The following is a 72,089-nucleotide window of genomic DNA, read 5'->3' as shown; positions in this document are numbered from 1 at the left end:
TACACACAATCATAACATAGTCACATAGTTCGCTACACATAACTACATTACAAACATGGATTTGAAAATTAAATATGTCACGTAGTTTATGATAGGCTTCTATGGGTAGTATTTGCGCCTGGCATGGTACCGCTTCTATCGTAGATCCAACACATGCCTCGGTCGAGGTAGTGTCTTTAACAGACGAATTTCGCTCAAGAGGCCAACCCGCAAGTGCAAGCCAAGGGGGCATGCAGGCGAGAGGGACCTAATGAGCGAGCGATTGGGTTCGGGATAGATGTACTACCTGCACAAGTACCGAGTGGGCAACATGCGCGGCGTATGCACCCACCTATTGGCGAAAAAAGGTATCCTTAGTCCCAACTCCCGAGGGAGCCGAGATTCGTTATGCGGTTCTGCCCGTTCACATTAATATGCTGATTTTCAGGTCGTCCCAACTTGATGGGGAAATAAACGCGGGGTAGGATCGTTTCACCCTTCGGCTATTTTGATTACCTACAAGCACGAGTATTTCCTTCACTATCCCCAGCGGAGTCGCCACTGTGAGGGGGTCGAAAAAGCACGAGGCTAATGCATGACCTCGTCCCTCGTGGGTGTGACGCTTCTTTTTTATTCAATCAAGTGTAATTGGATTTCCTGTGAGTATACACCCAATTGACTAGTAATATAGGAGTCGCCATTCAGTTTTTAACAACAATGAGAAAAACTGACAAAACCCGGTTATCGTGACATAAAGGGAGTGCAATTATGTTTGACCACGATGGCCGTAGGTTCCCTTGTGATCCCTGGTGTGGGGATCTCTCAACATACACCCGCAAGGTAGAGATTGAGGGTTCGGGGGACTGTAACTACCGAGAGGAGTACTTCGCTCGTCGATAACTCCAGAGGCAGGATATCCTTACTAGCTCAGCATAAATAATTGAAGGGACATGCGTTAACTATTAAACTAATCTGAGTTGATTTTAGCAATATGCAACATATAATACTAGATCGATCGTGATTATCTAATTTAAGTAGTATTAAGGGACCTAGCATGATAATCCGATTTCCCAAAAATATTATATTTGTTAGGCGTGGTAGAACAATCAGATTTAGTTAGTTTAACAGTTCATAAAAAGGGCGAGGAAAGCAATTAAATCATCGAGAAGGGACACATTACGACGCACCCTTGAGAGGTGCGTCACGGTTCTCAGAAAACTAACCACTTTGACTTTGCTATTTCTCCTTTTTATTTAACGAATCTCAAATTATGGGACAGGATACGTTCTGTTCGATTTATGGATCGATTGCGACAGAACGCGTGAACAATTTCGCAGCGTGAGGCTTAGGCTTAGGGGTTTAGAGTCAATACTCAGAATATGATTTGTGTGTTGTTTTCACGTCGAATTTGGGGCTGTATATATAGGGAAGAGTTCGTGGAAAGATAGAATTGCAGAGTTCTAATCCACAAAGAATTAGGAAAAAACACGAACCCAGGTATTTTCAGCGCCCAGGCCTGGGCGCCGAAGATTTCGGCGCCCAGAGCCAGGCGTTGAAAATAGGGTCTGGGCTGTTTTCTTAGTCAGATTCGGATTCCTGAAATCCGTAGCGTTTGAGACTTAATCGAGTCTTTTAGTGCGTATCAATTTCATGACGGAATGCGTCTGGGCCCGTTACGAACTCTAGGCTCGTTAGGATTTTAATTAATACGTAACTCTTATTTCCGAATCATATTAGGAATAGGATTCTCGCAGTTTTCTATCTCATTTAGGATTTATGTTGGAGTGCAACACCTAATTCTGACAGGTTTCTATCTTTTATGACTTGCCACTTTTAGAAACTACCCTTTACGGCAGTTACTATTTTTAGCAGGTTTCTATAAATAGCAGGTTTCTATAAATAGCAGGTTTCGGGTGAAATGAAAAGGGGAATTGAGATTCGTTTATTTTATAGGAGATGCGTTGTCAAGTGGAGATTTATGTTCTCATCATCGAACCTTTCCCTTTCGGGAATGGGGACAAAAGTAGGTGTCTACAAAGGGCGATTCTAGTTGGTCAAGCTTAAGGCGGATCCGGACGTGCTGTGGACTATCTACGGAGGGATAACACTTGGAGTCCTAAAGACTTGTTCTTGTTCGGTTCGGGCGCAGCTAGGGAAGGCACGCTACAAAGTGTATGCATCTAAACTATGCTAAATGATTATGTGTAAATAATATGCTTCCTGGCTTTATGGTTTTTCCGCATGATTTATGTTTTGTCATATGTATCATAACCTAACACTATGTCCAAAACCTCAAATTCAAATCCATGATGGCGTAATGCCGGATGCTCAATTCAATCTTTCGAATCTCAAAATTCTATAAACTGCTTTGTCTAGAGATTATCTTATTTAGGTGTGATTAATAAAGAAGATTAAGTGAACAGGTTTATATGGTGAGAAAAGCAGTGAAAGGTAGATTTCAGGTTACAGTGTAGCGTAGGCTATACTGCGGTTCTCAGGAACACTTACCACTTGCCTTAGCAGAGCCTCCTTTTAGCTTTAGAACCACCTTTATACGGACTTTTAAACCTTTATCCTTCCTTCAATTCCGGCAGAGTTTCCTCTTAGATTCCTTGGTTTAGCTTATGAATTGGCTAGAACTTCGGTAGTAATTGGGATGGTTTGAATACTTGTACAGACATATTTCTTCTTAACGAGAGTTAATACGGCAGAACTATTACGAATACAGGGCGGGACTTTAGCAGAGATTATAGAATAATGGAGTGGGAAGAAAGAATTCAGAATATCAGAGAATTGTGACTTAATTTATTATAATCGGGGTGCAGAAGGGATATATTTATAGTGTAGGTAGTCGAAATAAGATAGACATTTGAAGAATTCTAGTTTCGGTTAAAATCAAATAGATGCGCCAGAAAAAAGTAGCGCATGCTACTGTAGCGCCGAAAATTTCTAGAGCAAACTAGATAGAATATCAAGGAGTTTGAATTTCAGTGAGAATTAAATAGCATCGCAAGAAAAAAGTGACGCTGGCCATGTGTGCGCTGGAATGTTCTAGCGCATGCTCTGCCAGCGCTAGAAAATTCTAGCCCTGGCAGATCTGCAGATTTCCACAAAATTTGATCTTTAACAGCTCATAAAGTCTTCATACGAACTTGCATTCTTGTAAATAATATCTTGTTGGAAAGCCAGGGAGTCCAGCTTTCTAACGCCGTCGTTATCGAATCAATGGGCTTTGTAAATATGGTGTTATGGCCCAAACAGTGGAGGTTGGTCTGTTTTGGCAAAGCCCAAGTAAAAGCCTTATAACTTATTCTTTTTATATCAGATTTGGGCTTATGCAATAATGTGATGTGCATGATCCAAATCATAATTTATAAGAAAGACATTGACTTTGTAAGGACGTATCATTTGCTAAACGGGATAACGAGCGTATCTAGGCACTCGCAAGCTTGTTTATGTAACTTGGGTTAACATTTAAATGTATTGTGCCCAATAATTATGAGTTTGGGAAGTGTTATTATTTGAGCTATGTTATTCTAAAGCCTGAAGGCAAGCATTAGATCATTGTGGCGCATACAGGTTTGCTGCAATGCGGACGATTGTATTCTATCTTTATATCGATGCAACCACTAATTAACCGTATCAGGATGCGAATGCGACTAAGTATGTGTCCAGTCTATTTTCAGGAAGATTTATATTTATGGAAGTTACTATATTTAACAGGTTCTGCTCAGGATGGTCTCTTCAGTCAGTCGAGGGTCGTTCTTCAGCTAATCGGAGTGTATTGTTGACAAGTGGCTTATAGTTTCATCATTGAACACACCACTTTGGGCCTAGGGACAAATGTAGGCATCAACAGTTAGCCCCCACTTTTATTGAGTCTGGGAAAGACGATAATAAAAGTATTGGTAGAGGGAATGCGTTTGAAACTTAGTCTGATTAAAACTAAATTGAGGCGAGGGTCTCACGAGTCCCCGAGTGATAACATTTGACTTAAGGGTCATCATTAGGAATGTCAATAGTTCCCTCACGAGTCATTGGGAGCTTATTGACCTGAAAGAACTTCTCACAAAGTCATCGAAGATGTTCAGACGGTAGATGAATCTTTTTCAAAAATAGATACTTAACTTGATTTTTGATGACAGGACACAGAATTTCAAAAGATAGAACACAAAATAAAGACCCTTTACTGATGACGAAGGGATATACTTCGAATTGGGACGAGGAACATGTAAACATCAAACTGAGACGAGGAACGAGTAACTTCTACTGGGAACGAGGAACGAGTGAAACCTCAAACTGGGAACAAGGATCTGGTGACCTCTAACTGGGCATGAGGATCTAGTACCCTCTAACTAGACACGAGGATCTGGTAACCTCCACTGGGAATGAGGAATCTGGTATTCCTTAACTGGGAATGAGGAATCTGGTAACCTCCACTAGGAATTAGCAATCTGGTAATCCTTAACTGGGAATGAGGAATCTGGTAATCCTTAATTGGGAATTTGGTAATCCTCAACTAGTAATGAGGAATCTGGTAATCCTTAACTAGGAATGAGGAATCTGGTAACCTCTAACTGGGAATCTGGTAATCCTTAACTGGGAATGAGAAATCTGGTAATCCTTAATTGGGAAGGTAATCCTAACTGGGAATGAGTAATATGGTAATCCTTAACTGGGAATGAGGAATCTGGTAACCTCTAACTAGGAATCTAGTAATCCTTAATTGGGAATGAGGACCTGGTAACCTCTAACTGGGAGTGATGATATTATAACCTCTAACAGGAATTTTCTTGGATTTTTGAAAAAAGTTGGTAATTGTGAACTTTTTAGAAAACCGTTACCTAAAGTGGGGTACGGTTATTTCCCAAAAATGTCGTTGCCTGTTGGTGGGCTTAACGGGATAATTTATTAATTTTTAAAAAGAATAAAAGTATTCTTTTGAAATACCATTACTTTTTCCGCGGGAAGGAAAATAGAGTGGAGTTTAACGGTTATTTGGTGTGCGAAGGGCGAAATGGCCCGGCAGTTTTCTGAATGAGAATAATTATGCGCCAGATTTTTTGGGTGCGTGCTTTTGTTGCGCTTGAATTTTCCAGTGCGTGCATTTATGCGCGGGAAATTTCTGGCACAACAATTTCTTTGCCGTTTATATAGGGATTGAGGTGTAACCGGCCGAATAATATTGACATTTGGAGAGATCCAAGTTTACAATAAAGCAACCAACATCGCCAGAATGTAAAAGCGCTTTGATCAGGAGCGTATTATTTTCTGGCGCTAGCTAGCCGGGCGCCAGATGTGATTCATACTGAGTCATTAACAGCGGTTTAAAACTTTATCTTTGCCGTGATTAGGTGAGAACCAAACTTTAGTGCCAGAACTTTCTGACGCTGGCTTTGGTGTGTATGAATATTAGTGGCGCATGTGTGCCTGGCGCTAGAAATATTTAGCGCTGGTGTTTCACTTCCACTTTTCCAGACTTGTCCGATTTTATTCTGAATCTTATATCTCATTTACGGTTTTTATCTCTTCGATGACATTGGTTGGAGTGCAACCTCTATCATTCCTCAATGATCAATTGTAGTGCAATGTAATCACTTTGAACATCTGTCTTGTACGTTTACTATTTCTAGTTGTTGTTAAGCATGGAAACTATTATAAATGGAAGTTACTAAAAATGGAACTACATGTTTCGAGTTCTCGTCAATCATTTCTTCGCTGTTGTTCTTCGTGATTTCGCATTTTCTCTTAACTCTGGGTGCCCATTGTTTCTTGTACTTTGCCGATGTCTTCACCAAATTCGTTCCCAAGTCATCCTGCATCACTAATATGTATAACTACAAGAAAAATAAAATTGGGCCACAAAATGATGTGTCGACCATACTCTTTTTTGTGTCACCCAAACTATGGGTGACGGTTAAAAGTGACACAAGAAGTGTCGCCCTCTAACCGTCGCCCAAACTTTGGGCGACAGTTTTTAGATAACCGCCGCACACAGGGAATATTTTTGGCGTCTAACTAGTTTCTATAGCCCACTCTTTGGCGACACTTTTATGTTCTGCAGCACAAACCTCCCTCTTTTGGGTCACTTGGCCAAATTTGTAGCCCAAATTTAGGCAGCCGTTTTTTGACATTGATGCCCATATTCTGACTTTGTGCTACACTTTTTCTTCTGTGGTCCATTACTGGCGTAAGAATTTGTGGCATCCGTTGCCCAATTTGCAGAGTTTGTGCTACACTTTTTTAAGGTATAACACATTTGAAGCGTCACATATTAAATGTTGCAGCCCACGGTTCAAGTTTATGCAATACCTTCAAATAATATGTTTTCTCAAAACCTTAAATAGAGACTCAAGCAAATAAACATAAACTTCATATAGTTTTTCAACAAAAGAGACATTTCATTGATATTCCATGAGAGGCGAATCAGCTTGCTCGAGTATTACATACATCCAAACCTCGATATATCTACTGGTTTCAAAATATACAAAAAATAGCTAACATATTGAATTGATGCTCATTAACATAGCTATACAAAAAGAGGTAATGTGTAGATGGTCTTGATGCATTCTTCTGCCCAGGTGAGACTTTGATAACCTTGAAAATTTAAAGAAAATGTGATTAGTATTTTATTGAAAGAAAATTTTTATATATAAAACATTTACTCAATATGTCCAAAGTGGAGTACGAACACAATTTAACGCAACTTAGAAGATGCAAACATCCTTTGCAACCTTGGAATCAACGGAAAATGACGTAAGACTAATTGTGGTTCTCTTCTTCCTATATTTTGTGGTTCCTCACTAGTAGTATCAGAATCACCAACACCTTGAGAAACTTGTCTTTCTTTCCACCTCGAGGCTCCACATTTAGGACATTCATCTTTCCCCTCATTCTCTTTCCAAAACAAAGCACAATGATTAATACATGCATCAATCTTGACGTAATCCAACCCTAATGTTTTAGTATATTTGCTTGCTTCATAAGAACATTTTGGGAAGGAAGCATCATAGTTAAACGCCATATGCAATGCTTTGAGTAACAATGAAAAGGAATGATCAGTCCATTTTCCGCTCACTTTGATGTGAAGTAATATGACAATAAACTCTAACCTCTTAAATATCTTACATCCAGGATACAACTCTGATTCTAAATCTTGCATCAATTTATGAAACTCCTTAGGAAAACTTTTACTACCTCCTTGTTCACTACTCACATCAGGCATATCATCATGAGGGAGCTCGGTGTTACATGAATCACCATGTGTGCGGGTTGCATCAAATAGTAAGGAAGTTAAGTCATCACCAACCATGAAATTATCGTTATTTACATCATCATCACCACTTGATATCTCATACTCACAATCCTCACTTGAAATCACACGTTGATCCACTACCTCCCCGTGATGCACCCAAGGATTATAATCCCTTACTATTCCCTTTGCTATTAAGTGACATTTCATTGTGACTCTGTCATGATATATTTGGAAATTGCAATTTAAACAAGTACATCTTAATTTAGTTCCATCTTCCCTGCCAATAAAAGAAAACTCCAAAAATGAATCTACACTAGCAATATATAAAGGCTCTTTTCTATCGTTTATTCCCCTATGATTCATCCAATTTCGATCCATATTAAACCTTCAATTCAAAATAAATGATTTTATTAGCAAATTAATTGGAGCTAAAATATAAGAAACTAACAGGTGCTACAAATAGTAGTATACTTACATACTACAATCATTCTTCATTCTTAAAATAAATGCTACAAATTCAACAACTTTTAACAATAAGTACCTCCTCGTACTTGGACCAGACCCACTTGCTGTAACATCTGCCATTTGTGGAAGACAAATGGTACAAAAACGGAGTTCTCACAACACTTGGAGGTATACCTAACAAGAGAAATAAGAAACAGTTTTTAGAAAATAAATTAAATTCTACGTCTTACTACAACCAATGTGTAAAACAAAGAAAAACATAAAGCAAACTACATTTCACATGAAAATTACCAGGCTAGTAAAAGAAAACTCCAAAAATGATTTCACTTAGCGATTTAGAATCTGATTGTTTGAGCAATTGAAATGCATAAATAGTTTTAGTTATAGCTTGTAATAATCATCCTTTTGATATGCATATGGTGGATGCTAAGGAAACTCTATGAATAATTAAGAAAATATAGCAATTATGTAAGAGACAAATCTAGCAATTACCATATAAATATAGTAATTGTACTCTCTTGTTTTACTTTATTCACAAGGGGAAATAAGGAGACTTGCTAGTAATCTATACCTAGTATTTTAAAAAAAACTATAGTTACATACGTGACATTTGTCCACTTCTCCATATCTCCACATGTTCCCTTTATTTTAATTTTTTGATTGACTTATTAAATTGTTATCTATCTATTCTAATATATTAAAAGGCGTTTTGAAGAACGTATACGTGTTACGTAGACCTCTCCTTATTACGCCACGTCACCACTAATTAGCATCATGACATTTCATTACAACCAAAAAACATCTAACAAGGATCGAACACAAGACCTCTTTGTTAAAAGTTACACTTCTTACCATCTTAACCAACTACAACTTATGTAATATCTTTCTATATAAGCAAATATATTCTTTTTACAATAAACAATACATTGGGAATAAAAGTGAATGCAAAAAAGGGAATGATTATTTAATTTATAAATATACAGTTATTACTTTGAAGAAAAGGATCCGGCTTTGTTTAGATTTTTGGATGTGGGGTTTTGGATCTGGGAGGTTGTTGATCGGCCACTAATCTTATGTCACCACCGTAATATGATGATGACACCGAGGCCTGCCCAGTTGATCTTCTTAATTAACCAGGGGCGTTAAGCGGGGGGTATAATCGGTATCTCAGACCCCAATTTTCTTGTTTATAAAAAAGCAAAATGAAATAAACTTAGTTATAATAAAAAAATAAAGGAGAAATAATTTAGGATGGATTTGTCCTGTTAGTTGACGAACATCTAACGAAGTGAACTCCTGTTAACTCACTTTTGTTTGAAATTCAAATCCAATTCTTCAGATTTCTCTTTTCTCATTTGAGTGAGTCCTCCTCCGAATTTTCAAGAAGATTTTGACAAACCCTAAGGTAGCAAGCTTCACTACTCTGATCTACTCCCCTGCACACCAAATGTCTGGAAAAAATTCACAATTTGCGAGTGATGGTGCAGGACCTGGTTTTGACGAGGTATTTGAATTTTTTTCTGTTTCCAAATATTTGGGGCGATTTTTGTTGGGTATTGCAAGGTTTAGGAAATTTGTTTTTTTTGTGGGAAATGGGTTATGTTGTGTTCTTGTGTTGGGAGTAACGCGTGGTTGTGGGGAAGAAAGTGAACAGTAATTAGATCTGTTTTATTACACAATTAATAATTAGGGAATCCCGACAATCACGGAATTTGTGTTTTCTTACATAATTCTTAGTTAATTAGTGTTGTGTTTTCTTACATAATTAGTATTTAATAATATTTCTGTCGGTATCATGAATTTTTGAAGGCCCTAGGTTTAGTTTTGTTAAATGTAGTAGGGTTAAATTAATTACATTAATATGTTGTAATAAAACAGATTTGTTGTCAATGTTGGTAATATTTAATTTCGGCTAATATTATGTGGAAGAGTTTGTTTGTAGTAAGTTTTGGAGTGATTGAATTAAAAATTGTTATGATGTTAATCAGATTGTTAGGATGTTAATAAAGACAGTAGTGTTTGTGTTAATTGACTGTTATAATAATGAAAATATTTTAAAATGTAGGCCATATACAGGGGTGGTGGTGTTAATGTAGAACCTCAAGGATGTTCTGTCGGATTGGGCGAAGGACAAGATTCAAGTGTAACCTTACACCAAATCCCTTGTGGTATTATTGGTCATCATGGGGATAGTTGTGGAAAGGGATTAATTGACATTGTAGAACTCCAATCAACCGTTAGGTCGGGTGTTGTTTCTTCAGATACCTCATCATTTGTAACCCCAAGGCGCACTACAAATTGTAGGAGCGTAGACGACAACTTTTTTGGAATCTCTCCCCGTACTTCAATCCAATCATGTAATGTAACCCCTAATAGTAGGATTCAGAATAGCATGACTAATTCAGAGGAAGGACTCCTTTGCACTCCTGAACACGGCGTACTCGGTGATAGACCCAACGAGGTTGGAGGTACTTCCTATATTGTCACAAACGAGGAAGTAGTTCCCCCCCCAACCGAAGGGCTTATTTTTGGAAGTTGGGAGGATGTTGAGGAGTATTACAAGAGATATGCAAAACAACAGGGATTTGGTGTGTGTAGGCCGCAAGCTACATATAATAAATTGAAGGAAAAGAGGGGTACGACATGGAGGTGTGAGTGTTATGGTGACCCTTACATGAGACAGAAAAGGGAGGCAAAGAAAAGAGCAAAGAATATGGAATTGGGTGGTAGCTCAGTACCCGATCCACCATGTAAGTTGAATCGTAAATCAAAGAAGTGTCATTGTACCGCCATGTTGTACGCTAGTGTTAACGGGGACAATGAATGGGAAGTTAGGAAAGTTGTGCTAGAACACTTGAACCACCAGCCTACACCAAGCAAGTGGAGGGGCGTGAAAGAATATCGAATGGCTACTGCTAGTGACTACTTTAAGGAAGGATTAATATCCAGGTACGAATCTGGGGCACCGGTGTCACAAGTCAGGGCTAATCTAGCTGAACGCTTTGGTGGGCTTGAAAATGTTATCCTTACTGAGAAGGATATTGTACACATAGTTCAAGAACGAAGGAGGCTGAAAATGGAAGGTGGGGATGCAAATGCGATGATGAACTATTTTGAAGGAATGCAAAAGGGTAATGATAAATTCTTCCATGCCCACAGACTTGATGTCGAAGGTGGTCTGAAGGACATTATGTGGGTTGATGCTAGGAGCCGTGTGGCCTTTAACGAATTTGGCGAGGTCGTTTGTTTTGATGCCACTTACCTCACAAACAATTATGAGCTCCCCTTTTGCAATTTTGTGGGGGTAAATCATCACGGGCAGTCACTTTTGCTTGGTTGTGCGTTGTTGTCCCACGAAGATGTTGATACTTTTAGTTGGTGGTTTAGGCAATGGCGCATATGCATGGGTGGTAGATGTCCGGATGCCATTTTAACAGACCAAGCACCGGCTATGATACGACCTCTGAGGGATGAGATGCCGGAGGCTCGCCATCGTTGGTGCCTATGGCACATAATGAACAAAATTCCTACCAAACTTGGTAGTCATCCCAAGTATGTTTTCTAATTCTTGCGACTATTATGTTATGTACCTTATTTATAAAATGACATTGCATGTTTAGGGTTATAGTGCCTATCAGTGAGTGGTACGTAGAATGGTTTTATTATATTTGAGGCCCTTTAAAATAATATTAGTCGATTTTTTTTTGTCCATTGCACGTTAAGGTGTGTAATTTGGTTGCATATAATAAGTAGGAGAATAATGTTCAGATAGGATTTTTAAATAATTAGACTGTTTATGTTAATAGTAGATTATAATTTCAGTTGATTATGAGACGGTATAAATGTTAACTTAGACTGTTTTAGGTAAAAAGAAGATTGGTGATAATTAAATTTTACTGTACTAGAGTATGATGCAAACCAGATAATTTAAAATTTATTTAACTAGTTATTCAAGCGTTATTAAAAAAAATTAACTTGTTAGAGTAGTACCTCTGTTTATAAGTATTATAACGTAAATTATCCTTGGAGAAATATGTACTGAACCAAAAAATGTGTTCGGGCTAGGTATAAGGAGTTGAAAAAGGTGATGAAGCGAGTTGTTTACGAGAGTTTGTGTGTAGAGGAGTTTGAGAACAGGTGGTCTAGCATGAAGGTTGATTTTGAAGTTGCAAACCATGCTTGCCATGTTTGGCTCGACAGCTTGTACAAGGATAGGGAAATGTGGGTACCTGCGTTTATGAATAATATATTCTGGGCTGGCATGAAAACAACGCAGCGTGTCGAGTCGATAAATTCATTCTTTGATGGTTTTTTGGAGAGAAGCACAAATTTGTATGAGTTTCCTAAGAAATATTGTGAAGCTATGAATAAAAGATGCAGTGATGAGAAAGACGCGGATGCTAATAATGCGAAATATATTCGCAAGTTGATAACTGGCCGGTTTTAACATTGAGGCAGTATTCTAGAAGCTTTACACAGACAATAAGTTTAGGGAAGTGCAAATACAATGTGAGAAGCTTTTATATTGTGTTGTGAAGGAGACCAAAGAAATATCAAAGACGAAGTTTGAATATGTGCTGGAGGATAGGGTTTGGCTCATTAAAAAAGGTAAGAGTGAAGAAATATTGACTAATCATCGGAGGTTCTATTTGGTTAAATTTTGTGCCGAGGCAAAGGAAGTCTCATGTATGTGTAAGATGTTTGAAACGAGGGGTATTCTATGCAGGCATTGTATACGCATACTGGATCAAAACTTTGTAGTTGATGTTCCTGAGAAATACATCCTTCGTAGATGGAGAAAAGATGTTTACAGGAAGCACATGCATGTGATCGTTTCTTCCTATGATCCTACAAAGACAGAGGTGCTGAAAAGGTTTGATATGATGATGAACGTGTTTGAGCCTATTTGTGAGGAAGCGACTTTCAACGATGAGATTCTCAAGTTTGTAGTCAAGGAATTGCAAAGTCTTGAAATAGGCGTGAGGGAAAGGGTATGGGCAGCCAGAGAAAAACAACAGTTTATTCCCTTAGAATCCCGCGCTTTAGACGAGGCTTCCCAACAAAGTTGTACCACACAGGTGAAGATTAAGAACCCTGTAAGCAGGAGCAAGAAGAAAAGGGGCAGGCCTTTGACCATAAGACACAAGGCTGTGGGTGAGAATAACATATGGACTCAAAAATCAAAGGCAAAAAATAAGGTTAGCGTTGTATTAAGAACCCAATTAATATTTTATCTATGGTTTTATTTGTATGATAATGCCGCATACCTTTGATCCAATATTAGGTCACGGAGGAGTCATCGGAATCGGATGATGAGGTCGTTGAAGGGGTGTCTACTTCTGCGACAGAATGGGTTGGAAAGTTACAGGTACGTTGGACCCTTTTACTCTTGTTATTTTACTGCAATTTTAGTAGTAGTCTTCTGTTCATGTAATACATTAGATTTATTTCCCTAATGTTTCCTAGGTGATAAGTAAGCTGAAACAAAAAGCCACGGAAATGCTTGGGCTTTCACAAAATACTCCGAGTATAGGAGTTGTTCCCGATGATGATATATTGTTATCCCGAAATAGCCTTGGGTGGGAAGACCAAGCTAACGAGTTGTAGTGTATGAAAGGTTAGTAGGTGGTGAGTAAAATGTTAAAGCGTTATATTTATTGAAACCTTTTACTATTGAAGATCCTAATGTAATGTACCTTATTGGAGATTTCGTATTTGATTAAGTTCAATTAATTTGGTCGCTCTTATTACTTGATTTTAGTGTAGCGTTAATTATGAATTGCTCCCACTGTAGGCCATTTTGTACTAAAATATGGATATCCCAATTATTGGGCCGAAATAGAGTGTTGCTAATGGGGCCCACTCACGCCAACTTGCTGGTGAATGTTTAATGTTTAAAGCCATAAAATGGCGGTTATGTGAATTCAATAAAGACTAAAGTAGAGGAAAATAACAAAAGTAAGATATTCCAAAAGCGTGGCCCACTGACTAGATTTTGTTGTATATCCAAAACTCCAAAAGTGTTGCCCATTGATTGCAGATATTCCTTCCTTTTACCATTTGTGTGACCCAATTTGGAACCTAAGGTAAGTTAGGCCACATAATACATTTAATAAATGGAAAATCCGTTTCCTTAAATGGATTATAGTAATGGACTAATATAAGTCAACCATAAATAATAATAATTGTTGTTCATACTGTGGTCCCCCATCCAACCTTGTCATTCCCTTTTCCATTAAATTATTGATTATTAATATTTTGTATTTTTTATAAATCTCCCACAACGCTATTAGAAGCTAGACAAAAGTCCGTGGCAATTACATTTTCAACGGCCTCCGGGAAACTCAACTCCCAACCCATACTCTTCTAGTGTTGTAGGTACAATTAAGGTGTTCCACCTAACGGGTTATTGACGGTTCAGTTATTTAATGAATTGGAATACTCGGTGTTCAATCCCTAAACATGTGTTAAGTGTTAAAGGTGCAAAAGATTGTTGCTCTCGTTTTGAAGTCGTTTATTTAATATTGTTCTCTAGTTGGAGATAAACATTTCATATTATAGATAAATGTAATATTTGTAATATTTGTAACTAATTTATAAGTTGTTAGTGTATAAACCCTATCACCAAATGTAAACAATGTGAATAATCGGTACGATTAAGGTGTTCCACCAAACGAGGTTATGAACAAACGAATATATGCGAACACAACACACTCTTTTGAAATTAGAAGTCGTTTGAATATATATCTATGATCTTAAACCTACTAATAAACGTGTTAAGGTAGAACTTGCTAACCTACTAATAAACGTGTTAAGGTAGAACTTGCTAAAAATCATTAATAAAATTAGATAAGTAGATAGCTGTTTGAATTGGTACATTAAAAGTTGTTCGAGTTATAAATAAATACTAGTTTTGATACTAGTTTGATAGTAGTTATACAAAATGTCGTACTTAGGCACTAGTTGGATACAACAACCTCAATGCATGAGGAAAAAACTTAGATCATAAGTACCCGGCCTAATTAAATGCAAAAAATTATCCCTTGCGTTCCAAAAGTTTTCAAAAGGGAATATTCAGCAATCCATCCTACTCGATGATTGCGTAGAGGGTGGACCCGTTCACAATACCGACATCTTGAATAGTTTCGGTCCCTTCCCGCACAATCATGTTGTGCCGGATTGTTACCCTAAGGGGATGGATGCGTAGCCAGTCGGCGTATTCAGTAATGACCGAACATAAGTAATCGGTCACTCGCCGTTGCACCATATACACCGGTGGGTAGTCCATGGTTGCTACCATCGAAAAAGTCCGGACAAACGAGTTGACGTTCATCCCAGGGACCTGAAACATTGACAAAAACATGTATCGTTATTTTGTTAATGACCCATCAAATAAGCCACAAATTCAATAAATACATGGCATATTTGTATAATTTTTTAAAGGAAAAAATCATTATGTAGGCCAACCATTTAAAAAATATTTGTTTTATGTTGAGTCAAAAATAATAATATCAAACATAAGGATAAAATCCCCAAATTCGTGCATTTCATCAATCTAACGAAAAATTTATTTTTTAGTTACATTTTTTATTGAACATTTAATTTATACGAATATATAAAATGTAAATAATCGACTAAAGGCAAGAAAGGCAATTTAAATAACATCGATCAAAGGCAATTTAAATAACAATTTCAATATATAAAATTTCAAAATGAAGTCAAATTTATCATGCAAAAAATAGACAAAGCTTAATATTCATTAATACTACTGAATCTTATTCTTAATTTTAAACTATCATAAACTTTATTTAAACAAACTAATCCCAACATGAAAGAAAAATACCAAATCAAGCAAAATTGTTCAATTAACACACACACTTCGAGCTCAATTTTCGCATTTAATAAGTTAAAAAGTACCTTAATAAACTTTACTTCCTATTACTATGCATGGATCAAGTGAGTAATTTGTACTACAAAATAAATCTAAAACAAGGCCAAACTACCTAAAGTTGATAGAATCCCATAGATCTGATAATTACCCCATAAAATAATGGCAAAAAATAATATATTTCAAACTATAAACCTCAAACAAACAAATTAACAATAACATTATCAAATCTCACGATAGTTTTATAAATAAATAAAACGATGGAAGTTCGTATGATAGAGTTCGAACTTACGAGGCCGAGAACTATGAGGGTCTCCCCCTCCATAAGACCGATCTCTCCAGCCGTGAGCAACGGTGGGACAACTTCTCCTCCTTGGCGGCAAATCAGGAGGTGTTGAGGAGAGCACGCTACTCGGCGGGCGTAGTCGTTGTATACCAGACGAAAAGTGTCCCAAGCACACATCATGTACTCCACCCCCAAATCATCATCATCCAAGCTACGAACCACCATGCATGTTGGAAAGATGGCTGCAAAATTAGTAAAGAACGGCTGCGGGGGCGGGGGAATTCCGAACCCTAAGTTGTTTGTGGGTTGTGCATCCATGGAGGCGTGTCTTAGAAGTGTTGGAAAACAAAAAGGGGAATCTAGGGAAGCTCAGAGTGGGAAAGGGGTTGTAGTGAATGAAGTGGTGGAAGAAAGGTGGAGTCACCCCCTCCCCTTTAATAGCCGGTCTATCTTCCCAAGTAGGTCAACACGTGGTACAAGGTAGTGGAAAGGTGTCATTGCCTTTCCTTTTTTCTTTTTGTACTACATGCATAAGTTAAATCAGACTATTTGTGCAACGTTATTTTATTTTCAAAACAATACTTTCCCACGTTTAGATTGACGCAACGGAAGTTCTATTCGAAAAAGACTTGATATTAATACTTTAAGTTGGTAGTGTATAGACCTTATAATTTTAAAGACCAAATGTACCACCTTGTAGACAATTAAAAATGTTGTGTAGACCAATTTTAATTACGGCTCAAGTTTGTTCTCGTGTCGGAACGTGATAACGTCCGCAAAAGAGCCGAGCTGGTCAATAAACACTTCGGTCACGTGATCGACGGTTATCAAGTCTATTCAAATGTCTACCTTATAATTAACTGTTGTATTTTGATTATATTTGTTTGAATGCTTTTCATTTGTTATAGGTTACGGAATTATGGAAATATATTAATAATTTCATAGGCCAAGACAAATCGGGTTGTCAACAAGAGTTTTAATTTCAAGTAACGGGTTGTCACAATTTGTGTCAAGAACCATTATCATAGGGTTAGAATTGGTCTGGGGTTGACATTGGCTTGGGTGGTGATGGATTTTGGGTGAATTTATGGCGAGGTAAGCTGATCCATTTATATTATCGGTTATAATTAAGTTGGTGGGGCGTGAGGTTCTGGTCATAATTGATTGTACACTCACACAATTAGGGTTGTGTAACTTGTGTTACAAAATAAATCTTAACACTTATGTGGCTAGTACAATTGGAAAAGACCTTTTTGGAGTTAAGTTTGTGTCTTATGTCTATTCACGTACAATTTTAAATTATTCAACAAGACCTGATAATGTCCTGAATTATTACATGAATAATAATTATTAAATTATTATATTCATTATGAAATATTGTTAATCAATATTACATGATAATGTTTCTTTATTAATTTAAAACTAGTATTATATAAAATGTCATAATTCAAGTGGATAAAGTTTTAGGGTTGTAAGTCGTAGATTTTCCTAATTTTAAAAAAACCTCATATTTTTGCATAGGAACATTATAAAAGACTTTAAAAATGGAATACATATATATTAAAAAAATAATCAAATGTCTACATGTAAAAATTAAAATGAGACACTTAAAACAAAAAGTAAAAAGAGACCGAGGGAGTAGTATATTCCATTTTGGTCTAGTAAAACTGAGACACTTTGCTCATGATTTAACTATCCTCCCCACTTGTAGTGCGAGAAAAGAAGACCACCCTGCCCACAAATCCACAAATATCCTAGTTTTGGTCTAGTAAGAATTTGATCACAAACACAGTTATGGTTGTCCATCAACAATTCAATCCCTTAAATTCGTGGAGTACTTCGTGGAGTATTAAGCCAATTAAAACAACTATACTTAAGAGTAATGACGGATTGTCAAAAGTGAATACACTTTAAGTTTTAAGATTATGGGTCACTATGGAATAAACTTTGAGTTTTAGGATTGGAATTAGCGTCAATGGAATAATAAATGTAAAATGCATAGACATCTAAACCCGATTTGTCATTGACATAACTACATAATAACTTAAACCAAGTTAATATGTACTTTTTGAAAAAACCTAATCTACAACAATTGAGTAAGCATTGAACTTAATTTACTTAAATATAGAAAAGTTATTTATAAGGTAAAAACTTGACTAGACCTGTTAGTTAGAAGACTCATCCTTAACTCGTGTCCTAATGTGAACCCACATGAATTTTAACAGGTCCAAAAATTATCCGATAAAAAATTGACTGCCACAAGTAGGGGTGGCAATGGATCGGAGTGGATCGGGTGGTGCTTATTCCGGCACCATACGTCAAATTTGCATCCATCATCCAACCCATCCAGCACTCGATTTCACCCCATCCACATCTGCGCATGACTTGGGTGGATTGGGTGTCTAACGGGGGAAATTAATTCATCGTAAAATTTTATTAATAATATCCACATATAGTAATATTTGTTAATGTAGTGGTCAATGAAGTACAAATCTGATACATATACATTATAAAAAGCCTAAGATGTTAATAATAATAATTTAAAAGGTAATAAATATAAGAATCTATTAATAAATAATTAATTTTAGTTAAAAAATTAAAACTTTTAACGGAACCATCACCCGATCTACCCGTCACCCGGTTAAGATATGTTTTTTATCGGGTTTTCATGCATATGTTCGGTTCGGTTGGTTCCAATATCCGTCGGACTTGGATGAAATTGCCACCCGTATTATGACTCAAATCCGATATTCAGTAAGACCCGACCAAACCCGCCCCGAATCAGACCCGTAACGTAGCCCAAATTACACAATTAACACTAAAATAGCCTTAGTTGATAAAATAAATCTAACAACTTTGTAAATTTGTACACTTTAACTTACACTGCCATACGGAATACTTAAAAAAATGGAAATTAATTGTACCATCCAAGGAGTAGTTAAGTAAATCTTGCCGTCATTGGTTGAATAGATTGCTTCCTAATGTCTCCTCGGGCCCCCAACCTAGGTATGCTTTGGAAGTTGATCCTAGGGTACATAGGTAGTAATCACTACAATGACGCCTAGTAACTTTAGCTATCTTATAGATAGGTCATTAGGTCCCACTTATGAGTAACGTTAAATCCCCAAACAATTATTCCCTTTTATTGTTTTAATCTACGTTGTTGTGCCAACAATCTTTCTGTAATGCATAATTCATTAATTCGTCATCTTAGGTCCAGTTAACAATCTTGTTGTGGATAAAATATTTTTTTCATTAGATCGGGTTTTAGTCGGGTTTATTCATTCCGGGTAACTTATGGTCTAATAAAATGAAGTATTAGTTAGTTAACTGTCCTAAGTATTTGGAATGGTATTTTTTTAAAATATTTTATATTATATATTATATTTTCTAAAATGATAATTAAAATTCGATTCTTGGTTATTTATTAAGGCTTGTTTGTTAAAAGCTCGTTCAATACCTCGGTTCGGCTCGAGTTTTAACTTATACAAGCTACTCGTGACCTGGTACGAACAACGAAAAACTCAAATGGGCCAAGCTCGAACATGGAATATTAAATCTCGGTGATCGTCGGCTAATGCATGAACACGGAACTAGCCAAGCTGGAAAAAAAATTTAACTTATACATAGGAATAAATTTATATGGTGTGGACCAAAAGATATTATTCAGCAAAAATGCTTATTTTTGCGTTGTTTAAAAATTAAAGCATTTTTACCTAATCTTACAACTCCACGTCTCCACAGTCTACACGTTACAATAATGATATCCCTTAATCTATATTATTATTGATGAAATAAACATCTGCAGTTAGTTTCTATCTCAGTAGCATAACTACGACGGCGTACATAAGCCAGGAAAAAACCAAGACCATTGAGACATTCTTTTCATTCCTAGAGCAATTCATTAACTCCATCCGCATGTGGGTCAGATCATTTTTCAATTCCTGGTTCTCCTCTTCCAAACTTTCCCTTTTGATCTGTAATTTCCTAACCTTATTTTCTATTATACTATTCTTCATCTCCAATTCTGCTATCTGTGTGTTCAACTCTAGGACTTGAAGCTGAAACTCATTATATTTCACACCAATTGGAACATTTGTGTGACCCGGGACCCATTCAAAGAATTTGCAAGCATTCTCCCCCTGAAACCAGTATAAGCATGGACCTTTATTAAAAATTTATAACTCAGAAAATTTTAATTTGGGATAAGATTTAATTTTACCGGCCAATTTGGACAACCATAGAAACGGCTACCAGCGTTGACTCCATTTTTTGCGGTCCGAGTTACAGCAACGTCATTGCAATAGCACAGAAAGGGTGCATTGCTTTCTCCATTTGACTTGCATGAAGGTCCAGTTGATTTTGAACCAGAGCCCATTTTCTGGAAAGAGTATTAATTATGTTCGGTGTTTGAGCTAGGAGTGAAAAGAACTTGGTAGCTGAAGAGAGAGAGGGAAAGATGTTTTAAACACAAATATAACTTTTATAGGCCAACGGTCAAACTATGACCCATCACACTGTAATGTCAGACACGGCATGTGCAAGTGTGTAAATGTGGTATTGCCAAATTGTGTATAGTAACTAGCCTATGCACGGTTTTATATGTGTTATTGATAAAGTGTGTTTGGAAAGTTTAAGACAACTTTCTAGGCACGGACGAGTCTTCTCGAGCGTACGATGACTAGATTTGACTTATTGGTCTACCGGCTTCCAACTAGTTAACCTAATTACCCTTATTTAGGTCCAAACATGTTCGAGAAGCTACTCTTATGTCACTAAGGCTCAATTTGGTAGGTTTAAGACAACTTTCTAGGCACGGACGAGTCTTCTCGAGCGTACGATGACTAGATTTGACTTATTGGTCTACCGACTTCCAACTAGTTAACTTAATTACCCTTATTAAGGTCCAAACATGTTTGATAAGCTACTCTTATGTCAATAAGGCTCAATTTGGTAGGTTTAAGACAACTTTCTAGGCACGGACGAGTCTTCTCGAGCGTACGATGACTAGATTTGACTTATTGGTCTACCGACTTCCAACTAGTTAACCTAATTACCCTTATTAAGGTCCAAACATGTTTGATAAGCTACTCTTATGTCAATAAGGCTCAATTTGGTAGGTTTAAGACAACTTTCTAGGCACGGACGAGTCTTCTCGAGCGTACGATGACTAGATTTGACTTATTGGTCTACCGACTTCCAACTAGTTAACCTAATTACCCTTATTAAGGTCCAAACATGTTTGATAAGCTACTCTTATGTCAATAAGGCTCAATTTGGTAGGTTTAAGACAACTTTCTAGGCACGGACGAGTCTTCTCGAGCGTACGATGACTAGATTTGACTTATTGGTCTACCGACTTCCAACTAGTTAACCTAATTACCCTTATTAAGGTCCAAACATGTTTGATAAGCTACTCTTATGTCAATAAGGCTCAATTTGGTAGGTTTAAGACAACTTTCTAGGCACGGACGAGTCTTCTCGAGCGTACGATGACTAGATTTGACTTATTGGTCTACCGACAACAAACTAATTAACCTAATTACCCTTATTTAGGTCCAAACATGTTTGATAAGCTTATCTTATGTTACTAAGACGCAACTTAGTTAGTCTATGGACACATGTAAGGCCCGGATAAGCATTCTCGATCGTACGTTGAATAAAATTGACTTATTGGTCCGCCGATTTTAAACTAATTTTTCCTTAATACATCTTATTTTGGTTAGTTTACAATTAACCAAGTCGGTTATCCATTATAATTGACTTCTTATTTAACCGAAAGGTTGTTAGTAGGGCGGTATTTTTTTTAATATATATAGTGGCATAAAGTGGGGGTTATGAATATTTTGATGTTTATTTGGGGTAGTAGGGTTGTCGGTTGGCCCTTAGGTAAGGTGAGAAGATAATAAAACTCTATGTAAAGTCTCCATTTTTAGAAGCGTTTCAATTAATCCGGGACGGCCCAATAAGGAAAGCGTTTCAAGTATTCCGGGACGGAGACAATATTTTCGTAGGACCATCACCGTCTGCGTGACTTCCACTGTTGTACGAAAATAAAATGCAAGTTGTGTAAGTTTAAATGGAAAATGTAACTCTGACCCCACCACATAATTGTACACCTGACAAAGCCATGCCCTTGATTAGATTAGAGAAGACTTTTTAGCCTACTTACATAATCAAAAAATTGGATTCTTTGTCTACAAATACAGTCCCCAGTCTACACAAATTTGGGCGCCAAAAAATGTGAAATGGGATCCAGAATTTGTGCGCCAAAAATTGTGGAATAGGAACCATAAATTGGGCGCCAATAATTGTGCTTGTGATCCTTCCTCATGGCGGGAAATTTGTTCATAAAATGACATAAAGAACACTAGGGTTGCATTTTTCATGCTCCCTTATATAGATGCATGGCACTCAACGTTCATAGTAGAACTCCATAAGTTAACTAATTCCTAACAACACAATGTCTCTTTCATCCAACAACACATTTTCCTCTTTTACAAACCCATATACATCGCAAGACGATTACTCGGACACGTCGTCCACTTCTTCATTCCGTACACTATATGGTGTGCGTCACCCTATTGGTCCAAATTTGAACCATGATCCCGTACCCTTTTCACCACCCGAACTTCCGTTTGGGATGGTAACTATTTTGGTAAGGAGCAATTCCGAAGATGATCCTGGGGTTCAATACGTTTTACATCCCGAAGAAACCATGATCAGAGTGTACCACGACTATGCTTCAAGAATTGGATACCCCATTAAATATATTACAATATGGCGAAGTCTTAGGACTATTCCAATAAGTACTGTGAAAGTCAAGGAACTTGGTATTAAAAACGGAGATTTGTTTTGTGTAAAAGGAATGGTAAGTACATGTTTTTTTTACAATACGTTGACAATATCCCAATAACATTACACATTACAATGGTATACTCTTACACTTTGGTGGCTTTAATATTTTATGCAGTTCGACGCCATGAAAGTGAACAGCTACATCAAGAGGTTTATCGTTCGACCAATGTACAACATTCCAAAGGACTTCCCCGCCGAAGCAAGAGTAACAGATAAATTGGAAACTATTTTCAAAACATGGGGTGATGCAATGGGATACAACCATGAAAACGTTGTAATGTACCACCAAGGAAAAAAACTAACAGCAAAACAGACTGTTGAACGTGCTGAGATTGTTAACAAGTCTATTTTATACGCGTTTGGACATTAAAATAGTTAATTGTATGTCTTATTTTCTGTTTTAAAGTACTTAATTGTATGTGTTATAATATGTTTTCAATCTACTCTTCTAGCAAATGTCTTTCAATTATAATAATTTTATTTTTTGTGCAAGTGTTTCATAGCATTCCCATATATTGATGTTAATACCGTTTTCATTAACAATAACAAATACCACCAAATTGGTGTGGGACATGGAAATAGTTAAACAGTTATAACACCAAATTGGGGCCCACGCTAGTAATATAATGATGTAAGTGCACTATAGTAGACCTCATTTAGGATTGGACAAGTGTGCAACTAATAGGTGTAGTAGACTACTAGTGTAGTACTGGTTTCTGTTAACTGAATTATTTGTCTCACAAATAAAGAAATGTGTACAACATTGTCTCCGCAAACCATTAGGATGTTTAAGCGTACAATCATGATTGTGAAGTTAACAATCTCTTAGGTGATAAAAATAATCTACCCACCCATTGTCCCTTTGTATTCAGTCAAATTAGTTCATGTATTTGTTCATGGTCATCTAAATTACCCATTGGAGATTACAACTTGTTACTATGTTAGGGTAGCCTAAACTATTGCTACTAATCTATAAAATTGTGAATTTGTCATACGAAAAAGGTGAATATTACTAGTAATGCCGTTCGTTACTAGGGACAATTGATTAGTTCTTAAAATAAGGTTAATTGGTAGATTATCTCATAAATCCACAATGTTTTAGGATGTAGCCATGTAGGTAAGCCTTATCCTATGGGCCCACCCTAGCACTCTAGAGATATACTTTGGATACCCTAGAAATTAGACTTACACTATGCAGTATGGAGTAGACAACTTGCATACAATACAAGCGGTCTAGTACTGTATATTCCCTCGGTATTTATTTAAGAGATACACTTGTCATTTTCGGCCGTATTTATTTTAAATAAACACTAGCCATTTATAGTACTCCCTCCGTCCCGAAATACTTGACCCAGTTTGACCGGCACAGAGTTTAATGGACTTGAATTGACTTATTTAATTTAATAAGTAGTAGTTGATAGTGGGGTTGAATTTTTAATTATTTTTTGTATAGAGTAGGGAGTAGGTGGGTTAAAAGGGGTGGAGTGAGAAATAATATAAATTTGTTAGAATATTTCCATTTTAGAAATAGGTCAAGTATTACGGGACGGCCCGATAAAGAAAAAAGGTCAAGTATTCCGTGACGGAGGGAGTAACTAATAAACTCCCTAAAATGACATAGTCCCACTCGTGCCCGACCAAGTTGACTGTTAAATAAATATATATGTATCCCATTGTCTCCATAAACTATAAATGTCTTTAAGCTTACAATCTTATTGTAGCAAACAATCTCCAAGATAATAAAAAAAATCTACACACACTCATTGCTATGTGGCGCCAAATCTACCATATTGTTTTACTAATTTGGCGCCATATTTAGTAAGGTGCCAAAACCTAATTGGACTCACATAGGGTTTCAAGTCATTCACTATAAATACACCACCTTCCCTTTTCCATTTGAATCACATCTACATAAAACATAAACAACCTACCCACACAACCAGTAATTTTCCCAACTCTCCTTCTAGTTTTACAAAAATAATGTCTATTTCTTATGGTAAAACCCTCTCCTCAAACCCACCTCCCATCTTACCAGCCTACTCTTCCTCCAACAACTCCCTAAATTCCATAGAAATTAGTTCCACAGACACTTATACCTCCTTCTCGTTTGAGTCCATAGGATCAAACTCAATTAGCACGTCCTCAATACATAATTCTGAAAAAAATGAACGTGACCCTAGCTATTGGGGACTAAAACTCAAACCAAGTCCAAATTATCCCTACCCCCCCCATTCCTTTTTCACCACCCGAACTACCCTACGGAATGGTAACCATTTTGGTTAGGAGTGAGTCGGAAGATGATCCAGGTGTTCACTATGTGCTACACCCGGACGATATTATGATCCGGATCTACACCGACTACGCAAGTAGAATTGGCCACCTTGCACAAGATATTTCGATAAGCCGCCACCAGACAGAAAAATTCCCAATTATCAAAACAACTGTGAAGGAAATAGGAATTCAAAATGGGGAGGTGTTTACTGTAAAAGCACTTGTAAGTCAAACATCCATTAGAAGTAATCATTCGTTGCAAACATTAAAAAATTATATTATACGTGCCGATCATTGACAAAATTGTTGTTTTGTTTACAGTTTGACGGGATGAATGTGAACACCTATGTGAAGAGGTTTATCATTCGCCCAATGCACGACAATCCGGACGATTTCCCAGTCGAAGCAAAAGTATCAGACAAATTGGACACCATCTACAAGGCGTGGGCCGCTGCAATGGGGGTTGACCATAAAAAGGTTATTTTTTACAACCAAGGTAGGAAGCTTTCACCATCGCAAATCGTTGAACGTGTGCAAATCGGGAACAAGTCCATCGTGTACGCATATAGTGGTTAATAAACAACATGTTATGGGGTTATTTTGTTTACCACAGTTGTTAATTTGTATTGTGCCTAACTTGCTCAAGGTTCCTTGAATTCCCTAATTATTAGTAGTGGATTTAATTACTTTACGTAAAAACTTGTACTCTCTAATTAGTTTATGCGGATTTTAGTAGTCTTAAATATGTAATCATGAAACTTTTAACCAACATTCAAGGGTTATTTACTAAAATATACTAGTTATTTATTATAGGATACAAATGTGGGGTATGCATAAGGGAGTTGTACTACTTCGATGCCACGTTACCACAAGATCATTGGGGATTATTGGGGATTATTGGGACAACTAATCAGAAATCTAACCAAACATGTTATCTTAAATCAATGGTTTGATGGGCCTCCACGTCATGTAGCCCATAATACAAAAGCAAAAATATACCCCCCTATAAATAACATTCCAGAAAACCAACCCACAAACCCTAGCACAAAAACCTACTACTATTACACGTTCCCTTCTTCCCTTCTCCGTGTATCATCGGAAACAAATACCAGTCTACTATGGTGTCTCCACTTTGGCCGGAATCTCCGTCCAGCAGCCCTTCGATGCAGCCATACTCTTCCCCGTCACCAACCTACAAACGTCGTCGTAGTTCGACATCTTCAAGTAGTCCCAGCGGCTCTTCGTATCCACCTTGGACGCCGTCTGAACCACCGTACATAATTTTTTCCGATGAGACGTCCATCGTCGATGAAACGCACCCACGTTGCGGCATAGCAGAAATGAACTATAACAAAGTGGATTACATGCTAGATACACCAGACATCAACAGCCTGCAAATTGCGACTTCTGACCTGCTGAGGAACATGATTATGAACCCAGAAAACGCACCGACTGAGTGGCTAGACTTGAAGATGTTAACCCCTCAAGGAGATCTTATACCTGCGCACCTCCCCAACTTTACAGATTTGGCGTTTATGTCGTCCGGAGCTAGGGAATTTATATCGTGGATGATGCAGAAGCTGGCTATAACCAAGTCCCTTGATATAATCCCAAAGGATTTGGAATTTCTAATGGATCCACCGCAAGTGCTTCCCGACTTCACGGAAGTACTCGCACTACGACTGCTCCCGGTGACGGTCGAGACAAGGGGATGGACGAATTCTGTAAAGATGATTCAATCCTATGGAAGACACGTTCAGATACAACTTTGGGCCAGATGGAACCGGGGTGATGTACATCATGAAGGAAACACCACCATTTTGTACATGGAACCGAGAAATTTTATGCTTTACGACCCCAGGGTGGGCCGAGAGGTAGACTACTCACCAAACAATGTTGGTGTAGGAAGGGCCACAAGACCCTTTCCTCTCCATCCGACCACGCGGGATATGGCTGTTCTTTATTGGAATGCAAGGGGAATAGCAAGGCAGTCTTTTATTCGAAATGTCAGTCTACTAATCCAAAAACACAATCCTCATATGATGGTCATATCCGAAACCAGAATTAGTAGGCAAAACACTGCTGAGATAGTGTGTGAACTACCCTATGATGAGTGGGTGATGGTCGAGCCCCTTGGTTTGGCGGGGGGATCATTATCTTGTGGCGCTCATATCAGGTGTATTTTGAGCCAACTAGCATTGATAGGCAGGGAATACAGGGGATTGTTCAGGTACTACATTCACCTTGTATACTCTTTATTTATATGCACATTCATAATTTACATAATGATTAGGAGATGGATTTACAAAATTTCATGAAATGCAGGGCACTTGTACTTGTGATTGAAGAACTCAAGGATCATTGGGGGAACAAGAAGCTTGTCGCACGAAACCTAGAGCAACTTCGGAATGGCACGAGTGATGCGTACTTTTACGGTCTTCAAATTTTAAGTTTATTAGTAAATGTTCAATATTAAAGGTTATCCCGGTATGTAAAATCTTGAAGGATTATGTTAGTTGATAAAGCACTTAAACATTTTCGTTAAATGCTAACATTTTCATATTGTCGGTAATTTTCTTCAAAGGGTTTATTTAATACCTCTCGTTCATAATTTGAATTGTGGTTTGATTATTCTCATGACACATACTTTTCCTAAGTTCGGGTCGTAAATGGCAGTGTCAAATACTGAAACCTCTACATGCAACTAAAATTTATTAATTAACATAACGCATATTATTGGATCACTACTCAATACACCAAGTCCAAATTAAATGTCTAAATAATACCTACGTAACATTACATATTTGCAATAATGTAGTGACAATCCAGTTTTGATTTGGGCATATGAACCATACTGGGCTCAGCACTCAATTAAAGCCCATTGGTATACACTTGGGTTAATGGCTGTGCATTCCACAACACGATTGACTAAAAAATGTTTCTTATTCTAAACTACAAGGCCCAACAAAGTTTTATGGTAATACAACTACGTTCTGATCGACCCCCCATTAGGGATCCTCATCGAGTCTTATTAGCATACAATCGCAGTATGAGGATAATTACGTTTTCCTCTTCTTATTTGTGTCATTCACTAAGTCAATGACATGATCACGTACCACATTATAGGGACTAAGAACATCCTGGGTGAACAATAGCCGACGAGCTTCTTCCATGTCGGTAATACGGAGCGCCTCAAAACCTTCTGAAAACTCCTTGATAGATAGCAGCATACGGACACCGCAACTATGGCTGCATGAAAAATTAAGATGATAAAGTAAGAATTAAACTATTTCAAACGACTTTTAAACTAACAAATGGGAAACTTACTTGTCTTCCTGGATGTCTATATCCATCCGCCTCCTATCCCATGAAAGAAGTTGCCCCCAACTATGCCCACCTTCATCGCCAAAGAGCATTTTCTCTACCCCAATTATCTAAGATCAACATATAAACATGCAATTAATTGGCTACCAAATAACACTCTCCCACCTTCTTCCCATTAATATTTACTAAATACTTTACGTGTACAGGGAGACAACCCACTTACCATTTTATCAATTACACTTTTACGCTGTTCCATGGGATTACTGTGTAAGGAGTCAATCACGTAAATGGTTGGAGGATCTGCAGATATAACTAGGCACCACCAATGGTTCGTATGGGTTCCTAACTTATCCAGGACAGGGATAAACAACTGCACCACCGTACACATAACCAGTTAACAATGAAAATACTAATTCAAGAACTGCAGTGCCATGTTTAAAAGGAGAAACTATACCTCCGATATTCGAGATACAAGAGTGGCAACTTGTGACCCTTTAGCGTCATCATCAATACCAGCCCCGTCAGTGGACATTGAAGCAGAACCACCCAACATTTTCTCCCTCTGCAACTTCATCCACTCTGCCACTTTGTGGCATTCTAAGGGGGATAGACGAACTCCGTCGCGGGGTTCTGAAACCTTAAACACTCTGTCCTATAAAGAAAAATTCCCAACTTAAAGGGCTTGCAACACACGCTTAAAATGTGTGAGTAATACGAAATTATTCTGTGTAATGGGTGTTACCGCAAAGCCGGAACTCAACATGTACCGTAAACTCCTCCCTGAGTACTTCTCAAGCCAAGTTGAATTGTACAACTTCGCAACAGTGTCTACGTACTACAAAAGAAATAAAATCATGTGACCAACCAAAAAACATAAATCCCTAACAAACCAATACAACCAACAAGAACTTACCTGCTTATGGACACAACCGTTTAGTTGTGTCACCCCTTTGCACTGGTTCATGATAACATTACTACCATCTTCACACTTGATCATCTTACACATACTACATGATACAAACAAGCGCCTGTCATATAGTACAACATTTTAGGACAATAAACTAGTAAGTGCATGAAGCCATAGATAAGTACCTCATTCCTTTTAAATTACCCCGACCAGACAGAGATCCACCGTTGTGGTTGACAAATTCAACTAAGTTATAGCTAAATTTCTTCCTATCGCTTGTAAACCAACGCCGAGCAATGTCCGATAACGATAAATAGGTCTTCTTTTTCCTTCCACGGCGAGGTCGAGTTCTTTGAAAATACAGAATCTTATTCGCCTTATCTACGCCCGTACTTTTACCAGATACCACCACCGTTTTCTCTACGCCCATTGGCATTTCAAGTGCAATCACAACACTACCACCACTAGAACAACCTCCATTCCCACCATCCAACCCTAACTTATTTGACTGGGGTGGTGAAAATTGCTCCATAACTTCCTCTTGAACCGGTTTACTAGACATTGTTTTGTTTGCCGACATATTCTTTCTCGGACTCCTACGTAAGGTCTTAACTTCACAACGCTTTTCATCGTTTTTATACGATGCTAACTTGGGAAAACCATCTACAACAGGAGCATTAAGCTCATGTGGTGATAATGGTGTGCGTCGTTGACCTCGTGTACGAGTTAGTTGAGGAGTTGGTTGCGTCTGGGGTTGCGGGTTTGGTTGAGGAGTAGGTTGTGGCTGGGGTTGCGGGTTTGGTTGAGGAGTAGGTTGCGGTTGGGGTTGCGGGTTTGGTTGAGGACTTGGTTGTGGTTGGGGTTGGGGTTGAGGTTGAGGACTAGGGTGAGGATGGGGTTGAGGATTTGGTTGAGGATGGGGTTGCGGACTTGGGTGCGGATGAGGTTGAGGACTTGGTTGTGGACCAGATTGCGAATGGGTTTGAGGACTTGGGTGGGAATGGGGTTGAGGACTTGGGTGGGTTTGGGGTTGAGGACTTGGGTGCGGATGGGGTTGAGGACTTGGTTGTGGATCGGGTGTCGGACTTGGGTGCGGAGTTGGTTGCGGATTGGGCTGAGGATTCCTGATTTTGAAAGGATTCCGTACACTTTTCCCTTTTCTCCTCGCTTTTGAGATAACTTTCTCCTTCTCAATGGCTGGCATTAAAACCTGCAAGTTTCAACAAACTATGATCATAAGTTTGTAAAAGATAAGGGTGAGAAACTAGAACGTATGTATTGCGGATAATAATAATAACATTTACTCAAACTCATTACCTCCTCATCAGGACATTCACTATCCCGGGCAGCCCTCGGATGTTGTCTATCCCCATACGCAACATCAACACACTGGGATGAAAGGTTTACATTACTCAACCAACAACAGCAATGTATATATTAGCTTGTAATACCATATAAGAGAATATCAAACTAGGAACGTTGGTGTATTATCTTTCAAAGACTGTTCATAATGTTGGAAAACTGTTTGCCAACATTTGTAGACTATTATTTCTGATTACAGATTAATACTTGGTAGATTGTATATCAATAACCTTAGACAGTTGACCCAAATAAATAGACTGTAATACACCCCTTTAACATAAAACCACACTAATGGTAATATATTTGACAATCTTTGTCCGATTAATGCTATTACTTAGTTTTGTCTCTTACTTAGGAGTGTTGTCAAAGGTAATTACGCTTTAAACCATGTAAAGAAGGCCATATAGTACTACATATTAGCGGAAATAGTCAACGGATATGAAAAACATACCCCAATCTTTCCGTAATCCCCTGATGGCAGAATATCTGCTTGCCTTGCTTTCAAAAGGTCATTAATATCCCATGCCTTCAGCCTTGGGAATACTCCCCACTGCAACGGCATTCTATTCAATCGATCAAGATAAAATATCTGCAACAACAATGGTTAGTTCATTAGATAAAAATTAACATTTCATTATTTCCAAAAACTTTAATAACTTTGATAATAAACTACTAACCACTAAGTACATGCTACAACCCCCAACTCCTTTGGTCCAACCAAATGTGTAGAAGTCCCTACAGAACACTTTGGCCCTCTCAATGAAGAACTCATATACAAGCTTGCACCAATCATATTCTCGTGCCTGCATTCCAAGTGAACAGGCATATAACAAACTTGGACTCAATCTTCCACATTGTGTTGGGCATAGCACCATTTCTACAGCAGCTATCAAAAACATCGTCTTAAACTCCTCTTCATCTTTGTCCTCCCAAGTACCCTCTAGTCTTTGGATAAATTTAGGATTCACCGGAATAGCATCTGTGGATATCACAGCCCCAGTATTAGTTGGGTGATCACTCTCCCACGTCTTCCCATATGCCCCGAGTATAAACTGTGCCTTGGCTTTCATTTCTTCATCAGCATCGTTTTCCGAAATAGGAATGACCTTCCCCTTAATCGGGAGTCCAAATATCCAACGAATCTGGTTCTTGCTCATGGGGAAGTCTATTCCGTTCGGGGCTGAGAAAATCTGATTAATAGGGTCAACCCGAGTCATCAGCCAATAGACAAAGTTCCGGGGCAAATGTTTCCCGCACAAATGGTAAAGCCCACCAAATCCCATTTCATTAACCCAGTTTCTCCTTCGGTTGTCAAACCTTTGCATCATTTTGCCAAACGCTTCAATCTTGCAATTTATGGTGGGAGCCTAAAAACATAACCAAATGTTACAAAAACAAATTATTAGTCAACAATAACATTATATACAGACTATATATATTAGTCAACCTTTCTAGTGTTTAGTACTATGGAATTTGACAGATGGATAACAAACTTTCTAAAACATTTTGTCTCATGTACCATAAATCCAGTCTGTAATATTTTAAAGACAATATAGGATTAAACTTTTCTTCAATAAAATCTACAATATCATAACACTAAGACCACTGACCTCTTACTATATACAATTCTATGCATCCCTAGTAAATTTTGACATTTAACAAAACATTCTTACCCGTCCTTTATATTCATCATGGAGGACTATCAACACCTCACCAGCCTCCTTCACTTCGCCGCCCCTCGTGAAACTATTGTCCTAAATTGAAATAATTATAGGTCATCCTATATAATATAACAGACATTACATTGTAAAGCCAACATTACAACAACAAGAACCTAACCTTGAATACTCGCGTCTCCAGCACGACTTTCTCTTTATTAAGTTTCTTTTCACCAATCATCTGCTGTTTGTTCTTCGATCCCTAATACATTCAATTTATACAACATTTTAGACAATCCCTAATTGCTGAAAGATTATCACTATTTCAATTATGGTTACCACACAATACCTTAGGACGCCCCCTCTTCCGTTTCATAGACGTATTGGTCACCACATTTGAATTGTGTTCATCATCCTCTTCACCATTATTTTCAACGATATAATCCATGTCATCACTATCATCTACCTCACTATTTGAACTGCTACGCACTTCATTATTAGCAACTTCATTCAAATTAAACTTCCCACGCGTTCGAGTACTACTCATCTTCCTGCCCATTAAATCGACACTAGATACACATAACCAACAATTTCAATCACTATTTAGTGCCCAATTTGAGATAACTATATAATGTTCAACGTACAATAAGACACACAAGCACTTCCAATTATCCCATCATTTCACAAAATACAAATTAATACATCCCCTGTAATACTGAAATTAAAAACCATCTATTTCAACTAATGAGATCGCTAAATTCAGCTCGACAACAATTCAATAGTACTATTTGCAATAAACAGTACCATTCTAAACAAAAATTTCAAAGATTTGAATTAATTTAATTACACATTACTCAATTAGGCGAAAAACTTTTGCATGGTACCCGATCTAACCGAAGTTACAAATTAAACAATACGGGTTCCCAAATACAGAGTTAACACGAAGAAATACCACATTTATCAACAGTTTCTACAACTTTACCGATTCGCTATTAAGAAAATTCAATAAAACCGGGTGTTCGATAACAAAATCAATCAACAAATTTCCCGAGACTAATTTAACAAATACAAGAAACTAACTACTAATCACTTACCTCCTTGCATGAATACTTTGCCAGCCCGCGTCGTCGGCTACCAGAAATTGATAGTTGCCGATCTGGTTGAAGAGAGGGGTTAGCAGAGAGAGAAACGAATGGGAGGAGGGGGGAAGGAGAAGCTTTATGACATAATACCAGTTTTTTTTGTGATTTAGCCGCCCAATTTAAGTCAAGAGTAGAGTTGAGCTACTTTCCGTTAACGTCCGTTTGCAAGCGTTAGTTTAACGCCTTCAGTTTTCAAATATAACTCCGCCCCCAGAAGAACACTTATTTACAAAATGCCACCCGATTGTTCAGCTGGGCAATCTGGTTGATTAACTAGTATTTCCTCGATGACACCGTCTCTACGTGCACATACTTTTTAAAAAAAAGACCCGAATAAAAGTCAAAACCCAGGACAACGCCCGAGCTACACACTAGTTACTATATGTGAACATACTAGTTTGAGAAAGAGAAAAAACTAAGGCTTTAGAAACATAGAAATTTAGAAGCTAGCGTATAGGAAAATCTAGCAATTACAATGTAAACGTAGTAATTAGTATATGATATATTAACTAGATATGATAATTACATAGTTGGAGATTAACATAGTGTCTATATTGTTTTACTTTATTCACAAGGGGAAAGAGGGAGCTATTATCTCTCCAAGGCTTTCCTAGCTTGACTACCCAGTTTCATATGAAATTGAGGACTATCAATGATCAAATTTAAACACTGAAAGTAGCCTATAGTGCTCCAAAATTTCTTAATTAAATTTCTGCTATTAGGCGGGCTGTTATCTTTCTTCTTAATCAACTCCATTATCTTCTTGTTCGGGCCTAAACTAAACTAACAAACACTAAAAATGACAAAAACCAACACTTAAATTATTAATGGCCCTAAACTAAACCACTATAGTTGACTTTTTTTGGTAAAATTTCTTCCTCTAACTCCTACAATGTTAGATGCTACGAGAAGGAATATCAAACAAATGAGTTTGTGGCACCAATTCATTACTAAACTATCTTGATTAATATCTACAAGAACTCTTTTCTAAGGTCATGTCATGCTAGTATCTGAGTGTTCCAAGGTGAGATGGCCAAAATATCAGTGACTTCCACATATAATCAAGAACAGAATATATGTTATCATTATCATTACCCCATTGCCTCAAAGATGCTCCAACAAGAAGAGGGGTAAGGGGGGGTCGGACGTACGCAACCTTACCCTCGCAAGAACGGAGTATATATAATGACGTAAAAACTAAAAACTATGAAATCCTGTCACTAGCAAAAATGCAGAGCCATTAATACTAACTGCAAGAAGCTTAATAACATTCTAGTTTTTAAAATGACTTACATGGCCGGTCATCTATTAACTTATTAAGTAATTCTAGACTTTCTTCTGACAAAATTTAGTAGACATATTTTTTTTTTAAGACTGCAAAGCAGATAATCAGTCTTACCTACTGAACCAAAACTCTCAGGCGAGCAAGCAGAACAAGAATCATTACAATGAACTCCATTTAAAATGATCGAGCAAGCAAGTAGAAAATACACAAGAATAAGCCAACGCCAAAAGTTTCTATCAAGCATAGAAATGACATAATTATTTAAATGTTTGGTGTTATTCTTTATCAAATCTGTTGTTTTAGTTGGACAACTCAACCGTGGAAAACTAGTAAATTAGAACACACTCTAAATCTTTCAATAAAAAATTCTACCAATAAATAAAAAGCAAACCCTAACTCAATAGAACTTGTAAACTCAGAAAACTAATTAATCAATTAACACCAAGTTCATGAACTAATTACAAAATTAAACCCTCTTCCAATTTCTAGAAACTTCCCATAATCCCATTAACAAATCAACAAACCATTGAACCAATTAGGTTCGGAATCAACCAATCTAACCCTAAATCCTAAATTTCTAACAAAGTTTCAATTGGAAGCCCCTACAAAAATTTTACAACATTTAAAAAAATACCAGAGCTAAGGAGAAATTCTGGGTAATTTCGCAAGGAGAAATATACTAACCAAAATTTAGAGGTTGATATAGTTATTCTTGCCGTCGAACTCCTGTAGATTGTTGTGGTGTGAATTAGCCCCCAAGTGTGCCTATGAATTTATGTCGTGACACAATGTAGGTATTCTTGGTTTGTTTCTTGCGGTTTATATGGTCTATGCATGAATTTTCACTTTGGAGTTATTTTGATCACTTTTGCATGTACGGGTTTTCTGCCAATTTGAACTTAGTAGCATGTTAGTACTCAGGGAACACAATTGTTTGACTCCACCAAGTAAGAAAAACTTGTTATGAATTTGAATACTTGGAACTTATAAATAGTATGTGCTATTTGCTGGTTTGAGGTATGATGCCTCTCTACTTTTTGGAATGCTAATCCGTAGATTGTTCTTTCCAGCCTTATTTACTATTGTCTGTTTGCAATTATGGGATTTTGAGCGTTTGCCTTTTCTCATTCTTTGGTAGGGGAGGGAGAGCTATGGATATCCTATGCTGCGAGGCAACTGAAGAGGCATCTTAACCTGTTGGTGTTGCAGGAAATGTTCGGGACTACGAGTCCTACTCAGGTAAGTGTAAGGACTTTCTTACTTTGTATCGTCTCGTTTTACGCGAGATTTTAACTGTTCTTTTTATCTTTTCTTCAATGTTGCAAATGCAAAGAGTGTTTGTAAGATGCAGCACCACGAGGGGTATACCTCGTGAGTACTTGGGGTTTGTGGAAAGGACTTAGTCGCGTGTGCCCCGTTCTTGTAGATGAATTCGGGGTTTCAGCCCCCTAATGTTTACCTTTGCTTTCTTTTCTCGCGGTGGAATTTTTTATGGCTTTTCAGAGTTCTCTGAAGCAATAGTGGAACTGTACGAACAGATATCTGTAGTGATTATCACGCATGTTTGATCCAGCTGGATGATCGGAGTTCTCATAAACTCGCGATGTTTTATTGCCCTATTAGTTTGAAGCAATTTTCAAGTTATAAGTAGTTAACCTTTCTTAGAGATGCGATGAGGGATTAGCAAATTAAGGTTTATTTTATGCAACTGAAGACTAGGATTTGCTCCCTATGACATATGTGTAGCATTAGCATCGAGAATTAGCGATAAAATCGACATTTCGAGCAGTTTTGAGGCGCTTTCTTCAAGCCCCCAAGCATAGTTGCGGGATTGTCTTTGTGCTATGATGCTTGGCATATGTTTTGCATGTTTGTGATGTCCAGGACGAACAAAAATCATCTGGCTATCGAGTTAATGAATAGCTTGAAACATACATGTTTAATGCAAGGTATGTCCAAGGAACGAGTAGTGATTTCTACTTGTCATTTTTCTTTGTACGTGTCGTATTAGGCGATAGAGCCCTGGTCAAGGTGGTCAATAAGTTGAAGTCTGCCCGTACCAAGGCTCGGGTGACTCTTTTTAGCCAGAGTGAGGCTCCAACCTGTATTTGAAGAAACAAACATAAAATGAGAGCATGCATAATTTGGGTTTAGGGTCAACAACATCTTTTTTGCAGCTTTAGCGGTTTTAGGTCTGTAGAAAGATACACTAGAGGAAAAATCCTTATAGGTGGCTCATCAAAGGTTGATCTTATCAAACAAGTGCAACCTTTAAGAAATAAAAAATTTAAAAAAAAATTTCCCTCCTAAACGTGAAGCGCAGCCTTTTCCCTAACATTTTGATCCCCTTCATTATTTTCTCTCTCGCAGTACACTCCTCCATACACGTACGGCTTCCAAATCATTCTCCTCCATAATTCATCACCGGCCATCATCACCACCGGCCATCATCACCACCGGCCAGCTTCACCACTTCTCAGTCACTCTTCGTCGGTCGTTCTTCGTAGTCATCTGCGACCTAGCCGATTAGTCATCTGCGACCTAGACTTCGATTAGCTTCATCAATTTTCTCTCTCTTCCTGCTCTTGGGTGTTTAGGGTTTTCGAATTCGATTAGTTAATAGTTAATTATGCTTCATATGATACTTTAGGGTTTAGGGTTTTCGAATTAAATGGATAATTTAGGGGTTAATCTTGGTTGGGGTTTTCGGTTTTGTTGATTTTTAATGGTCGTCATTTTTTGGAATTGCAGCAACAAAACATTTGGATAGGGGTATTGCTAAGTTTGTACTAATGGTTGTTGATTCTGAGCCGTTGGAGATTCTTCTCCATCTCCCGTTGTTGGCTGAAGATAAGGTATATTTTCATCGATTTGTTCATTGTTATTGTTAATCACGACGCAATTGGTTAAGTGTTTGTGTTGGTTTGTTTTCTCATTATGTGAATTGGGTTTAGGGAAGTGGACAAGTTTGGGATCATAGAACTACATTGGGTGGAATTTGTGCTAAATTTGTGTTGCAATCTCTGTGAATTGACTTTTCATTATATGGTCAGAAATACAAGATAAAATTAGGTTATAAATAATAACAACTACCTTGGGTGCAATTTGATGCAGAGGAGGAAAAATCAGAGCTTAAAGACACGATCAACATCCAAATCTAGTAGCTTGGACTCAGAGAAGCCATGTGTTTACCAAGAAGCGCCCCTAATCCTCAATGGTTCATCAGTTGAGCTTCCCGAACAAAAATCTGATGAAGACACTTTCACAGGGACCATGTCCTTAAGTAGGAGATCTTATTCGGATACAGAGAAATCCACTTATGATGAGTCTCACGTAATTGTGAATGATACTGGGGGAACACCTCGAAAGAGCAATGTTTCTCAAGATAGAACTGTTGAGTCCCTACCTTTAGATTGTAATTTTACTCTAGGCTGGGAGAATGAGGAAGGTGCTGATCAACAGGATAAAGAAATGAATATGTCCACAAATTTTGGGATGGAGGTCTTGTCAGCTAAGTCAACTTCATGCATTTTGTTGGATGATAGAGAATATTGGAAAAACCAGGTACTTTTTTTTAACCTTTTTTGTTCATTACATTAATTACACTTCAACCGTTCATCATTTAGGACTATTTCTATGGTTGTGTAATTTTGAACCAGCCATGTTACTACTAGATGCAGACAAAGGGAATACCTTATTACCTCTGGAGATCAAAATATGAATGTGAAACCCTTTTCTTGTATTTTGCTTTCATGTCTGTTAGCTTTAAATCAATCTTTAGCTTGGTAGATGTATATGATTTCTAGTTTCCCTGATGAAGCTTTTGAGGCATTAGGAAAAGTCTATGTTGCCTCAATAGGATGCAAACTTTCTAGGATGTTACCTTTTGAATAATACAATGTTGGTAGTGATTATTTAGGCTATTGGCAGAGACATCTACTTGAATTTCCAGCTACACAACGTTGTATTTAAGCTTCAGTTCATCTGGTAGATCGATGTAAAGCATACTTGATTTTATAGTCACTCTGCTTCACCAAGTTTATTTTGGCAATTTGGCCTTACCTGTTCATATTATTCATCAAGGAAGGTTTGTTGTTGTTGTTGTTGTTGTTGTTGTTTTGAATTTTGGAGGCTGCCTGTAGACACCTAAATCGTGTCTACCCATTCGGATGATGACGATACCATTATCCTTATTAGGCGGTTGGAGCAACTCCGTGCGGAAGTCCCAATTGCTAAGAACATTTCCAAAATCCAAGAGCCAAAGTCCAATCCCCGAGGCCGTTCCCATTCCGAAACTTGGTACAAAATACAATTTCCGAAAATCAATTTCAAAATCAAAGTACAATCTCACCCAATGGACTATCCCAGTGGTTTTACAAGGCCTTTTCCAGTCGAAATGACATTAAGCAACACAAATTCGGGCGCCAACCCACAAAATCGAGCAAGCCGGGCCTCGTCCCGTAAATTCAAATTCAAAAACCCGAAACGGCTTGTTTTTAGACGCAAACCAAGCCTTAATACCCAAGAAATCACTACGTGCCAACTTCGTACAATTCGTACAAAGGTACACCATTACAAGCCAAAAGCAAGGACGACATCTTTCGTCCTTGTTTGGCAGCTTCTAAGCCACGTCAGCAGCGCCTGGCGCTGGCAGCTGCGCTGGACGCTGGCGTGGGCTGGCGTTTAGCAGCAAATTTTCCTATTTAAACCCCTAATTCTGAGAATTATGGGTAACAAAAATTGCCACTCAAATCAAAATACAAAAATCCTCCAAAATCACATACAATTTCCAAGTTCTAAGCAATTGGGAGCTCTAAAAGGAATTCTTGCCTAAACCTAAGTAGGTAATTATGAATCCCAACACTAATCTATCATGTTTCCTTGATTTTCTCTTTCAAAAATGATTAGTAAGTTGGTCTTTTTAATCTTAAAAGTGTCACTTACAACAATCATACATTTCTTACAAAATCCAAACTTTATGTGATACAAAAATGCAAACTTTCAAGATTCAATCACTACTACAAAAACTCACATTCACGACCAAACATTACGACCATAAGCGTTTCTCGTCGTAAAAAATCAATATCAACGACGAGATTTAGAAGTGGTCGCAAAAAGTTTCATTAGTTACGACCAGCCTTTAATCTCGATGTAATTATAAATATTCTCGTCGTAAAAAATATGAAAATTCATCTAAAAATAAAGCGTGATTTTTTCTCGGGTCTGCAATAAAATCTACGACGACCAAAGTTTTAATTACGACAAGTAACTCGTCGTAATTGTGAAAATTATTATTATTTTTTTAGAAAAAGCTCCAAGTTAGCAGAAGAACAAAAAAAAAGAATATGAACAAGCAAAACAAAACCCTTGTCTCTTTCGTATCTTCTCTCCTCTCTCCACCAAAATGGTAGCCAAATTCTTGATACCCTAATTCTCACTACTAAACGGTGTGAATTTCTCCCCCAAACCTCAATTTTTTGCTCTATTCGAATAGATCCAGTCATAATTCGTAGTTTGAATTCAGTCATATTGAGTGGGAGATTTCAATTTGCTTTTCAATTAGCGAATTCTGAAGATAGGTGTGAAATTGGCTCTCCTTCGAGGAGTTGGAACCGTTTTAGAGGTATGAATAGTTTTTAATTGTGTTAATTATGCTTTATTTTCCTTTTCATTACTATCACCAACCCTCAATCCCAATGAACTAGCAATTTCGAAAGTGGGTCTTCTAGTACTACATGAGTTAATCAAATTGGGGATATTCACATTGGCTTGATGTTGTTTTTAGGTAATTTTACTGTATAAGTAGAAAATGATGTTTTGGCTTTGGAATAAGACCCAAAGATGTACGAGGCCCTTTACCTACTAGAGCAGATCTTACATCAAGGGCCCATGAGAAACAAAAAGAAAATGATGATCTTCGAAAACGCATGGATGAAATGGAAAAAGTTCGTCAAGCAGATCTTGAGAAGATGAGTGCTTTAGAAGAGAAATTCAACTTGTTCCTAGCAGCCTATATGCAACAGCCTAGCTTTGGTGACCAAGAAATTCCTGATGATAGTTAAAGATTAAGGTACGAAAAATTCTAATTGTACCCATTATATTTACCATTTATTTTTAGTTTTACTCTTGATAGTTCCAAAAGTCAATTATGATGGAAAAAGGGGAATATCAGCTAGTAATCATTTTAAATCGTAAATTTTCTAAAATAGTTATAAACTCTCCTATGATATTATTTTTTATCATTTAATTGCATGCACTCTGACCTATGATAGTATCATGTATAGTTCAAATTACTAGTAAGTAGTAACTTACATGATATAGAAAAAAGGTAGAGAAGCATATACTTGTCAAATATCATCCGTTCATGTCCATGAAGGTGAAACCTATATACTTCTGTTTGTGTGCTTCTCCTGAGTTGTTCCTATACCTGATTTTGGAAAAAAAGTTCTTGCTAAATTTTGTTTTAAACATCTTAATCAGTTACCTTCTTGAATACGCTTAGGTTTGTGAAGTTCTGAACCCTCATTTATTTTATTCCTTGGTGTTCAATGCTTGATCTCGTTGCTTCGCCTTAGATGGTAATTAAATTTATGTTCTTGTTAATATGAAAAATTGGTATTCCATCCTTTAAGATAAATATCTCCGTGTAGAATTGGATAATACATGTTCTAGGTTTAATTGGACGTAGTGAATAAAGAAGTAAAGTGTATTTGATCACTCTTTATTTATTTTTCTTGCTCTAATCGTAGTCATTTGTTATATTTTCTAATATTTAAATCATATTCATTTGTTTTTTTGTCCATCTTGATCATTCCTATTTTACGTATGAATGCAGGTAGTTGATGACTATATATTATAGCATTATATTCAGCATATATATAATTGTTCAAGGCTTAACGGAGAGGGCTTAATGTGGAGATTGGTTGTGTCCTCCATCTAATTGTAGCTTGTAATATTTTTGGCATACTCTAATTTTAGCTTACAAATGTAATAGGGCTTGTGTTTTTGTATTAGTAAACAACATATATCATTTTGTTGGGTAACGTACTGTTATGAACATATTATTGTTAAATGAAAATTACAATATTTGAGGTCATTATATTATGGTGTATTATATTGTAATATTTGGTTTCACGGGTTTTTAGATTTATTAATATATCTGGTACATAAAATAGAATCATGGGACCCAAAATAATGGTCGCAAGAAAAGTAATTAGGTTCATTCTTGTCGTTAATTGCAAATCTTTTTACGACGAGAAATACGGTCGTAGTTATAAAGTTGTAGGTCGTAAAAGATAAGTCTTTTAACCACTAAAAACAATAGTTGCGACGAGAAATCTCGTCGTAGATAAAATTAATTACGACGAGATTATATTCTCGTTGTAAAAAATTACTTGCGACGACCATACCAATCTCGTCGTAAAAGTGTCCAATACCTTTCGCGACGGAGCCTATAGCGACGGCTTGCGACCATACGGATTTCTCGTCGTAAAAGGCCTTTTACGACCAAAATGGGTCTTTTTACGACCGAATTACTTGTCGTTGATGAGAGTTTTTCTTGTAGTGAATGATGTTCAAGGTTGTTTGTAATCACTTCCTTGAACTAGAATCATCTTCAAAATATGGAGTAATCAAAGATGATGCCTTTCTAATGTTTAAAGGTTTAATCTTTGAGATTCAAGACTCCACTTTTCAAATTTCAAGTTCAAGTTTCAAGATCCAATAATATTTAGGGTTGTTTGTAATCACTTCCCTAAACTAGGATCATTTCAAAATAAGAGCATATCAAAGACCAAACCTTTTCAACATTAAAAGGTCTAATCTTTGAGATTCAAGACTCTTAAGTTCAATATTTCAAGTTCAAGTTCAATATTTCAAAGTTCAACATTTCAAAGTTCAATATTTCAAGATTCAAACCTTTCAAGTTCAATTTCTATGTGCAAATCTAGGATACTTTGGGATGAACAACTTGTCCTAAAGTTGAGATTTTTGACTTTGAATCCGTGTCGAACGCACTTATTTTTATGAAGTCGTTTGGCGTTCGGATCTCATGTGCTTAAGTTCAATTTCAATATTGCAATTTCAATATCGCACCTTTCAATTACGCACTTTCAATTATGCAATTTCAATAACGCAATTCAATTCCGCACTTTCAATTATGCAATTTCAATAACGCATTTCAATTCCGCACTTTCAATTATGCAACTTTACTTGCCTAGTCCTTCTAGGCAATGTGGTTTCCCACCTAGTCTATTTCTAGGTGGTGATGTATTTTACTAATTCCGCACTTATTTTCTATTGTGATGTTGCTTTACTTGTTTATTGCTTTCATCACCTCACATGCTAATACAACAAAATACAAGGTTACACCACGCTTAACAAAGATAATTTCGTGGACAAACCGATCTTAGGTTCCCTTAAATTAACTTTAAAGCAAAGTGGTCACAATACAAAGTAGAAATTCTATTTGTTCTAAATTCAAACCCACATAGTCTAAACTAGGGTATTTTCGAACATGTTGTGCCACACATTTGAATTATTTCTAAAGCTCACGGAATAAGCATCTCGTTCCCTTGCCCGGATCTCACCCATCCGTTTCTAAGATTCAATGCCTTATCCTAATAGAGTCACTTTTTTGTCTTTCCAAACGAGACCCTACATAATGTTTGGTGGCGACTCCTTCAAAATACAAAGATACAAAGGTTCTAAAACCGCCCCCGTAGGAAGGGAAAAAGCAACGAAAATACCCCCTATAATGCCATACAGATAACTCTTGTTTTACCCGTTCTTCTAGAAAAATATCATCCTAGTATTACATATTCTTTGTAATGGTTCTGTAGTCTATTTCAAGTCTCCTATTTTCATTTTGTAAATGTCTTTGCAGTTGAAAAACAAAACCAATGCTGTGAGTTTATTGGAAGGGCCAGAGGCTTGTAGTCAGGTTCAAAATTTAACTATGGAGGTAGCAGAACATTGGTCAGTTCAAGTAGAGAATGATACCCATGGTTAGTTAAAAAAACACATTTTTTTTACTGGCTCTCATTTAAATCTGAACTAGAGCTCAACTTAGCCCATCTTGATCACTAGTTGAGTTGAGAATATTACATTTGAGCTCATATTGTATTTACCTGCGTGATTGAATCCTGGTGCAAGGTATCCTTCAATCAGCTTCTGATAAATGTTGGTTTAATTCTAGTTTACTTGATCGTGTTGCATGAACACTTACTTTTACCATCTGTTTATGGAACATGAAACTCCATCAAGTAACATCAACAAATAAAACTAGGCGAATCAACCTTATTGATCTTGTTGCAATGTGAAGAGATAAACAAGTTGATGCCGCAAGAGAGTTTGAAAGGGAGCGAAATGAACTAAAGAGTTCTTTGTCACAGTTTGGGTAAGATCTATTACATTATGTTTTTCGTTACATGTTGTACTTGACTATTTGTCTTAAACGAGAGTGTAGAATTTTCAAAATGGAGAAAGCTCTGCTGCTGTTGTTGTTGCTCTGCTACTGCTTATGTACTGCTTCTGCTATACTGTTGTTGTTGTTGTTGTTGTTGTTGTTGTTGTTGTTGTTGTTGTTGTTGTTGTGGGTCTTCTCTTCTATGTATTTCTATGTTCTTCTCTTTTGTTCTGCTTTTCTCGGCTTTGTACTGCTCTGCTAATACTTCTATACTGCTCTATACTACTGCTGTAGTTGCTGCTGCAGTTGGCTTTATACTGTTGCTGTTGTGGCTGCTGCAGTGGGCTGTATATTGCTGCTGTTATTGTTGCTGCACAGAAGATCAGTAGATCATTAGAGCAGTAGCAGATCAATCGAGAATCAACCATAACATGATAAAAGTATAGCTTAAGGTCTCATATAATACAACCAGCACTAAATCATGATGTAAGAACACCTAAACTAATCCTAAATCATTAAAAAGAAAATCATTATTGTTGTGAATTGTGTAGATATTGTTTAAAATAATAAGTATTAGGTTTCCAATCCTCATTCTCATCTACTTTGGTCAATTTATGCACATTTAAGGCTCGTTTGATCGTTATATGTCATATTTTGACTAAAATAGCCGTTTTCGCTCCCAACTCTCCAATAATGAACCAAAATAGGAATACTAAACCTTTTGAATGTTTAATACACTTAGTATTAGGTTTCCAATCCTCATTCTCATCTACTTTGGTCAATTTATGCATATTTGAGGCTCGTTCGATCGTTATGTGTTATATTTTGACTAAAATAGCCGTTTTCGCTCCCAACTCTAAACTAATGAACCAAAATAGGAATTCTTAACCCTTTACATGTTTAAAATACTTATTATTATGTTCCCACTCCTCATTTTCATCTACTTTGGTCAATTTAAGCACATTTAAGGCTCGTCCGATCCTTACATGTCATATTTTGACTAAAATAGCCGTTTTCTCTCCCAACTATCAACTAATGAACCAAAATAGGAATTCTTAACCCTTTACATGTTTAAAATAATTAGTCTTAGGTTACCAATCCTCATTATCACTTACTTTGGTCAATTGAAGCACATTTGAGGCTTGTTCGATCGTGTTGTGTGTCATATTTTGACTAAAATAGCCGTTTTCGCTCCCAACTCTCAACTAATGAACCAAAATAGGAATTCTTAACCCTTTACAAGTTTAAAATACTTAGTATTAGGTTTCAAATCTTTATTCTCATCAACTTTGGTTTCTAATCCTTATTCTCATCTACTTTGGTTCTTTTATTGATATTTGGGATCGAAAATGCCATTTTTGGCCAAATATGACATATATCGAGCCAAATGAGCCTTAGATGTGCATAAAGAACTTTAAATGAATCTTAGTGACCTCTAACTAAGCATATGAAACATAAAAAAGGTTTAGAGAGTGTCATTAGGTTCATTTGTTGATATTTGGGATCGAAAATGCCATTTTTGGCTAAATATGACCTATATCGGGCCAAATGAGCCTTAGATGTGCATAAAGAACTTGAAATGAATCTTAGTAACCTCTATCTAATCATATCAAACATGAATAAAAAAGATTTAGAAAGTTTTCTTAGGTTCATTTGTTGATATTTGGAATTGAAAATGCCAGTTTTGGCCAAATATGACATATATCGAGCCAAATGAGCCTTAGATGTGCATAAAGAACTTGAAATGAGTTTCATAAATATATAACTAATAATATAAATCATGAAAAACGTTTAGAATATGGAAATAGGTTCGTTTGTTGGTAGTTGGGATCGAAAATGCCATTTTTGGCCATAAATGACCTATATCGACCCAAATGACCCATGGGCGTGCATAAAGAACTTGAAAAGAGTCTTATAATCATATAACTAATAATATGGATCATGAAAAATGTTTATAATATAGAAATAGGTTCCTTTGTTGGTAGTTGGGATTGAAAATGCCATTTTTGGCCATAAATGACCTATATCGACCCAAATGACCCATAGGCGTGCATAACGAACTTGAAATGAGTCTTATAAACATATAACTAATCATATGAATCATGAAAAAGTTTTAGAATGTGGATATAGGTTCATTTATTGGTAGTCGGGATCGAAAATGCCATTTTTGGCCATAAATGACCTATATCGACCCAAATGACCCACAGGCGTGCATAACGAACTTGAAATGGGTCTTATAAACATATAACTTAAATGGGTCTTATAAATATTTTTGGCCAAATATGATCTATATCGAGCGAAATGAGCCTTAGATGTGCATAAAGAACTTGAAATGCACCTTAGTAAACTCAGAAAGTTGTTTTCGCTACCAATAAAATTTCTATTTTCGCATATGAAACTTAATTTAATTTATTGGTTTTCATGTACGTTGTTCATTTAAAGGTTTTCAAAACTCCAAGGGAGGGGCCCTTTACCAAAGAGGAGTTGGATAAAGTCGAGAAAAGTGGGCTACTTACTTCAACAATTGTGAACTACCCTCGGTGTAAATAGAGCAGGCTTGTAGTTATCCGTAACTCTTACATTACTTTGTTATTTATTGATTTAATTAATTACATTTGAATTAATTCGGTAATATTATTGGAAATTTGTAATTTATATCATTTTTGAGGAATGTCAAGCTGATGTTTGGTGAAACAATATTCTATAAATTATAATGCAGAATTTTATATTGCAAAATCAGAAATTATATTGCAGAATCAGGAATTATATTGCAGAATTAAAAAAAAAAAGAAACTCAAAAGTTGCCCTTGTTTGAAACAAGAGAAACTCATGTGAAGCTTATAAGTTGCCCTTGTTGCAAACAAGATCAACTTATGTGAAGCTTATAAGTTGCCCTTGTTAAGGGCAACTTTTGATAATTTGCCAAAAGTGACCCAACCATATGTTGCCCTTATAAAGGGCAACTTATAAGCCTATTTTAAGGGCAACTTATGATGAATTTTCCTCTAGTGATATCAGTTAAAACTTGCGGATTTAATTCCAAATTATTCGCAATGGGAAAGTATTGCATGTATGTTCGATCATTTGTCAAGGAAGAGAATGAACGTGTTGGCTAAGCTAGCCCCCCCCCCCCCCCCAGTATAAAGCAGAGCAAAGGTTTTTCTTTTTTTGAATTATGGGAAGGTGCGTCCAAACTTGATTGCTTAACCTGGAAATGAACAAACTGACTAAGATAGAGTTCATATCCAACTTTGTTTTTTTTTTCCAAAAAGGTTTTGAAAACATAAAATAAGAAGTAGAGTTCATATTTAAAAGCATATGGAGAATATTAGATTTCAAGGAAGTCATTGACAATGAGGTCGCATGACAATGCAGTCGTATGGTTCAGTATAAATCTGAGGTCGACCGTCTCTTTTTATCGTATAGGGTTCAGAAGCTTTCACTTGGATTGTTAGCCGTAGTACTTGCAGATTATTTATTGGTTGCTCAATTTAGTATGAAGTTTTAGATGCTCAAAGTTCAAGAGGGTGAAAGACATTCTTGAATGAAGAGATGGTAAGGATAGTAAGTGCTACCCTTTGCTGTTCATAAAGAATGCTTGATTGTCTTACTTAGTTTTTTTTGGCAATGATTAAGAAGATGTAGATGCGGCTTTTATTTAAGGAAATTATTTATATATTCGAATGACAGGAAAAAAGTTATTTAAGAATATTTATGCTTCTTTTTGGAAGTTGTGCCTAAAGAGGCGAGTTGCTTATATTTTTTGGCAAAATAATCAGGTTGATAATAGAATCATGTGCCTAATTAACAAGACTTTTAGCACTTTTGCATTTATTGACTTAAGTTGAATGTCACGGATCAATGTTTTAGTCACTTTTAGCCAGAGTGGGCTGAGTTCGTTTTGTTCAGAATAGACTTCCATAATGAATTTGGACTAAAGTGGCCGCGCCTTTAGGGGTTGCATACGTATCCAGGTTGGAATCAGGGCTTACGTAGTTCTGGTTTTTGATTCTGAGTCATTCTTTCATTATAAATTCATTTTGATTTGTGCGAAATTGCATAAAAATAATCGGATGCATTAAAAAAATTGGATTGTGCATGGACGTATCCCCCAATTGTTCGGATTTTTCTGTAAAAGTGTAGGAATAATTCAAAACACTTAAGCACAGGCGTTGGAAAAATCCAGCGCACAACTTGCATGCGCTATAATTTTCTAGCGCTCATATGGAAAGGGCTGGTATTTCTAGCGGTTAGTATGCGCGGTTTTCACAAGATTCAATTTATTTTCACGTTTCGTTTTCTAGTTAATTTCGCAAAGTTTAATAACTTCTTATTGCCGAGTAATTGGTGCTCGGGTTTCAGGTATTCCCGAGTGGGGATTTCTTTTTTCTTTTTGCAATTTAAGAAAGACTTATGTTTATTACTTCACCTCAAAGAGGGCTTTTCCGGGGTTGTAATGTGGTTAAGCTTCGGGTGGAAGAAATGATTAAGGCTCAAAATTCCCCCATTATACCCTTAGCTAAATTGCCAACTAGACTTAGTGTTTAACCTTGTTGGTCTTGGTAGAACTTCATCACTGTCTGTTCTTCATATTTTAGTTAAAGGACTTTTGACTTGACCGGTTACTTCATAGTATTCTTGGATTCCTTATTTTTAATGGTCCTTGATGTGTAGTCCTTTTTACTTGATTAGTTCCCTTTCCTTGTCCATATCACTTTCATAGCGTACTCCCATCCCTAGGTTCGGATTAGTGTGGGTTGAATAAAAAGGCTCCTTCAGAAGAGGTTCAACATGGCTAACAATAAAGTGGTTCATTGATTCTTGGTCAAGGGAAAGGAAATTTTTAAAGGTTGCAAGTTGCCTCTTGTGTGGTGAATTATATCTTTCAGAAATCGTTAAGGTGGACTGAGTGAGCCCCCAGTTGTTGGTCCTGAGATGGATCCTCTTTTTTTGAAGTTAATGGGCTATGTTGGAGGCCCAAGTGAGTGAGTATTTGCGAGCTCTTTCATGTAAAGTGCGGAATAAGTTTTGCCATTTGTTTTGTGTTTCGAATAATTTTCCTTTTGTTTGTTCATTGCTTTTAAAACTTTTATGGTAAGACAATCGAGGATGTACTTGAAAGAGAAGTTTTATTGTTTTTGGATAAAAGTACATTAGTAGAGGCTTGACAACAATTTAGCCTCTTATTCTATTTTAGGAACGGAATGGAAAGGAGAATGAAATAGAATTAGTTTGTAGTGCTAGATTCTAAGTCTGAGCTTCTTTGAACTTTGAGTCTGCATCTTCGAGCTTTGAATGATCTTTAGTCTTCAGTGCAGCCAACATTCTAGTTTGTAGCTTCGCGTTTCCAGTCCAGTAGAGATTCGCTTATGAGTCTGCCATTCTGAACGTTCTGGTGGTGGAATGTTAGATATGGTAGAGGGTAAGTATGCCATAGTTGTCCCAAATGTTGTTTGGTACTAAAGGAATGCTATGAAAAGTCAATTAAGTTTTAAAACACTAAAGTTGAGTGTTTGATTTTAATTGGAGTGTGTAGACGCCTACTTTTGTCCCCATTCCCGAAAGGGAAGGTTCGATAATGAGAACATAAATCTCCACTTGGCAACGCATCTCCTATAAAATAACGAATCTCAATCACCCTTTCATTTCAGCCAAAGCTACTATTTATAGAAACCTGCTAAGAATAGTAACTGCCGTAAAAGGTAGTTGTTAAAAGTTGCAAAGTCATAAAAGATAGAAATCTGTCAGAATTAGGTGTTGCACTCCAACATAAATCCTAAAAGAGATAGAATTTGCATTCCTGGTATAATTCGAAAATAAGAGTTACGTATTAATTAAATTCCTAACGAACCTAGAGTTCGTAACGGGCCTAGACGCATTCCGTCATAAGTTAATACGCACTAAAAGACTCGGATAAATATCAAAAGCTCCGTATTCTAAGAGTCCAAATTTGACAAAGAACTCGGCCCAGATCTCATTTTCAACGCCTGGATCTGGGCGCCGAAATCTTCGGCGCCCAGCCCTGGGCGCTGAAAATGCCTGGGGCCGTTTTATCTCCAGATTCTTTTTGGATTCGTATCTTAAAATATATCTTTCCACACACTCTTTTCCTATAAATACAGCCTAAAACCGACGTGAAAATAACACACAATTCCATAACCTGAGTATTGACTCTAGCCTTAAGCCTAAGCCTCACGCTGCAAAATTGATCCAGCGTTCTGTCGCAATCGACCCAAAAGTCGAACAGAACGCGTCCTGCCCCTTGTAGCTTGATGAATTAAGCCTAAATACTGGAACATTGCTTAGAAACCCGAGATTCGTTAAATAAAAGGAGAAATAGCAAAGCCAAGTGGTTAGTTTTCTGAGAACCACAACGCACCTCTCAAGGGTGCGTTGTAATGTGTCCCTCATATGATTTAATCGCTTTTATGACCCTTTTATAAAATTGTCAAACTATTAATTTTATTGATATATCACGCCTAATAAGATAATACCTTGGACAATTGAATTATCATGCTAGGTACCTTAAATCAATTTAAATAAGATAATCACGATCGACTTAGTATTATGTGTTGCATATTGCTAAAATCAATTCAGAATAGTTTAATAGTTTAACGCATGTCCCTTCAATTATTTGTGCTGAGCTAGTAGGGATAACCTGCCTCTGGAGTATTATCGATGAGCACTCCTCTCGGTAGCTACAGTCCCCCGAACTCTCAATCTCTGCCCTGCGGGTGTACGTTGAGCGATCCCCACACCAGGGATCACAAGGGAACCTATGGCCGTCTTGGTCGAACATAATTGCACTCCCTTTATGTCAGGATAACCGGGTTTTGTCAGTTTTTCTCATTGTCATTAAAATCTGAATGGCGACTCCTATATTACTAGTCGATTGGGTGTAAACTCACAGGAAATCCAATTACACTTGATCTGACAACGTCACGCCCACGAGGGACGAGGTCACGCATTAGCCTCGTGCTTTTTCGACCCCCTCACAGTGGCGACTCCGCTGGGGATGTTAATGAAATACTCGTGCTCGTAGGTAATCAAAATAGCCGAAGGGTGAAATGATCCTACCACGCGTTTATTTCCTTATCAAGTTGGGACGACCTGAAAATCAGCATATTAATGTGAACGGACAGAACCGCATAACGAATCTTGGCTCCCTTGACATGTTTCATCTCGGGAGTTGGGAATAAGGATACCCATCGCCACCCGGGGGGTGCATACGCTTCGAATGTTGTCCACTCGGCACTTTCGCTAGTAGTACACCTATCCCAAACCCAATCGCTCGCCCACTAGGTCCCTCTCATTGGTGCATGCCCCCTTGGCTTACATCGTGATTGGCCTCTTGGGACGAAATTCGCTTGTGAATGCACTTCCCCGACCGGGGCATATGTTGGATCGACGATAGAAGAGGTACCAAGCCGGCGCAAATATTACCCATAGAAGCCTATCATAAACTACGTGACATATTATTCTGCTTCATGTTGTAATGTTAGTTGTGTGTAGCGAATTATGTGATTGTGTGTGACAAATAATACTAGAAAAAAAACGACCCTAAAAATTACCCAAACATTCATAAACACCAATTGACCAAAGAGTTGTACCAAAATACGTGTTCCGTAGCCCCGGGCGATCACCAAAAAAATAAGCGACGCCCAGGCCAGCCTGTAACAGATCCCACAACGCCGCACAACGCGTAAAGGACGTTATTAGGCAAGCACGCAAAATCAAGTCGTATATACGAAAAAAGGATGCGCGAACAGAATACGAGTACCAGTCAGGGACGCATTTTCAATGCCCCTGGCTGGGCGCCAATCATTTTCCATGCCCAGCCTAGGCGCCGAAGTTGCTGCCGGGCCTACTGGTCAGGCCCAACAACTTTGGTGCCTGCACATAAAAAAAAGAATAATGAGCGATAAATCTGTTGCAAGGACGTATTGGAAAAAAGGCACTCGACTTTGAAACACGACTTATAAAATAAATAACTCCTTGTGTCGTTGTTAGGCTTCCTATAACGACTATGTTCGGCACTAAAACCGAGCATGCCGATTAAAATAACCTTGAATGTCACATGGGAAAAGTATTCAAAAAATGATGTTCGAATAAAGTTTTCAAGGAAAAATAATGTTCGAATAAAAAATAAATAAATCCGAGTCTAGACTTGGCTATGCCAAAGTACAATCTAAATCCTAAGTCTTAGTTGTCTTATACATAGAATCGGCCCTAATGCTTGGTGTCGTTCTGCAAGTTAAAAAGGTTAAACCGTATTGAGTCTCCCTTCCTAACATTTAAAAGAAATCAATAAGCACCCATATGTAATTGTCATCCCTTGCTAAGAATCTACGGCCTCAATACCCTCTCTCACCAATAAAAAGAATATATTATGTAATTCAAGTATTTGCAAAATGGAAACAGTCACAATTTGAAAATCATTCCTCCATAGTCGCACAACCCCCAAAGTGAGCCTAAGGTGTCAATACCATTGGAAAAAAAAAAAAAATTAATGGCCTCAAGGCGTATGATCACATTGGGTCACGACTATCATAGTCCTCTCGAGCCACTCGCTCCTTGAAGTACTCCTAAGTACGGACTAAAAGATTTTCCATGAATGCAACACGACGAACCGTGAAAATACCCAAATCAGCATGCCATAAGGCTACCATTGGGGTAAAGAAATACACACTAAGAGGGAAGCCGCACTAATGATTCTAGTCTTGCAAAAATGAAAATTCGATCTCCCCAACTAACTACCTTGCCAACATTAAGCAAAATGGCGCATGAAAAATGAACACCCAAGGGTTAAAATCTAAAGTGTCAACCAACTAAAGTTATGGTCCAATTAGCCTAAGTCTGAAAGTCGCTTGGTCAAGTATTATAGGCTTACGCCACGTCATTGTTTTGAGTCTAGGCCACCTCCTTGTATTCATACACGGGTTATAATCAGAAAAATTAATGAAAGTTCGAGTCTAAGTCACAACTTCCAATTAAATCCCGGAAACTGGAATCCGAAAAGAAGCAAAAAAAATTATTTTCGATGTAATTCTTTCGTTAAATTTCAATAAAGTAAAAACAACATTTTGAATCTACGCTATTTGCACATTTTAAGAAACGACTGAATACGCTTGCAAAGTAAGACAATTTAAAGGTCCACCCTAGGCCTACTAAAATTAAACGTCCACTATAGGCCTACCAAACGAGGCTCACTCAGTCTCGCCTCGTGACTCAAAGACCACAACCATCTACCTTTTAGCCCAAATAAAAAGGGGGAGAAATCCCAAGAAAAAAAGAAAAAAGAGAAAGAGAAAGGGAGAGCGAAAAGAGCGAGCCATGAAATACTTAGCCCGTACCTCCCAAAGTGCGAAATTTACCCAAGTAAACGAAGGAAAAGAATTGAGTCAACCAATCCAAATCATACCACAAAAACTACATAAACTTCTACGAGCTTCTACCCTTTCCAATCCTCATGCTTGACTAATACCTATATAAATTATCCTATCTCAGTCAACCCATCTTTCAAGCCGTCTTGAGTCACGAATAAAAAAAAAAAAAGGACAAATGAAAAGTACATTCTACGCTTAGCGTAAAAAAAATAATAATAAAAAAGAAACTTTGCAAAGCGCTTTTAAAGTTCGTCTAAAAATAAAAAGAAGCATTTAGCGCACAAAAAAGATTCGCAAATATTTGGCACAAAATGAAAGGGAGCAGCGCAAAAAGGCAGCCCAGAACACGTTTTCAACGCCCAGGCTTGGGCGCCAAAAATAATAACGCCCTGCCCTGGGCGCCGTTCTTGCTTATCACTTTTCAACTCTCAATTCCTAAAAGTGTTCGTATATTTTCCTATATACATGCGGAAGAATAACGAACACTTGGGGGTAAAAGATCATATAAAATACGCAAAATACGCACGCTCCAAAATTTTCGTACACTTATTTCACCCTATTTAAAACATTACGATTCCACTCGAACGTACTTGTTTAAAATCGGCATTCTAAGAAACCATTTTCTGGCTAAGAACTACGCAAGACCTGATTCCAAATTAAATCTATTTAAGGCGGATACGTAGGCAATCCATGATTCGGTCCAACCAATTTGCAAAAATGTTAAAGCCTATAGAATAACAAAGAATAAAAAATAGAGTCCCTTATTGAAATTTAATTACTTGCAATCCAAATCGAAAGAAAAATTTAAGTCAAAGGAAGAATCCAAGTCATCAAGATGCCAAAATGAGCACACATCGAAAAATAATAAGGGCACGTACCCTTGCCAGAAGGAGCACTCACACTCCTAGGCGCTTAGCCAATACTCAAAAGATCGCTTTGCCTCAATTGAATGGGGGCTAGCGCGAGCGCCCATGACCTCTAAAGTACTCGACTTGACGCTCCCTAAAGAAAAGTAACTCACTTAAAGACCTTCTTTCACCACTAGACACAGTCATAATCGCCAACAAGTAGTAAAGGCGGTAAGCTTGCAATAAAGAGGATTATTCTACGGCATCGCCCCATCGTTCCTCCGAACTCAGGGCACCCGTTCATGGTAATCCAAATGCTTGCGAATTCCCTTTGAAAAAAATCAGACATTGTCAATAGGACTTGGCACTTAACCAAGGCTCACCCTACTCAGACATATGACACGGGCATCTAAAATCGAAATCTGAAAGCATCATTAATGAGGAGACATAATAGCAACTGGGGGCTAAAAACTGAAGGAAATAATGCCCTTGGTCCAAGTATGCATTCAATGTTAAGTCTAATAAATGCGGTTCAGTATTAATTAACAAGTTAATAATTCAGTGAGATCAAGTGAGCTGAATGCCTAGCTAGAGGCCGCTTCAGTTCAGGTGGAATTAATGATATTAATCCACAGCTTACTCTTGACTGAACCCGTAGGGTCACACAAATAGTACGTAAACGGATCAAGTATTTAATGGCATTAAATACTCCATCTATGGATATTCGGAATCGACGGATCTTGGTTTCAGTGGGAGCTGAGATCGTCAAAGGCAAGAAAAGAATACTCCGAAAATGATGATATTGCCGGAAACGGAAATATGGATCGTATCGGAAATATAAATATTATCCAAGTCGTAGATGTTGCCGGAAACGGAAACATGGTACGTATCGGAAAATATTATCGGAAATAGAAATATTGCCGGAATCGGAAATATTGCCGGAAACAGAAATATTGTCTGAATCGGAAATATTATCGGAATCGGAAAATAATTCCGGAAACGGAAATATTAAATATTTGTTCGAAACGGAAATTAATTCCGGAATCGGAAATGTTAAATATTGTTCGTATCGGAAATGAATTCCGGAATCGGAAAATTAATCGGAAGCGCGTCGTACGAATTAGCATCGGACGAGCTTGCTAGACGAAGGCCCAGCACGAAGCCTGGCCCACGTCCAGCAAGGGAAACGCGCGCCACAACACGCCAGCCCAAGGCTGCGCCAGGCCCACCGCAAGGCAGGCCCAGCGCGCGCCCAAGGCTGCGGCAGTCGTGGGCTGCGTTGCTCGGGCTGTGCGCGCGCGCGCGCATGGCGCCCCTCGTGGGCTGCTGTGCGTGCGTGTGTGTTTGTGTTCACATACGAAACCTAAAACGTACAGGATTCGTTTAATGATTAAATTCCTAATCCTAAAAGATATATTAATTAAAAGTTTCCCTAGGATTCTAATTTAATTAATTCGTATCCTAGTAGGATTCCAATTCTCTTTCCATACCCCTATAAATATGTGGCCTGGGTTCACAATTTATAACGAGTTTTCAAGTATTCAAAGTGAGTTTTTGAGAGAAAAATTCAGTCACATATCTTGCCTAAAAGTGCCGAAAATTATTAGTACCTTAAGGGCGATTCTAGTTGGTCAATCTTAAGGCGGATCCGGACGTGCTGTGGACTATCTACGGAGGGACGACACTTGGAGTCCTAAAGACTTGTTCTTGTTCGGTTCGGGCGCAGCTAGGGAAGGCACGCAACAAAGAGTATGCATCTAAACTATGCTATATGATTATGTGTAAATAATATGTATTCCTGGCTAAATGGTTTTTCCGCATGATTTATGAATTGTCATATGTATCATAACCTAACAAAAATTGAAATGAAAGAGCTAGGGAAAGAACTAAGTATACCTTGACCTTTTGTGCAGATATACACCAAGTAAATCGAAGTCAATTTGAAAGCGGTTTATATTCCCGCAATTCTGGAAATGATGGCCCTAAGAGCCTAAAGCATGTGCCACACGGGCACAAGTAATATCTTGACGCCTGCACCCTGGCTTCCAGCAAATCCTTAAACAGCATTCCGAAAATCGTAACAGTATTTTGATTCACTCATGTAATCCTGCACGAACCCTTCTATAAGTCAACTTACTTAGGACACCTCGGATTGTACATAGTAGGACTCGGATTTCAAATAATTTTCAAAGACTTCTTCGAACATAATAAAGTGTCGTTGGTTTAAGCTAAGTATGCGTTTATCTCGATGTTGCAAGTGAGTCAAAAGGATTTCTAAATATGATTATGGGTAAAGAAAGGCACCTAGCTTTTGGTCAAGGCACACTTCAACATGTGACTACCTTGACCATGGCAATGTCGCACAATACGACGTTTACAAGAGAAGTAGCAAATCACTACTCGAACGTACCTCGCACTAAACGAGTCTGGTTTAAACTATTCATGATCCATGTCACCATGAATGCATAAAAATGCGTGCCAAGCATTATAGCACCAAACCAATCCCGTAGATGCAATTGGGGGCTGGAGAAAAACACTCTAAAAATGCTATGACGATTTTATTGCAAATTCTCGACGCTAATGCTATACACACGTCATAGGGGCACAATCCTAAGGTTTGATCGTGTAAAACGAACCTTAGAATGGCTACAACCCCTCCCAAATTCTAAGCGCTACTTAGAATATATAAAGTCACCCCACTAACAAGGGTAACTGAAAATCGCGAGTCACCAAAACTCCGATCAAACTAATGCACATAACGCTCGCCCTACAAGCGCCCGTTACACAGTCTACGTCGTTCCAAAGAAAAAGCGAAAGAAAAATCAAGGATAAAAAAAGAAATAAAGAAAGAAACGTCTATAAATCCTCGCATTGAACGAAGTAATAAGCTGTGCACACCCACGCAGAAGGTGCTACACTTGTTCGAGCACCTGAACGAGGCGTGATGAAGTACCCCAATGCAAAAAATAATAATGATATCCCAACACCTGGAGGAATGTTCTAAGACACGCTGTTAGGCCACACAAGTCTACGTAGCACCATAAGTTCAACCATCCCACGGTACAAGTCTAAAAAAAAAAGAGAGTAAGGCATATTGCACTAATGCGGGCACGACCGAGAGTATGAGGAAAAGACTACTTATCGCCCAAATTCAAAATGCAAGCCACACGACTTCTACATTAAGGATTAAAGGTAGCAAAATATTACCTACCACGGAAGGGATAGCTCGCTCCTACACGAGCGGGACCCCAAGGCATCTTTCTCGAAAGAACCTACAAAAATCGTACGCCAAAAGGAAGCATCCCAACATGCATACTTGGGGGTTCCAAGCTACGAAACGACCGTAGCAAAATAAAAAATATATACGCGATCAAAGTCTTACGCCTCAAAGTATGTTCCTCGGGCCATATAGACTCGCCCAACTATTGCAATAACTGTACGCCTTAAGAGCGACAGTTCCTTTAAATAACCGCCCCAAAGCGACAAACACCGTAGTCCACCAATCGGCTACGGCTTCTCGAGAAATCATCACGATCACTCAACTCATTGTGATCTCTAATAAAATTCTACGTTCCAAAAATAAAGAAAAACAAAAGAGAAGAGAATACGTAGAATTTCCAAGTGAAATAAACGAACGAACAAGAGGCCAATTGTGTCATCAAAAGACCAGCCCAAACAATATTTTCAACGCCCTACTTGGGCGTGAATTATTTCTAACGCCCAGGCCTGGGCGCCGAAAATGAGCCTAGGCCCAAAAGAAGCCTTGACTTCTATTGGGCCCTGCCGTATCCATTCGACTCGAAAATTACCGATTTCTTTACTGAAAGTCGCACCTCACGACTTTGTTAAGAGTAGCACACCACTACAAAGATCGCTCGCACTTACGAGCACGATCCCAAACACGATCAAGGACATTACAAAAAGCGTATCCCGAAGGAACGTCTTTGACAAGAAATGACCGTCAAGCACGAGTGCTTGGGGGCTCGAAAGAGAATATATACTTCAAAAGAGAGTATGCAAAGTTAAAACAATATTCCTAGACTACGCTGTACGAAGTCCCGTGTTCGGATAATCTCAAAAGATAAAACCGGATTACGACCTCAAGACAAAGGTCGCCGTTGATACTTATACATAGTCCCCTAATCAAGGACCCAGGTAGTGGCAAAATTGAGTCGTAAAGACTAGCTCAAAACCATGAAAGATGATGACCACGAGACAATGGTCCGTCTAAGCACGTTGTCAACCCACATTCAGGGTTCAACTAAATCCGAGCATCCCTCGAAAGAATTCGCTCTTACAAGAATGAATAAAAAGAAATTCTCAAAAGAAATCACAAGAACAAATGAAATAGGGACTTGCCCACCTCAATCGGGCAAAATCGCGCCACGTACCACGCGAGTCCCAAATCGAAAAGTCGAATTCAGGTTCAGTCACCTCCAGCTGGCGGGGCGTCCACCCTTAGCGGACAGGGCTCGCCCACCTTCAGCGGGCGGGGTCTGCGTCACTAACCGCGCAGGTCCTCAGTTTTCGAAAATGAAAAGAAAATAAACTCTTCAAAAACAAAAACAGGCTCGCCATCTTCAGCCGGCGGGGTCTACGTCACAAACCGCGTAGGTCCTTATTTTTAAAACATCAAAACAGATTCGTCCACTTCTATCGGACGGGGCGTCCACCCTCAGCGGACAGGCTCGCCCACCTTCAGCGGGCGGGGTCTGCGCCACTAACCGCGCAGGTCCTTAGTCGCTGCAGCGATAACTTTTCCCGGTTTATCCTTTTCCAAAAATCAAAGGATGGTTTCCCTTTTCCAAAAATCAAAGGATGGTTTCCCTTTTCCAAAAATCAAAGCATGGTTTCCCTTTTCCAAAAATCAAAGGATTGGTTTTCCGTTTTTCCAAAAAAAGCAATGTGCTGGATTTTCCTTCGTTTTACGTCCTATAAAAACAAGGGGGTTTTCTCGTTTAAGCTAACCCTGAAAATGAGAATCTTTAAAAATGTTTTACCTCGTGATTGGGCTTGGCCAGGCCTAGTTACACTTTATAGCTTTGATTTCGAAAATATCTTTAGATACTTCCAATGACAAAGTGAGGGAGTTTCTGTACTATAAGTTAACAAATTCCAATGACGCGTGAGGAATGTGTTAACACTTCAAGTGATGACCCTTAAGTCAAATGTTATCACTCGGGGGCTCGTGAGACCCTCGCAAAACAGGTCACATACACCATGGCTTGTATGACGCACTCCATCTAGTACTTTGACCATCGTCTCATCTCGAGACTCAGTCAAAGTGGGGGCTAACTATATACGCCTACTTTTGTCCCCATTCCCGAAAGGGAAGGTTCGATGATGAGAACATAAATCTCCACTTGGCAACGCATCTCCTATAAAATAACGAATCTCAATCACCCTTTCATTTCAGCCAAAGCTACTATTTATAGAAACCTGCTAAAAATAGTAACTGCCGTAAAAGGTAGTTGTTAAAAGTGGCAAAGTCATAAAAGATAGAAATCTGTCAGAATTAGGTGTTGCACTCCAACATAAATCCTAAAAGAGATAGAATTTTCATTCCTGGTATAATTCGAAAATAAGAGTTACGTATTAATTAAATTCCTAACGAACCTAGAGTTCGTAACGGGCCTAGATGCATTCCGTCATAAGTTAATACGCACTAAAAGACTCGGATAAATCTCAAAAGCTCCGTATTCTAAGAGTCCAAATTTGACAAAGAACTCGGCCCAGATCCCATTTTCAACGCCTGGATCTGGGCGCCGAAATCTTCGGCGCCCAGCCCTGGGCGCTGAAAATGCCTGGGGCCATTTTATCTCCGGATTCTGTTTGGATTCGTATCTTAAAATCTATCTTTCCACACACTCTTTTCCTATAAATACAGCCTAAAACCGACGTGAAAATAACACACAATTCCATAACCTGAGTATTGACTCTAGCCTTAAGCCTAAGCCTCACGCTGCGAAATTGATCCAGCGTTCTGTCGCAATCGACCCAAAAGTCGAACAGAACGCGTCCTGCCCCTTGTAGCTTGATGAATTAATCCTAAATACTGGAACATTGCTTAGAAACCCGAGATTCGTTAAATAAAAGGAGAAATAGCAAAGCCAAGTGGTTAGTTTTCTGAGCACCACAACGCACCTCTCAAGGGTGCGTTGTAATGTGTCCCTCATATGATTTAATCGCTTTTATGACCCTTTTATAAAATTGTCAAACCATTAATTTTATTGATCTATCACGCCTAATAAGATAATACCTTGGACAATTGAATTATCATGCTAGGTACCTTAAATTAATCTAAATAAGATAATCACGATCGACTTAGTATTATGTGTTGCATATTGCTAAAATCAATTCAGAATAGTTTAATAGTTTAACGCATGTCCCTTCAATTATTTATGCTGAGCTAGTAAGGATAACCTGCCTCTGGAGTATTATCGATGAGCACTCCTCTCGGTAGCTACAGTCCCTCGAACTCTCAACCTCTGCCCTGCGGGTGTACGTTGAGCGATCCCCACACCAGGGATCACAAGGGAACCTATGGCCGTCGTGGTCGAACATAATTGCACTCCCTTTATGTCAGGATAACCGGGTTTTGTCAGTTTTTCTCATTGTCGTTAAAAACTGAATGGCGACTCCTATATTACTAGTCGATTGGGTGTAAACTCACAGGAAATTCAATTACACTTGATCTGACAACGTCACGCCCACGAGGGACGAGGTCACGCTTTAGCCTCGTTCTTTTTCGACCCCCTCACAGAGTGTAATAGTCTTAACTTTGTATCTTACATGGGAAGGGTCAATACCCCGTCGTCAATTAGATCTTGTATTGCATTCCTTAGGTGCCAACTCTGTTGGATAAGATGGCCTTTTCCCTGATCATATTCACAATATGAGTTAGGATCCCAATACTTGCCTTTAACACGAGGGTCCGGGGCGGGACCTATTGGATAGAGTATTCCTCGAGTTGTGAGTTTAGCAAGAATTTTTGTGTACGACTCGCCTACCAAAGTGAATTTCCTGTCTCTAATCCATCTTTTAACCTTTTTCGTTTGACAAGCAAATTCATTAAATGTCTTCAGTTTTTCGAAGAGGGAACTCTGTCTCACTAAAGAGGTTAGTTCATTTATCCTTTGCCGGTCAACTGTTAATAATTTAGTAAGCTGTTGTGTATTTCGTGTTGCTGCTTGTTAGGCTATTATGATCCATTGAGACGGATGTATTCAGTCTTTTAGTATTTGTCGAGTTCTTTATTATTGTCGGGTAGGCTGACATATTTAGTTTTTTAGATCTCTTGTATCATCGTCGGCTGGACCGATGTACTAAAATTTTGTATGCCGTTTGTTGTTACATCGCAGACAAGGCTGATGTACTCAACTTTTTATGTCGTTTCTTGTAACATCGCCGACTGGGCTGATGTACTCAACTTTTTATATCGTCTCTTGTAACATCGCCGACTAGGCTGATGTACTCAACTTTTTATATAGTTTTTTGTAACATCACCGACTCGACTGATGTACTAAAATTTTTATATCGTTTTTTGCAACACCGCCGACTCGTTTCTGATGTACTAAACGCTGCACACGCCCAACAGTGCTAGCGTCGAGGCAGCGTGCGATGGCTTCCGAGCCATGCGCGTCTTCCAGCCTGCGTTGTTCCCAGCAGCGATGGCGACGAGGCATCGATGGATGCCCTCGTGCCATGCGCGCAAAGCAAGCAAGCATGGAGCAGCAGCCAGCGATGGCGTCGAGCCAATTGGCGGTGGCGAGGGCTTGGCTGTGCGATGGCCTCGGCCATGCATGCGGTCAGCTCTTGCGACGCTGCAAGACTAGGCGAGGCATGGGCCTTGCGCCCATGTGCCTTGCCTTGGCCGATTTACTTGTTTCGTTTTGTTTTTTTAATTTTCGGTTGATAACGATTTTAATTAAATTTAATTTCGTAATTTATTTTTCTCGGAATTTAATTTTGATTAATTTAATTATTATAATTTGTTTTATACTAATTATTTTAATAGAATTAAAACCTTGGTAAAATTATAATTAATTAATTTTAATCAACTTAAAATAATAAAAGGGATTTAAAATTATTTTTATGTGAGCTTTAAATTTTAATTAAATTTGTAAGTTTCCGGTTGGACTAGGAAATACAATTTCATGTTTAAAGTTTGTAAAGCATGTAAATTCTTGGTTTTAGTGGGAGATTTTAATCATTAAACTCTTGATTAGGTCTTTATTCCTTTAAGGTTAAAACAACTCGATTAGAACTAATAACGTTGAATAATTTGTAAATTGTTAGAACCTTTGATTAGTTGCTGCAAATGTTTATGTGATGCATGATTTTTTCTACTAACTTGCTATGTGGGTCATTCATTGATAAATGAATGGATGAATGGTATATTGTAAATGTACTGTTTTGCAGGTTATGGAAAGTGACTAGTATGGCTCAAATAGGATAGTAAATATGGTCTTCGTACCATTAATTAGAATGTAAAATTGGTCTAATGCACCAAAGTTTTTATTTAAATATGGTATGCGTATCATCAAATAGTTGTAATTAGTTTTAAATATAACATATCCTATTTGAAGAAAATGGCGCCTCACATGGTGAAATTCAAGATGGAGTTTCCAATTCATTTTCAAGACGGAGTTTGAAGTTGAAGCTTCAAGATGAAGTCCGGCCATACTAGCTAGATCACATTTGAATCTTATGCATGTTTTAAGTTATTTATTGCTTTAAATATGTCTTAATAATGCATGAGATTATGTCTTGATTATGTTGCATGATTAAGGATTTTAGTTCACTTAAAATGTAACCAACATAGTAAGAGCCCTAAGTTCCAAAGCTTTAAAAATTGAGTTAAAAGGTGCCATTACAAAATAACACTTACTTGGATAAGCTTTACATCAATCTAGTAATAGTTTTCCGCCATAGCGAGGTGTTACTTATTGATTCTAAAGGGGTAAGGTACACAATAATTATGAGTACATGTTAGTTTTGGTGAAAATCAACGATATAAGTAAGGAGTCCTTTTATGTCGTGGCAAATGGTATAGGTTTACCTAATAAGTTCTTAGTCGTACCTATCAACCAAGAGTAGTTTCTAGACTATTAGCAACAAATTTGCTTACCTGAAATATTTTAGAATTGAGTCAAAATACATAATGTGCTTAATTCTTCAATGATTTAAGGATCTTGGATTCATTTTATTCACACCTGCCAGAACTAAATATCACGAATAAAATGCCAATGACTTGTTTAAATTGCATGATTGCTTTAATTTTCAAGTTATTACTCATGATAAATGTTTAGACTTCGCATGCTTCAATGTATGTTTTAATTATTGTTTATAGTTAAATATCTTCCACTGCAGTAAATCCTTTTAGAAAGGTAACAGTAAATTTTCTGATTGATAGTGAATCCAAGAACGATTCACGGAAACGAGAGAAAATGGGAAATTTAAAAATGTACGTTTCTCATAGAGACTTTTATGGTTGTTTTTGAATAACAAAGTCGAATGCTAAACCAATTGGTGCTTGTAGATTCAAAATACAATGTAGTTTTGAGATCATAAAGCATTGAGTTTAAACGCCCAACCTTACCAATGGTTGACAACCTAATATCTTTGTCCATTTAATTCTCGAATGAGTCTAGTTCCTAGACATTCGAATAGATCGATGCTTAGAGAACTTTAGAAGCTTCTGGTAAGATCATCTAGTTGAAGCAAAATATTCAACATAAATTAAATGGTAAGAACCTTGCTGGAGTAATATTGGACATGTCTAACAAAGTGTAAAAGTCAACACTTGAGAAGTCAATTCTTAAGACTACAAGAAAGGGTACAAGAAACAGGAAAAACAAAGGAACAAGTGAAAGGAATTTACAATTATGTTTCTACCTATAAGTTTATGTTTAAAGAAAAGTAACCTAGCAATCAAACTTCCTTGGTATCATATACCTCTTGAGGTTCTTACTTCAGTAATAACTCAAACGATGGAAGCTAGGCTATACTAGTGACCTACAAGTGGGAAATAAATCATGGCAATGCTACATTAGTTGTAGGGTCATCTAGTTTGTTTTAAGTCCTTTCAAGGCTGGAACTTAATGGCTATGTTGTTCCATAATCAGCATACCTAAATTTCTGTTTTCAAACACAGAAAGACTCACATTCAGAAAAACAAAAACAAAGTTTGTTTGTTTATTTGAATGAAATGGTCATTTACGGGTTGAGTCATGTATGCTTGATTAAAACAAACAACTCTTTAATAATAAGAACTTTACCAGGTTCATATCAATCTCTTGATTTGAGTTCCACTAAACTATAGCATTGTTTCTTAGACCATATCAACAAGGTAAAATTCAAAAGCTCTATTTTGATGGACTTTAGAAAGTAGATTGATTTCTAGATCAATTCAAGACAAGGTAGTCTTACTTGTTGAAAGTAACAAAAGATATGAACTATTGTTATAAAATCTAAGACAATAGAGTTCAAAGCTAAAGAAATATTTTATGACTTTATTATTTCACATGGTTTTGAGTGAATATGGATTTATTTACTCAAAGTGATATAAGTTTGAATCTGTTTGGCTAGTTTAAAGATTCATAGAAAAGTATAAAAACGTCCACTTGTCAAGAAATCATAAAGATCTAGGTTAGATCATTTTTATGATTACTTATACCAAGAACGATCATCAATGATTGTGTGTTGTAATATCACAATCTAGCTCCATAAGACATGGTTTATCTAAATTGGAATGATCGAAGTAAATTAGTACTTGATTCGATCAGTGATGAATCATAATGATTTTTCCTATAATTTCCAAACAAAATGCTCAACTACCACAATACTAAACCAAATTCGTCAAACCTATTGAAAAGTAATTTCAGAATACCTTTTCAATAATATATATATATATATATATCTAAAGAGTTGCTAAACTCAGTGGGAGCTTAGTGTTTGTTATTCGACAAACTAAGGTTCAAGTATACATATATGTTTCATTTAGATTTATTCAAATGAGACAAAAGGGTATTGTTTCTACCACGAATTTTTGAGAACATAATGTTTGTTTGCTCGAAATGATGTCCTTTTGGAGATTCATTTCCAAAATGACAAGTGGGAGAAAATAGACCTCGAAAGTCTTCGAGGCAAACAACAAACATAAACGGACATTTCAGTGGCTTTTAGAAGTTCTTCAGAAAATCTGAATGCTTATTCTTTAAGGACTTTAGAAGTGTCTCTAAAGAATAGAAATCTCTTAGAAGACTTTACAAGTGCTTCAAGGAGAACAGAATATCAAAGGACTTTCAAGTATCTGTTGATATACTATTGTTTGATGTTCTATACCCATGTAGGAATAGAGTTCAGGTCACTGGAACTATAAGATTCTTCTATTAGATAGTGAAGAAACCTACAACTTGCAGTCAAACTATTATCATGTAGATTAATGAGTTTGTGACTTGTAAGAAAGCTATGATGAAACCCTGATTCCCTAAAATGGTTAGAGGCCATATATAGACTCAATGTTTTAAATGGTTAAAGGCCATAAAACAGAATCAATGTTTACATGACAAAATTGACATTTTGTTGATTTGCAAGAATAGTTTCACACCTATTGGTTGCAAGTTTGTTTTAAGGATATAAACCATCAAACATGAAATTGTGTCTTCACGACGTGGATTGTGTTGAAACCTCATGCATAATCGTAATGCTCAAGTCTATAATTCAAGCAATGATTGCATATTGGTACATGTAGCAATTGGATGACAAAACGTATTCCTCAATCAAATGTTGGAAAAAATATGTACATGACATGTCATAGGATTTGTGGATCCAAATAATGCTTGAAATGAATGCTAGCTTATGAAATCTAAGTATGGATTTAAGCTAGCAACTAGGAATTGGAGTTGTATTTTAGTGAAGCTAATAAGTATTTTAGTTTCATAAAATGTAGAAGATTCTTATAGATATATAAGAAGTTTAGTGGGAGTACATAAAACTTAATTGGTCCTATGTGTATCACACACATATCTCTCTATTGTGAAATAACATTCAAATGCTAATAACTTAGATTTCAAAATTATTTATCAATACTGGACCAAGGCGAAACTTAGTACATACTGGGTACTAAGATCTATTTACAAAGATCTTAGAATATTGTTTTGGATTAAGTAATGGCATTTACTAAATCAAAACAAAAGACTCCATTGGAGATATTCGACCAATATGAATAAATCTAATTAATGAGTGTTTGAATTACGTATAAGCATTTACTAAGTTAAACATCAAATAATCTAGATGACATTCTTCACCTATATTATACATTAAAGAATTTAGCTGGATGCAGTATCTATTGAAACTGAATGAGCTAAAGTCACATGAATATAATTCAATTGGGAATTATTCTGCAAAGAATTTATCATGTATGATATAAGATGAGGATCGCCAAAAATGTATCGTATGGATTTATGTATAACGAACATGTACCGATCTCTATTGGTCTAAGTGAAGATCAACTAGATTGAGATCAAGAAAATCCTATGGTACTTGTAAAGGTAAATAGGAATAGTTCTTGATTCAAGGAAATGAAGATATGCTAAATATGATGCTACTCGCATAAACACTGGCAAAGGATCAAGCAAGATCCCTTTGGAGTTAACCATTGGCAAGAACAAGCTATATGCATCGTGGTTTGAATTGGCAACATGGATTAAAGACCATGAGTGGTTGCGTGGGAAATTAAATATTAATTTCTATGTTCTAAGATACAGCTGGAAAGTCTTCCACATATCCGTGAACTGCTTGGATAAGAATATCCAAACAATGCATCACTAGCAACCTATACAATTGAAGTAAAAAGTAATTATTGCATAAGAAGCAATGAAACCGACTTGTTTATGCTAAAGAGTACTTCACTGAAATTGGGTAGATCGCATGTCTGCTGACTTGATGGTTCTTCATTGCAAAATACGTATAACCACTCTTGAAGCAAGAAAGACTAGATTTAGAAATAAACATACTCAAAAGATCTTATCATCCTATCTCGAAATACATTCCATGAAAAGGATATTAAGATTGACAAAGCATGATAACTAAACCTATGCAACAAGTGAGAAGCAACACTCACATTGTGGCACTGGAAATCAAGCATAGTCTTGAGTTCCATTAATTGTTTTAAAGATGGGTTAGGGGCCCATGGTTGTAAAACACCAGGGTTGAACATTTATCATATATGAAATGTATTATCATATTCCATTTAATCTTGGTTTAGTATGAAATGATGAGTCCTTTCAATTTGACAATATATTCAAGATAGACTGTCAGGACCAGTCCTGTGACTAAGAAATGTCTATAAAGTGAACTTGAATGTCAAAAGTTGAAAATGGTCCCTGGTCGAAAGTTTTCTATAAAGGTGGACGCATAGAAAACGCTAGACGACTAGAATGCAAGATGACTAGTAGTTCTGTTTCTTGAACTATGTGGACATGGCAATGTCACAATCATTTGCATAGATACTTACTTGAGAAGATTAGTATCAGACAGACCTTTGAAACTTTACTGTAAGAGATGTAAATCTGTCATAAGTAAATTTCATTATATTATTAGACACTAATCCTCAATACCTAAGTGATTTGAGATTACTTGTTTGAGAACTGGTTACTTTGATGTTGTCAAGCGTCTCATCGTAAAAGGAGACTATAACGGCAACGCTCAGGTAATCACCTATCAAACGAAGTCTAACCTCAAGATCGCAAGAATGGGATTGTCCTCCCATAAATCGGGATGAGATTCCGAAAGTTGTATAAGGCCACTCGGAGAGCTAGAAACTGTAAAATGCATGGCCGTGCTCAGATGAATCATAGGCTATGATTATCTGTTTATTTCATCAGTTGAACTCTGTAATCGAGAAATACCTCTGGACATAATAAGAATGACTACTCTTACGTTATATTCATGAGCAGGCATCAAGCGACAAAGGAATTAAGAAATGCACACTTGTCCCTAAGGACAAGTGGGAGACTGAAGGAAATAATTCCCTTGGTCCAAGTATGCATTTAATGCTAAGTCTAATAAATGCGGTTCAGTATTAATTAACAATTTAATAATTCAGTGAGATCAAGTGAACTTAATTCTTAGCTAGAGGCCACTTCAGCTCAAGTGGAATTAATAACATTAATCCACAATTTACTCTTGACTAAACCCGTAGGGTCACACAAATAGTACGTGAACGGATCAAGTATTTAAGTGAATATATTATTCATTAAATACTCCATTTATGATCATTCGGAAACGACGGATCAGTTCCAGTGGGAGCTGAAATCGTCATAAGGCAAAAAATAAAGAATACTCCGGAAATGATGATATTGCCGGAAACAGAAATATGGTTCATAACGAAAATATAACTATTATCGAAGTCGTAGATGTTGCCGGAAACGGAAACATGGTTCGTATCGGAAAATATTATCGGAAATAGAAATATTGCCGGAAACGGAAATATTACCGGAATCGGAAATATTGTCGGAAAAGGAAATTATTTCCAGAATCGAAAATATTAACGGAAACGTAAATATTTGTTCGAAACGGAAATGGATTCCGGAATCGGAAAACAAGTCGGAAGCTCGACGAGCGACAAGCCGGAAAGCGAGCCGACCCATCGCTCGACAAGCAAAGGTCAAGCGCATAGCACTGAGAACGAAGCCCAGCGCCAGCGCCCAGTCGATGGACCTGGAAGCGCAGTGGGCCGCAAGCACCAAGCAAGGCAGCAGCAGCGTAGCAGCCCGCCAAGCAAGGCAGCAGCAGCGTAGTAGCCCGCCAAGCAAGGTAGCAGCAGCGTAGCAGCCCGCCAAGAAAGTAGCAGCCCGCCAAGGCAACGCTGCAGCGCGTTGGGCCTCTGGCCTGCTACGGCTGCAGTTGGGCCTAGGCAGGCACGCGCACCAGCGTGGCCCATTGTGGCTGCGTTGGTTGCTTCGTCTTAGGCTCCAAGAAAAGTCCGATTACTTAGTTGCCAAGTAACTTTGGGATTAAGTATTCCTAGTCCTACTAGAATTGGTTAAATTAAGAGTTTAAGTAATGTTACAATTCTAATTGGATAAGAATTTCAATCCTAGTAGGGTTGATAATTCTTTTTCTAGTAAGACTCAAATTCCTTATTTCCTACCCTATAAATATGAGGCTAGGCCCTCATAATTTTATACATTGAAATCATATTCTTTACTTACATTGTGTGTTCAAGGGAGAACATAATATAGCCTAACCCGAATACATAAAACCTTAAGTAAAATCATAGTTGGTTAAACCTAAGGCGGATCCGAATGTGCTGTGGACTTTCTACGAAGGGACAACGTTTGGGGCTCTAAAGACTTGTTCTTGTTCGTTTTGGGAGCAGCCAGGGAAGGCACACATCACATTGTATGTAACCTAAATTATGCTAAGTGACTATGTGGCAATTAATTTGGATTATGGCTTTATGGTTTTTCTGCATGAATTATATTATTTTATTATTCATAACCTAACACTTGTAACATCGCCGACTAGGCTGATGTACTTAGCATTTTATGTAGTTTCTTGTATGATCGCCGACTAGGCTGATGTACTCAACTTTTTATATGTAGTTTCTTGCGACATCGTTGACTCCATCGATGTGCTTAACTTTTTATATTTTATCTCGTAACATCCTCGTCTGGGATGATTTACTTCACTTTTGTATATATCATTTCTTGCGACATCGTCAACTGGACCGATGTGCTCAACTTTTTATATTGTACTCCCTCCGTCCCTTAATACTCGCATCGCTTTCCTTTTCGGGTCGTCCCTTAATACTTGCACCGTTTCTTTAAATGGGAAGTTTTACCAATATTATATTATTTCTCACACTTACATACTAACCCACCTACACCCTTTCTCCCTACAAAAAATAATTTGAAAATTCACATCCCCCACTCACCACTCCCCACCCCTTACACATTTTCCACTAACTATATTAAAAAAATATCCCACTATCAACTAACACCCATTAAATTAATAACTTAATTCAAGTGTTTTAAACTTCGCACTGGTCAAACCGGTGCAAGTATTAAGGGACGGAGGGAGTATCTTGTAACATTGCCGACTAGGCTGATGTACTCAACTTTTATATATCATTTCTTGCGACATAGTTGACTGGACTGACGTGATCAACTTTTTATATTGTATCTTGTAACACCGCCGACTGGGATGATGTACTCAACTTTTATATATTGTTTCTTGCGACGTCGTCGACTAGACCGACGTGCTCAAATTTTTATATTGTTTCTATCCATTGCGAATGTTTCCTCCGGACATGCTTGTCATTGATTATATTAAAATATGGCTCTATCGGCCCGATTACATTGTGTTTACATACATAGAATTTTCTCAGGGTGTCGACATTCCACGAGTTTTTTTAGTGGTGTGTCGTCCATTTGCATCAGTCTATGGGACCCGACTACAACTTCTTCACATATCTAATATGGTCCTTCCTAGTTTGCTGTTAGCTTTCCCTGTTTTTGTACTTTTCCTGTTGTTGCGGTTCTTCAGAGTACTAGATCGCCCACCTATAGCCTTCTGTGTTTTACCCGCTTGTTATAGGCTCTGCTCATCCTGTTTTTGTAGGCTGTTGACTTGATCTCTGTTTGTAACCTTACCTCTGGTAGAAAATCTAGTTGGTGTCTAAGCAAACCGTCATTTTCCTGTTCTTCGTAGTGTTGGATACGGAAGGTTGGTAGTGCTACTTCTGCTAGTATGACTGCTTCTGATCCAAAGCACAACTTGAAAGGGATTTCACATGTTGCTTCTTTGACCGTCGTTCTGTTTCCCCATAGCACTTATGGGTCTGTGTCCACCCATTTCCCTTTGAGTTCATCCAGTTTTTTCTTCAGTGTCGTAAGTATTTGCTTGTTGGCGGCCTCTGCCTGGCCATTGCTTTGAGGATGGAAAACTAACGCGTAGGTGAACTTGATTCGGTATTTGGCCAGGAACGCAGTCGAACTGGATTCCGTGGTCGAATACTATTGATGTTGGTATGCCAAACCTTGTTATTATATTTTCCAGATGAATTTTTGCACTTGGTTGGCTGTTATTTTCGCTAGCGGTTCAGCCTATATCCACTTTGTGAAATAATCCACTGCTACGATTAGGAATTTTCTGCCTCCTGAGGTTGTCGTGAAGGATCCCACGATGTCCATTCCCCATTGTGCAAACAGAATTTGGTTTAGAATGGGCATCAAGTCGTTCATCGGCATTCTGATTACCGGAGAGAATAAATTACATTTTTCATATCTCCTTACATAAATATAGGCATCCTCTAGCATGGTTGGCCAGTAATATCCTTGTCGTTGGCAGATTAAAGAGAGTGTTTTTCCTCCCACGTGATTTCCGCAAATTCCTTCGTGCATTTCCTCGATTTAATCTGGCTGACTCGTATGCTGTTAGACATCGTAATAGTGGTAGGCTAAATGCTCATTTGTACAGTTGTCCCTGATATATGACGTACCAGCAGTCGTCCTTTTTACTTTCTTTTCTTCTTTTGCCTCAGCCGGCAGTATGCCTGTTGTTTTGTATTTCCAAATGTCGTCGTACCATTCTCTTCCCGCATTGATGACCAATACTTCCTTTCCTTTTTTCTCCGTACTTCTCCTGTGCATGATTTCTATCATTACAGACCTATCAAGGTCGACTACCTTCGAGCTTGCGAGTTTGGCGAGGCTGTCTGCATCGGCGTTTAGTGCTCTTGGCACCAGTATGATCTCGAAC

General features: G+C 37.6%; 1 protein-coding gene across 4 annotated transcripts; it reads right to left on the bottom strand.

Annotated features, from left to right (window-relative positions):
* Window positions 1–27,869: 27,869 nt before the first annotated feature.
* LOC130464138 (uncharacterized) lies at window positions 27,870–35,603 on the bottom strand. 4 transcript variants are annotated; one of them, XM_056833557.1, is made up of 15 exons: window positions 35,365–35,603; window positions 33,348–33,409; window positions 32,603–32,822; window positions 32,435–32,515; window positions 32,269–32,349; window positions 31,273–31,962; window positions 31,047–31,184; window positions 30,551–30,622; window positions 29,419–30,443; window positions 29,240–29,333; window positions 29,069–29,161; window positions 28,781–28,978; window positions 28,550–28,696; window positions 28,330–28,436; window positions 27,870–28,251 (listed from the first exon to the last, which is right to left on the bottom strand). In XM_056833557.1, the coding sequence occupies exons 3-15, from the start codon at window positions 32,810–32,812 to the stop codon at window positions 28,062–28,064; spliced, it is 3,126 nt and encodes a 1,041-aa protein (XP_056689535.1). In that variant the 5' UTR covers window positions 32,813–32,822; window positions 33,348–33,409; window positions 35,365–35,603; the 3' UTR covers window positions 27,870–28,061. The 4 variants fall into 4 exon arrangements, with proteins under 4 accessions (XP_056689535.1, XP_056689536.1, XP_056689534.1 ...); XM_056833558.1 differs by lacking the exon at window positions 35,365–35,603 and adding an exon at window positions 33,486–35,348; XM_056833556.1 differs by lacking the exon at window positions 35,365–35,603 and having other exon boundaries at window positions 33,348–35,348.
* Window positions 35,604–72,089: the final 36,486 nt, after the last annotated feature.

Source organism: Spinacia oleracea, chromosome 6 (assembly GCF_020520425.1).
Source record: "Spinacia oleracea cultivar Varoflay chromosome 6, BTI_SOV_V1, whole genome shotgun sequence".
NCBI lineage: Eukaryota > Viridiplantae > Streptophyta > Magnoliopsida > Caryophyllales > Amaranthaceae > Spinacia > Spinacia oleracea.
Note: the sequence above shows the minus strand (reverse complement) of the source record. Positions and strands in the feature narration are given on the sequence as shown.

Excerpts from the sequence above, each read along its gene's own strand:
- LOC130464138 (XM_056833557.1), bottom strand. The coding sequence starts at position 32,812 with ATGGGCAGGAAGATGAGTAGTACTCGAACGCGTGGGAAGTTTAATTTG. Across the intron at positions 32,516-32,602 it reads GGAAGAGGGGGCGTCCTAAG|GGATCGAAGAACAAACAGCA; the intron begins GTATTGTGTGGT and ends TGAATGTATTAG. Across the intron at positions 30,623-31,046 it reads GGGATTACGGAAAGATTGGG|TGTGTTGATGTTGCGTATGG; the intron begins GTATGTTTTTCA and ends CTTTCATCCCAG.